The sequence below is a fragment of the Arctopsyche grandis genome, chromosome 2 (assembly GCF_051622035.1).
Source record: "Arctopsyche grandis isolate Sample6627 chromosome 2, ASM5162203v2, whole genome shotgun sequence".
In the NCBI taxonomy this organism is placed as follows: domain Eukaryota; kingdom Metazoa; phylum Arthropoda; class Insecta; order Trichoptera; family Hydropsychidae; genus Arctopsyche; species Arctopsyche grandis.
In genome coordinates this window covers 26,151,694-26,223,782 of record NC_135356.1, presented here as the reverse complement: position 1 = coordinate 26,223,782, position 72,089 = coordinate 26,151,694, and the positions used below count along the sequence as shown (strand labels likewise).

General features: G+C 36.8%; 4 protein-coding genes and 2 long non-coding RNA genes across 6 annotated transcripts; 2 read left to right on the top strand and 4 right to left on the bottom strand.

Annotated features, from left to right (window-relative positions):
- Positions 1-7,621: 7,621 nt before the first annotated feature.
- LOC143922655 (uncharacterized) lies at positions 7,622-8,901 on the top strand. The gene is made up of 3 exons (XR_013261611.1): positions 7,622-8,377; positions 8,508-8,563; positions 8,643-8,901. It is a non-coding gene; the product is annotated as an uncharacterized LOC143922655 (long non-coding RNA).
- LOC143922331 (kelch-like protein 24) lies at positions 8,900-17,305 on the bottom strand. Its single transcript, XM_077445555.1, has 10 exons — positions 17,292-17,305; positions 16,650-16,757; positions 13,741-13,897; positions 13,467-13,664; positions 13,165-13,329; positions 12,705-12,881; positions 12,196-12,359; positions 11,908-12,130; positions 11,179-11,368; positions 8,900-9,721 (listed from the first exon to the last, which is right to left on the bottom strand). The coding sequence occupies exons 1-10, from the start codon at positions 17,303-17,305 to the stop codon at positions 9,576-9,578; spliced, it is 1,542 nt and encodes a 513-aa protein (XP_077301681.1). The 3' UTR covers positions 8,900-9,575.
- Positions 17,306-30,558: 13,253 nt separating this feature from the next.
- Positions 30,559-36,774, bottom strand: LOC143922639 (kelch-like protein 24). The gene is made up of 9 exons (XM_077445968.1): positions 36,384-36,774; positions 35,361-35,517; positions 35,087-35,284; positions 34,786-34,950; positions 34,310-34,486; positions 33,801-33,964; positions 33,513-33,735; positions 32,832-33,021; positions 30,559-31,382 (listed from the first exon to the last, which is right to left on the bottom strand). The coding sequence occupies exons 1-9, from the start codon at positions 36,389-36,391 to the stop codon at positions 31,237-31,239; spliced, it is 1,428 nt and encodes a 475-aa protein (XP_077302094.1). The 5' UTR covers positions 36,392-36,774; the 3' UTR covers positions 30,559-31,236.
- A 14,061-nt stretch (positions 36,775-50,835) lies between these two features.
- On the bottom strand, positions 50,836-53,946 carry LOC143922570 (uncharacterized). Its single transcript, XM_077445873.1, has 7 exons — positions 53,854-53,946; positions 53,528-53,801; positions 52,980-53,454; positions 52,371-52,792; positions 51,569-52,262; positions 51,243-51,516; positions 50,836-51,169 (listed from the first exon to the last, which is right to left on the bottom strand). Exons 2-4 carry the CDS (start codon positions 53,721-53,723, stop codon positions 52,597-52,599), a joined length of 867 nt encoding a protein of 288 aa, XP_077301999.1. The 5' UTR covers positions 53,724-53,801; positions 53,854-53,946; the 3' UTR covers positions 50,836-51,169; positions 51,243-51,516; positions 51,569-52,262; positions 52,371-52,596.
- Positions 53,947-56,832: 2,886 nt separating this feature from the next.
- Positions 56,833-57,714, top strand: LOC143922500 (uncharacterized). The gene is made up of 4 exons (XR_013261582.1): positions 56,833-56,991; positions 57,087-57,191; positions 57,322-57,377; positions 57,457-57,714. It is a non-coding gene; the product is annotated as an uncharacterized LOC143922500 (long non-coding RNA).
- Positions 57,715-59,942: 2,228 nt separating this feature from the next.
- On the bottom strand, positions 59,943-65,586 carry LOC143922330 (kelch-like protein 28). Its single transcript, XM_077445554.1, has 9 exons — positions 65,573-65,586; positions 64,931-65,038; positions 62,021-62,177; positions 61,747-61,944; positions 61,446-61,610; positions 60,962-61,138; positions 60,461-60,616; positions 59,993-60,182; positions 59,943-59,950 (listed from the first exon to the last, which is right to left on the bottom strand). Exons 1-9 carry the CDS (start codon positions 65,584-65,586, stop codon positions 59,943-59,945), a joined length of 1,173 nt encoding a protein of 390 aa, XP_077301680.1.
- Between the last annotated feature and the right edge of the window lie 6,503 nt (positions 65,587-72,089).

Genomic DNA, 72,089 nt, shown 5'->3' with positions numbered 1-72,089 from the left:
CGGCACGCTACCTAGATTCGAGGAACTCATTTATAGAATGGGTCGCAGCGGGTCGCCCTTCTACAGGAGAAATTGCCGACCGACGTCGTCATGCTAGGCATGTTTTTAAAATTGCACTGAAGGTATGTCAACGCAACGCTAATCAAAGTGTTATGGACAAGATAGCTCTATATCATAGAAATAAAGACTTCAAGCAATTTTGGAATGCTACAAATGCTATTTTAGCAGTAAACAGTACTATCCCGGTACATATTAATGGAATCTACAACCATCGGAGTATTGCCAATATGTTTAGCAAGCATTTCAAAGAGTCTGTTTCGGATTTGATGGGCAGGGCTGATATGGTTATGTCTATCTCAGAAGATTCGTTTTTCGTCATAACTGGCGAAGAAGTTGAAACTGCGTTAAGGTCAATATCTGGAGGGAAAGCAACTGGTTGGGACAGCATTAGTACGGATCATGTTCTGCATAGTGGTAAGAATTTCTTCATCATATTAGCAAGGCTTTTCAATGTGATGATTTTGCATGAACATGTACCTGAAGAGTTTTCAAGGACGACTATTGTTCCTGTCCTCAAGTCATCAAAGCTTGATGCTTCAGTCATTGACAGCTATCGTCCTATTGCTCTAGCCACCATTTTATCTAAAATTCTAGAGAAGATATTGAGTTGCAGATTAAGTGGCTACCTTTTGTCAGCTGATGAGCAGTTTGGATTCAAGAAGCACTCGTCGACGGACATGGCCATCTACACTTTAAAACAGGTAGTGGATTTTTATACATCGCGAAAAACTTCCGTATACGTCTGTTTTCTAGACTTATCCAAGGCCTTCGATCGAGTGGATCATGATCTACTTTGGTCCAAACTGTTAAAAAGGGGAGCTCCAAGTCAAATCGTGAGGTTTTTAGCATCCTGGCACCGGAATCAGTTCAGCCATGTACGCTGGGGGAATTCATACTCTGATCCCGCTTCTTTGAAGTGCGGGGTTAGACAGGGTGGGTCAATGTCTCCTGGCTTATTCAACCTTTACATGGATGAACTTTCACATCGCCTTCGACAGACTGGAGTTGGTTGCCACATAGGAGGAATATGCAGTAACCACATCAGCTATGCGGATGACATGGTGATCTTGGCGCCTTCTCCGTCAGCTCTGAATCGCCTCCTGGAAGTTTGCTCGAGTTATGCTGCAGAACATAATATGCGGTATAATACGAGTAAATCCATGGTATTGATTTTCCGATACGGTCGAGGTCCTCATTTCGTCCCCAACATTATTTTAGATGGGCGTAATCTTGAAACTGTTAGGGAAGTCAAGTATCTGGGACACTTGCTGACGGAGGATCTATCTGATGACCGTGACATCGAAAGACAAAGAAGAGCCATTTGTGTAAGGGCAAATATGCTGGCTAGACGATTTTTCCACTCCAGTGTAGAGGTTAAGAGACAATTATTTATGTCCTTTTGTACTAGCCTCTATACTGGTGAATTATGGACCAGATACAAGCGGGAGACGATAAGGAAGATAAAGGTACAATACAACAACTGTTACCGTGCTCTTTTCGGGTTACCTAGGAGCTGTAGCGCGTCGCAAATGTTTGTAGAAGGGCATGTGCCTCATTTTGAAGCCATTCTCAGGATGAGAGCGGCCTCTCTACGTCTTCGTATATTTTTATCGCCTAATTGTCTTCTTGCTGCTGCATCTTCTCATTTGCATTCTTCATTGTATGTTCGATGGATGGGACTGCTACACCGACCGCCTTGAATAGACATAAAATTATTATTATTTATTATTATTAGACTTATTTATTATTATTTATTTATTATTATTTATTTATTATTATTTATTTATTATAATTATTATTATTATTATTTATTATTATTATTATTTATTATTATTATTATTTATTATCAGTAATATTTATATATTTACTTATGTATTTATTTATTTATTTTTTGTTAACTATTTTTCAATACTTTTTTTTTATTATCTATATATTATTTATATGGGCGTTGGGGATTGCACTATTCTCCTCATCGTCTGGAATAAAAGCTATTATTATTATTATTATTATATATATATATATATATATATATATATATATATATATATATATATATATATATATATATATATATATATATATATATATATATATATATATATATGTATGTATATATATATATATATATATATATATATATATATATATATATATATATATATATATATATATATATATATATATATATATATATATATATATATATATATGTATATAGATATATATATATATATATATATATATATATATATATATATATATATATATATATATATATATATATATATATATATATATATATATATATATATATATATATATATATATATATATATATATATATATATATATATATATATATATATATATATATATATATATATATATATATATATATATATATATATATATTGTAAAGTTATTAAGAGAGACGCCCCGTAGACCGGTGACGTCATGGTGACGCCGACCAATGGTGGAGTCGGGCGTTGCGGCCAATGGCTGCACCAGACTCCTTGACCAATGATAATACGTGTATGCGCTGAGCGCTCTATGATATAAGTATGGTACGCTCTCGATCGGTGGCATCCGGATCCTGACCTCCACCGGACGAGCAGCAATAAAGACTTGGAACCTGCCTGCGTGTTTTCTTGTACCTCGACCTGACTCCACTTACCTCTGAATACTCTTCACTGGTGTCAGAAGTGGGATCTACATGGTTGAGACAAGGAGCCACAAAGGTGCGGATTCAGGATCTTCATCGCTTCCGGAAGAAATGGAGCCGAATCGAGAACAAAGCCCTGGGGAGCCGAGCAACGGAGGACGGAGACGGAAGGAGCCGGGAACACGGAGGAGCCGAGGAGCCGGGAGGAGTCGAGGAGTCGGGAGGAGCTGAGGAGCCGGGTGTCGAGGAGCCAGGTTCCAAGGACACCGGAGCCGAGCTACAAGGAGCTAAGCCAGGGAATGGCGAGCTGCCAAGAGCAGGTCCAGTCCCTGCAAAACACCTTCGCCACGTTTTTGCAGTCCTGGGAGAAGTCTGCGACACCAACGCAGCCGAAAGCCGACGTACATCCAGAATCACCGAGGAGAGCAGAGGTATGTTACGAGGACAGGCGGACCACACAGCGAGACAGGTACGGGGTGCGGCAACATTCCCACCGGTACGACTACACCACGTTCGACGGTACTGAACGGTGGAAGGACTTCCTTAACCACTTCGAGTTTGCTGCACGGCTGAACAAGGAGACGACGAACCTGGAGGACCGACTGTGCTGCCAACTCCGAGGTGCGGCCACCATTTTCGCCAGTCAGCTGCCATCGACGCTGAGCTACGACGAATTGACGGAAGAGCTGGCACAGCGCTTCAGACGACAGCAGGGCACACCGATTGCATGCCATGCGGCAGCGGAGCAGAGAAGATGGAGTGCGGAAGAACCAGCCGCAGACCACGTAGATGCGATACGAGCCCTCTGCGAAGACATGCTGGAGGGCGTCCACACGAACGCCGAAGCAGTCGAACGCATGACCGTGTGCATAGCGGCGAACTCCTTCACGTACCCCAGTCTACGGGCCAAACTTGGCGCGCTCCGGATCACCCCGACTACAGCGGACGTGATAACCAGAGCCGACGCAACACGACAAGCCATCATATTCGAAGCGAAGGAACAACGGTCGGCACAACCAATGTCGAGAACAGTACGTCCCGACGCGGGAGCGTTCAGACCATCTCGACCGGCCGTGCGACCCCCACGATGGGTGTCATCGGACCAGACAGCGCGACCAGCCACTACCACTCCAACGTGCTGGAACTGCGGACAAACGGGACACATTAGCCGGTTGTGCCGTAAGAAGAGGGTCTGGAAGCTGGAGCCAACGAACGACGAGGATGAAGACGACGACGAGGAGGCGGCTTCGGGAAACGAGCAGTGATCGGCCTGTTACGGGTCAGACCGATCACCGGTGCACGCAAAACACCCGGAGTGAACAAACTGGACGCCAGCGGCACGGCCGGCTCGTTTGTCGTGAAAGGAGAGATTGGAGGGGTGCCGTTTCGAATGGTGGGGGACACCGGGGCGTGCATCACGGTGATCAACCCGGAACTGTTCGCGAAGATCTCTCCTAAGGATTACACCGTCGTGAAGGGCCATTACAGCAGAGCGCGGCAAGCAGCGGGCCAAACCATCAAGATCCACCGATGGATACGGGTGACCCTTAATCTGCAGGGCGAAAAGTTTCCGTGGAACGTAGCGGTGGCGGATATCCAGGATCCCATATTGTTGGGACTGGACGCACTGAGACATGTCCGAGCTACGTTCGAGTTGGGTGGAGAGGAGAAGTGTATCATCAGGGGCGTTCAACGCGAGAAAGGGAAGAAAAACGCACCTGCTGTCAAGAGCATCCGCGGGGAAGTACCCCACCCGAAGATCACGGCGTTACTCGAGAGGGCCGATATTTTGCCATGACCATGATTCGGGAAAATCGGAAAGCGTTCCCCGGGACGAGAAGGACCAAGGAAGGACCACCAAGGCGGTCCACACCATCGACGTGGGAGACGCGAAGCCGATGAAACAGCCGCCGAGACGGATACCGCTAGCACGGAAAGAGGAAGTACGCGCTATGATCGACGACTTACTGAAGCAGGGCGCGATAGAACCGGGGCACGGGCCGTGGGCGTCACCGGTAGTTCCGGTCGCCAAAAAGGACGGGTCGCTAAGGATGTGCGTGGACTACCGGAAACTGAACACCGTCACCAAAATAGATTCACACCCCATCCCGAGGATCGACGACACTTTCGACCAGTTGAACGGAGCGAGCTACTTCAGCACACTGGATCTGCAGAGCGGATTCTGGCAGTTACCGGTCGCCCCGGAAGACCGCGAGAAGACAGCGTTCGTAACAGAGTTCGGTCTGTTTCAGTTCAAAGTGATGCCATTCGGGTTGTGTAACGCGCCAGCGACGTTCGTACGGTTAATGAAAAAGTGGTCGGTGACATAAGCAATGTCCTCGTGTATCTAGACGACATTATCGTGCACAGCAAAACTTACAACGAACACTTGGTGCATTTAAACAATGTGTTCGAACGGATACAGGCAGCCGGCCTTAAATTGAATGCAGACAAGTGTCGATTGTGCTGCCGCGAGGTCGAATTTCTGGGACACCGAGTGTCAGCCGAGGGAATTTCGATTTAGATCGGGCAAGTCTACTGTTGATGCAATTCGCTGTGTCTTGAGGGAGTCTTCGGACTCTTTATTCAAGTATGTAGTTGTTGTTTTGTTGGACGTTGCTGGAGCGTTTAATAATGTCTGATGGCCCATGTTATTGATCAAGTTGCGTCTGCTGGGACTACATCCGAATTAACGATGCTTACTGCAGAGTTACTTGTCGGATAGGAAATTGGTTTTCGAACTCGGTGGACAGGTTAGTTTCAGGGATCTCTCTATTGGATGTCCACAGGGCTCCGTTTGGGGACCTATCCTTTAGAACATTCTCGTCAATGACCTTTTTACAATCAATTTACCGGAGGGTTGCAGGTTGGTTGCGTACGCTGATAACATCGTGTTATTAACGCACGCAAAGCCCCGTGTTGAGCTGGAATTGAAAGCTACTGCGGCACTTCACCTTCTAGACAATTGGGCCATAATTAACAAACTTTCTTTCTCGCCCTCTAAGTCCAAGTGCTTATTAACAAAGGGTTCTCTTGTTAGAGCCCCTAATATCAACCTCAGAGACTATAAGATCAAATTTGTCAATGAGTCCACTTATTTGGGTGTTGTTCTCGATGTCAGGCTTTCATTCAATGGTCATATTGGGAGAACATTAGATAATGCTAAGGTTTCCTTTGGTCGTATTGGTGGTCTCTGTGGTCGCTCATGGGGTTTAGGTTTTCATGACAAACGCTTGGTGTTCGATGCTGTGTTTGTGAACTCTTTGACGCATGCATCTAGCATTTGGAGTAATCATGTCGAATTAAAGACGGTCTGTCGTACATTAAATAGTGGTCATCGTTTTCCTCTGATCGCTCTTACCCAGGCTTATCGCACTGCGTCTACAGACTCACTACAGATTCTTGCGAGTACATTTCCACTTGACTTGATCGTCCAAATAAGAGCTGCTCGGGAAAAACTTCGTTCTTAGGTTAGATGCTACCGTCTTGGGTGTCTTTTTCCGTACTCCTTATCAATCACAGTGCGATGACCCACAATTCTGGCGAATTTTGAAGTCTGATATTTTAAATTGTGCTATTTTGGCTTGGCAACTTAGATGGGATTGTTCCTCCAAAGGTAGATTTGTTTTTTCTGAGGGTCACTTCGCGCCTTGAGCGTGATTTGCTATCGCCCAGTTTTGGACCAGTCAATTTTTGACTGGTCATGGCCACTTTAACGGCAAGCTCGCATCTATGGGCTTGGTATCTGAGTCCTTTTGTCCGTGTTCTTTTCCGGAGCAGGATGCAGATCACATTCTGTGGTCCTCTCCTGGGACGGAGACTGAGAGGAGGGTTTTGCTGGACAGCATCAGGGGTTCTCTCATTGGCCCCCTGCATCATGGGGATCTAATAATGAATAAAGCATCGTTTAGAGCTTTCGAAAACTTCGCGGAATGCTTTGGGAAGCTGTGTTCCCCTGAATGTTACTACTCCACTTGATTGCAAAAGCATTTATGAGTTGATTTTTATTTGTGTGTGTGAGTGTGAGTGTGTGTGTGTGTTATGTGTGTGTGTGAGTGTGCGTTTGCTGTTTAAGTGTATATATGTATTTGTGGTTTGTGTGTGTGTGTGTGTGTGTGTGTGTGTATGTGCGTGCTTATGCACACATAAACATACATACATACATGTATTTTTACTTGAGGTGTGCGTGCTTTCGCACGGCGCATTTCAGGTATTTTTTCCTAACGCATGCGCGCTTTATGTGTTCATGCGTTGTTGTTTATTTTGTACTTGGTTATATACAGTGCGGTTTTTTTATTAGAACAGTGATGTGCGGTTGTTCTTGTGCGATATTCATGAACAACCGTCTCGTTCTCCGACGAAAGGGTCTCTTAGACTGTATTCGTTGGGGTGGGGGGGGTGGTGGCCTCATGTTGAGGGCTTAGTCGATTCCAGCCACTTATGTAGATCATTATTTTTGTCGAATTAAATATACTTTTTTGACTATGATTTATTTGTTATTATTGAGTCGTTAAGAACTACACAATCTCCTTTTTACTTTTTTTTTGAGACGAATCTGTCTCAAAACAACATGGTGGCTGGTTATGAGATACAACACAACTCTAGCCAGTCCCCATAACAATATTTTTATTTTTATAATTTGAATTTAAAAAGATGCTTAGTTCAAAAGGCGTCATTTTTCGTTTTATGATAATTTTAAACGTAATAAGTATATCGGTAAATGTCTTGTTGTTAATAAACTGTATAGGTACGTATAATAATTGCGCACCGTTTTAATCACGGCACGGCAATACTCGAGTACTCTCACACAGCAGCCAATGACAGTGGCCAGCGGGTCCACTACCAGCGGCAAGTGAGCCGAGAAGGTCCACCTCGTCTGTAAACTCGGCATTTATCGAAAGTAAAGGAGCAACGAACCAACATGGCCGAGTTAGTCCCAACTCGCAGGATGGTGACCGAAACTCCACCATGGTTGGGTGATCATTGGTCACAAAGCGCTCCCCCAAAAGTCACTTAAATCTCTATTACGGAACATCTGGCAGCCGAAAAGTCCATCATACTAACGAAAACTCGAGTGCCAAATATTCCACATTCGCGGTTTCATAGCAAAAATTGTCTTTGTGACCATCGCAATGTAACTAATAATCCAATTACCCTCGACCATATCGTAGAGCCACCACAATTTCAATTAAACAAATATCCGTACTAAAAATTATCAAATCAATGCAAACAATTTTGATTGTCTATTTATAATGGCAAAATAAAAATATAGTGAGAAAATAATGGTCGGATTTGTGGATATTACTAGTATATCTGTGCAGAAATGTCAAAGTGACAGTTTACGTTTGACGTTTATAGGCTCGTGGTGGAGTGAAAGTGAATTAGTATTTTAATAATAATAATTGCATAAGATGTCTTCATCTTCTTTCTTGCCATGGAAATTCCTTCGACACTTGTATGCAAAGAGTCCAAAAGAAAACGCGATGAGTAAAACACACCATCAGGTTGCCATCATAGTAAATACATCTAGACAGAAAATATGTATTCTAGGTTTACACGACAGAATTGACGAATTCGCACACTGAAACTTCGCCACACGATCTTATCAACTCGGTCTCTGGAAATTTCGCCGCACTTCTAGTGAGTGGCCGAATCGTAAGTCAATCCGCTTTATTATGTACATTTATATATGGCTATATACGAAGCACTTTATATTTATACATATAACACTTTACTTTTATGTGGATTGGCGATCCTCCCGATGTCTGGCCAATTGGACGATCAGATTAGAGTCTGTTGTTGGCCTCTTGCAAATGTTGCTACATCCAGACCAACCGAACAGTAAGCCCATTTCATATCTATTTACAATATTATAAATCATATAATTAATGTAATTTACAATCATGTGGATTGATTTCAGGTCGACAGCTACAATATGTATCTACCGACTTTATCAAAATTTTTGTTGAGATAAACGATGAAAATTTTGATTTTACGTTTTCTTGACGCACGTTTTCCACCAGTTCCATCAATGAAAATCCAAAATTCGTGTCTTTCGATACGGCCTAATAAAGACTTTTCCGGTCAGCTTTATTATGAACATCCTAAATGTAGCTAGTCACCGCAGTAGAGATACATATCTTGTTATAATCAAATTTTAAATAAAACTCATTAATTCAAGAAAAGTATTTTTATTTCGATAGTTTAAAGATTTTACAAGATAACATCACCTTGTATAGGTCTTACCTATAAAGTCTTAATTTTTTAAATTGCTAATTGCATGTAACACTCACTTGAATACAATAGCAAGCAAATATTAAATAAGAATAACAACATCAATATAATAAGAGTGAAGATGTCATTGAATCATATCAATATGAAAAATTATGACTAAAAACTTAATGGTAAATATGGAATCATAAATGTATGTTAAATTTTACGGTGGCATCAGTAGTCCCGTAGATCAAAAATCTTAAGCTATGTTTATTTAAAAGAAGATGGACCAATCATTCTACAGAAAAATTTCTTGGGAGGGTCTTATCTTGGATGGGCCTTACTTTGGAATGTTAGAAACAAAATATGTATTCTGTTATGTTAAATATGCTTAGCATAATATTACGTAATACATTCATAATACTCATCCGTCCTCACCGCTTACGTTCAAAAATCGCATTATTACTTTCTACATTTTTCGGTCATACATTCTTTATTTTATTAAAATTATCCAAACGCTTTAATGTTATAATACTAATACACTCAGAACTTAGATTTAAAATGTGAAGGGCAATTAGCTTATAGACTTGGATAGCATATTCTAAGTTTCTTACTGTATTGTATACTTGTTACAAAAATATTATTGAAAATCTATAACGTCGTATGGCAATATTAATGCTTGCACTCCGGTCCTTGGAATGCTGAGACTTTTACGGGCTATCCATTCTTCACATCTCGGATCATACTCACAGACATCGTCTAAAGATTTTTGTGCAACTGTTCCCCCTAAAACAATTAAGATTAAATTAAAAATTGAAGAAAGAGATAGTATAAGGTAGAAAGTATAGCACTTTTGAGTAATTATGAATAAAAACGTAAAATAAGAGTTGTCGATTTAATTTCATTCTCTGGAATTCATATCTGTAGTGTTGAAAATGGCCACATGTAGAGTTCGTTCAACGAGAGAAGAAAATTGAGACAGTGTGCGTGCCCGGGTGTACAGATATCGTTAGTCTGCCGATACGAATCCACGCCTTTTTTGCTTCTTGGTAGACGCGTGGCTTGACAGTGACGGTGGTTACAAAGTTCCCGAGATTTTCTCGAAATTATAAATAATAAATGCGTTCTGGGATATTGGAAAAAATGAAACAATCCATAGGGTTTACGGGCAAGCGCACTACTCTTCACAGTCCAGACAGAAAAAAAATGTCCGATGACAGAAAATTGTTACAAGAGAAAATGTGCATTGTATATAAAAGAATCACATTTTTAAGATCAATAGCTCGATTTAGAGCAGAAGGTAGACCAATCGTGTATACCGATGAAACATATGTATATACATTCAACACACAACACAAGTCAATGACGTGGAGAGATTCTTCGGAAAGTGGCATTATATGTAAATCCGGCATCCAAAGGAGCAGGATTTATTGATTGTACACGCCGGTACAGAACGAGGCTTTGTTCCAAATGCCTGCCATCAAAGAACCGGAGATTATCACCATGAAATGAACTTCGACAATTATAAGAAATGGATAACCGAAAAGTTGATTCCAAATTTGGAACCGAATTCTGTTGTGGGTGATAGATAATGGATCTTATTTTTGACCCTAGATTCCTAAAAAGATATTATAAAGCAGTGGTTGACATAAAAAAATATTTATTTTGACCCGCAGAGCTTTATAAATTAGTATTGGAGCATAAATGTCGACAGAAAAAGTATGTTATAGACTCTAAGGTCACCCCCATTTCAGCTGGAACTCAATCCAATTGAAAAGATATGGGAAGTAATTAAGGGATGTGTGGCTTGGAGAAACATAGAGATGACAATGAACAGTGTAAAAGAACTTGTGGTTGAAAAAATTGCATATTTAAAGATGTGTGGAAAAATGTTTGTAACCATGTTTTATATTTTATATTTTTATTTGCAATTTTTGCATTTGTATTTTTTATTGGATGTTTTTGAATTATTATAATATTATTGAAGTATTGTTTAGAAAAGATTAATTCAAGTTGATTAGAAGTGTTTTTGGAGCTCAGTGCGATACTGGAATTTGAATGTTCATTTATTCATTTATTGCCCACAAAAGGAATGATGAGTCGAGTATTATTTATAAAAAAAAGTATCCAGAAATATCTAGATATTTTATGGTATAGAAGAAACACATGATAAAAGGATCATTTATGACTACTCTAAAAACCTTTATGAAAAAATTTGCTGTAAGTAATATACAAAATCTCACCTATGAGAAACAGTTTGTTTTGAGAGAAAATAAGTGCGGCTCCTGATCTCGCACTCGGCAAATCAGAAAACTTAGTCCACACGTTGGCTACAGGATCGAATGATTCCATACTTAGGAGATGACGTATTCGATTACCGATGATGCTGCAAAAGCCACCGCCGACGTATAACTTCCCATTGATTGTCACGCTCTAAAAACGATAAATTATAAGTATTGATGAATATATATATATATATATATATATATATATATATATATATATATATATATATATATATATATATATATATATATATATATATATATATATATATATGTATGTATGTATATGCTGACTGTGTTTACTGTCAGTTTAAGACATTTGATGAGAATATAATCAGAATCTGGCCTTATATTCACAACTCCATGAATGATTCAAGTAATTTATATGGTCACTATCATCTGATATTATAGGGACTATATGTCTGAAATGTCTTTCTACCCAACTGGCTGATTGGAGGTCTTCAATTTAATTTAATATTTATCAACGAAATACCACTTATGCCTTATATTAACATTTCCATGAATGATTCAAATTTTACTAGTCTATAGGACTTTCAAACCAAGCAGCTGATTGGGAGTCTTCAATTTAATTTAATATCTATCAACTAAGTACGACTTATGGAATTCGAAATCGCCAAAAACCATAAACTGACAGCGAAACAAGCTTAAATTCTAGTTTCCATTTACCGAGTGATTTGCTCTTTTCTGGATCATGGGCGTGCAATATATCCATTTATTGTTTTTTGGTGAGTACATTTGTACTAGGTCGGTGCAATAAATCTTTAAGTTGATAGTTCTTAAGCCACCTGTCAGATATATATTATCGTTGATGACGGATACACCGGGATGAATACTTATCGTGAGCATATGAGCGATATTTTTTTTCCAGATCTGCTTCTCGCTGTTCCACCTGTTCAGAGATTTGATTTTAGATAGGGATTACTATTTTATAACAGTTAAAGTTTTAGATTTTACCTCTCCACTGTCGTCAATGCAGTTTTATAATCACTAAAACCCCCGATGACGTACACGTCAGTAGATGAATTGTCTGAAATTGTTGCCACTTGAAAGTTGAATCGTGGTCCATTTAATGATTTCAATTCGTGAATCTGGCCATCCTTTAAATCTATATATATTACCTACAAACGATAAAGATAAATTATTTCGATTATACTATAAATATGTATTTCTATCTATATTATGTAGTTATATATTTCTACAATATTAGTTTATAAAATAAATAATTGATTTGATCTACATGTGAATAGTAGTCCGCCACTTGGATTTTGTTATAGGATATCAAACTCTAACTTATAGCTAGTCAACTAGATGTAACGTAATTAATTATACCTATCTAAAAATTTGTTACATGTAGATCAAAATATTGGTGAACTACATCACATCAGTAATTTGGTAATTACTAATTTGCACATTAGTTATTAGGGTCCAATTTACAACACGTTTAAAAATAAATTGAATCATACTTCGCTAAGAGGTACCCCGATTATCGCTTCAAATATTCTTATCGGTCTGCATCCACCGATGATTAATATCCAATCGTTAACAACGACTGAACCGAACCTCGCACGGTCGATATTTAGGTTTTTTGATTGGGTCCACGTATTTCTGACTCCATCGTAGATATCGATAGTACTGGACGCCTAAAAACATGTACATATTCAATTTAAATTTATACTCATTTCAGTTAACTTGGCAGTCAGAAGGAAAATATACGATTCTTATTCATCAGCAAAATGTTACCCAAAATTTATATATATTTATATATATATATATATATATATATATATATATATATATATATATATATATATATATATATATATATGTAGTATGAATCTTCTAGAGTTTAGAAGATGAAGTCTAGAGTTTTCCAATTGCTGATGGTAAGTCAAATAGGGTATAGCATTTATACACCATACTCACGTCTGTGAATTCAGAGTCACCAATGACTGCCAGTTTTGCTCTCCCCATGCGATATTTGGGTTTGCTGAGATGATTGGGTATCATCATTTCATAAACAGCTTGATTGAGGTTGATCATACATCCTTCGAATGGATCGCATAATTCCACAACTTCAAGGAGGAAAAACTGAAAATAAAAATGAATATACTATATATGTTGTATAATAATAAAAATCATGTAATAATAATATTATAAATGTATATAACATTATTATCGAGTGATAGAAAAATACGTCAGTGATAGGGAAACACAAAATTATTTACCTCCATGGACAACAATTTTAGCCTCACTGATCTTAGCATATCTAATAATTTTTCTTTACGATTCTTTTTGTCAAAAGTGATCCAAAGTCTCACAGCATGGAAGACTTCTTCTTCGGAAGACACATTTAATCGATCTGATCTCAAAATTTTCAATACGAGAGAATCCGGTAAACGACAGAACTCTGGCGTTTTGTACAACTGAAATATGTGTAAATATAAATTATTTATTGTTAATTAAGAAATAATACTATTTTTTACAATCGACACTACTCACAATCCCAAAATTATCAATAATAAAATCCATCGCTTTTTGCTCTAAACTTTCTAAAGGTGTCAACATCCCCATAATATTCGATAGATCCATAGCTTGGTTCAGGCGAATCTCGTCGATGTCCAATATGCAACAGTTAATTTCGTGAAGTGTGCATCCACTTACCGAAAAACAAAATCATTTATCAACGATTATCGAAATTTATTTATTTATTTATATATTTATACCAGGAAGGCCTAGCAGGTAAACCCCATGGGCCTTCCTGGCCAATAATAATTACATATACACAAAAATATACATACACGTACACACATTTGCAAATATATACACAAATACATATTTAATAATTCGGGAATAAAAATTAATTCATTACTCAAACTCCTAGAATTAACCCTCCCGCCAGCCAAAAAACTTAAGATCTTTTGCAAGTTTGAAAAAAATTAACTAATTATATGAGGTGATTCACTGGGAGGAAAATATAAAACGCATATTAAAAGAGAAAAATTATTTAGGCGAATATCAACCCAAACATGTTCACCGATGGTATTGAGCTGATCAAAAAGGCAAACAGATTGAACACTAACAGCTCGTAGAACCAGAAGAACTCCCCCGCCTCTGCTGCAACGATCCCTCCGAAAAACTATGTATGTATCTCTCATCGAATAATTCACCATTCCGTGAAATGAAACGATATTTACATATAATACACGTATTTTAGTAGTATAAGGAGCGTTTATAAAAATATAGCGAATATAAAATTTAAAGTGGCTTAAACGTTTTACCGAAATGATTTGTTAAAAGCTTGAAATGGGAGCGTTTACAAACAATTTTCGAGCTTTTTTAAGAAACACGTAAAAAAAATATAAGAAAACATGAAATTCTGTATTACTTTTTATCGATTTATCATTTTATATTATGGACTTGAATTTTGACGTATTCTGAAGAATACTGGTCTACAATATAAACGTTATAAAATATATGCAAGAGCACACAACTCACCTCAAGCACGAGTAATCTTCGACTAAGCAAAATGAATCATTTTATTTGTAAAGAATTGTAAGATGATAATGTATGGCGTCTGCAGCGTGTGCAGTTTTAGTTGCGAATTAAAAAATTGCACATTTTTGACGTCACCCAGACCATCGCTCGCAGAAATTCAACACCTTATTTACATATGAGTATATTTGCCGTGCTAAATATCAACTTAAAGTTTTATCAATTTTATTATCGAATACCTTTGAAACAATAAGCTTTATTGTTGACTGTTGATAAAGCTCCAATCTCGACCCAACGCTTTTCAACTCATACAATGTATGTACATACATACATATGTAGGAACACACACAACGTTCCTTTTCACACGAGCTCCTTCAATTCCAAAGGCATTAACGGATCCAGATAATAGTCAACGGGGGGGGGGTGGGGGCATTAAAATATTGTTAAAAGTACTGGTCAACAAAATTGGCATTTCATGAGTGATGAGGTTCATAACTGCTCCAAATCCACGTTATACTAAATAGGAAGAAGCATCTCGTTTTCGCAATTTTATAAGATTTGAAGACGGAGAACATTCTTCTATACAAAAGTGTTTGTATAGAAAAATTTTGCCAACAAACGCAGATATTATATTTTACTTATAGCTTTTATTGAGTTTCATTGATCACCTTACAGCTTCAAATTGGTTTTGTTAAATTTGGCATTTAAGCTATGTAAATTTACATATATATGTCATTTTTATGAGCAGATTTCTGTATCCTAGTATGTACAGTGTTTTTGTAATAAGAATTTGTGGGATCCTCGTTCAAACACTGGTTTTAGTTCCTCATTTTTGGATATTTCAATAAATTGCCCCTGTACTGGTATAGATACATCTGAGTTTGTGAAAAATAATCTCTCATTTATGGCATTCCTTTTGATTTTATTTACTGCTCTAATGACATAATCTAGTGAGCTATATAAGCGTTCAATAAGATCACAATGAACAAATAATACATTCAGTATAGCTTGTTTTAAGCATGCCAGAAAGCCTCGGTGTCGTTGCCGTAGCACCGTCAGTAGCAACGGATTTTTAATTATTATAACTTTCATAATAATGAAAATGTCTCAACTGCCAGCTCATTTCTTTCATCCGAAAATATTCTCTCCACATTGGCATTGTGGGCTGGAATGGCAAATATTCACATAGTTTTATTAAACATGACTTCTGTTCAATATGCTTGGTATCTCTAAAAAACTTCAGCCATTTCTCTTCCATACTCAATTTCAGCGTTGTCTCCCAGTTTTCGTTGGTATTATTTTTATTTAAATAATCTTTTAAATATACGAACTGGTTGAAAAGAAGCTCATTGTTTCCAACATCGATGTTCCTTACTTGCAAATATTAAACGGTTCGTTCTATTTCCCTCCATTAAGGAACTTGCTTGAGAGTCATCCAATCGAAAGCATTAATTTTTTTGAATGATTGGGACCACTTATCAATGTATTTCACAGCAGTGTTAAAGAAATCGACAGTCTGTTTTTCGAAAGTTTCCACTTTGGCATTGTTTTCAGAATCAAGCTTTAAGAGATTCAAGATTTTTTTATCTTGCTCATATGTCGTTTTGTCTCTTCTAATAAAGACTTTACTTCCAGGACTGTGATGTTTGATTTTTCTATTTTTTTAATTTGAGATTCAAATGTATTGAGCTGTGAATTCAAGAAGCAAAAATAGGCTTCACTAATTGGATCATCAAAAAAATCTTTAAGGGCTTTTGGTCTGTCTTCATTAGCAAAAAAATATTTTAATGGCTACCACAGATTCAATATTCTTTCAATTGTAGGTAAAAGTGATAACCACCTAGTCCCAACGTAGGATAATAAGTTTTGGTAGGCAACACCAACATATTCACAAAAGCCTTTGAGTTTTTCAGTACTTGAATTTCTTGACGACTATTGATTCAACATCGACAGTCAAAACATCAGCGGCTATTGATAGAGTGTTATGAAAAACGTGTGCTGGACATCCTATGCCTTCAATATAACTTTCCGATTAAGAATTCAGTTTAAAAAACACATAATTTCCTCCAGCTCGGTTTAGACCTCCGAAGTTAGTGTTCGTATTATCTCCACAAAAAGCGATAAGCTTATTCATGGGAATATTTAGATTTAGATCCTCACTGCGCCGATTCTCTCACGCAGAGTTTAGGGAGAAAACGGGACAAATACGGGACCGAGTAGTGAAATACGGGACGTATGGCAAGTCTATACATAGGTATATGTACATATGTACATGTAAAAAAAGTTTCAAACTAATCCGTTGAGTGGTTTAGGAGATACATAATTGGATCCAAAAATTCAGATGATGATGTAAACTTTTAAAAGCCCATATGTACATAATATATGTATGTATCTACTACATATAATTATAAATTTGGTTCTGTTTAAATTTTTATAATTTTTTTTACTCTTTTTTAATTTTTGTTACACGGTACTAATACTAACGGTGTCTACTAATATGTATTCTATATGCTGTTTCTTTTTTAAATAAGCGCCTTTTTGACAGAGAAAGATTGTACCTCTTGTTGTACATCTGGTTCAACATATACATAACTATACATTGTATTATTAAAGGTCTTGTCTTGTTGGTCACCAAATCACCTCACCACCGACTTGCCCTGAATTATTAGATCTAGAGCAGAGGTTCCCAAAATGGTCCGTAGGGACCTCCGGGGGTCGGTGAGGACTGACAGGAAGAAAAAAAAATGGGGTTCCACGAGATGTAAATGGGGGTCCACGGACCGGAATCAATGGAATCAAAATTAATCAAAATAATGCGGGTTTAAATACACAGTACAAGAAGAATTGATTGGATTAAGTACAAACGAAGAACGTGAGGTACAGTTTAGAAAGGATTACCAGCAGTTCTGGCTGCAGAAAGATATCCCTGTTTTTTATCCTGTATTGTGGGCTTTCTCAAGAAAGTTTTTGATAGCATTTCCTTCTTCATACCTCGTGGAAAGAGGTTTTGGTGCTGTTACCAATTATCTTACGAAAAAAAGAAATCGGTTGCAAATCACTGAACGTGGAGATTTACGACTGTACCTTACGAATTTGAAGCCAAATATTGACCAATTGATATCGGAGCATCAGGTTCATCCCTCTCATTAACAGAATTTATTATTTTATGTAAGAATTTTATTGTGTTTTGATTTGTTCATTTTCATTAAAAAAAATTCAATAAAGATAAGAGTAAAAAATATACATATTTTTTTTTACAATTGTCTACTATACAAAAAATTCGGGTGTGACCAACCCATGACTTTATCTATGTATTTGATGAATATAAGAAGGTTACAAAACAAAATTCGATATTGAACTGATGACTATGATAGCGATACAAATTGAGCGCAAATGTATGGAAACTTGCACAAAACAAAAGATCTACTTCCGGTTGTCAGATTTTGTTCAAATTTTTTTTATTACTAAAAATCACTATCAGTATTATACTCATTAAATATCAAGAAAATAAAAATAATTTTAAAGGTCAAAATAAAATAATGAAATATTGTTATAAAAAAAAATACTACTTCCGGTTTACAAATTCTGACCAAAACCCTACCAGCTCTAAGTTAGTACATAAAGGATAGAAATATAAATTTTCAGCTTAATACGTTCAGGGGTGCGGACAGAGTAGTGGGCACAACATTTTTGACCTTTCTACGAGGAAAAAAATCCCACTTCCGGTTTATAAAATTTAATTTTTTTTTTCATTTTCATCAAATTGCTACAAGAATTATACTTGAATTTTTTTGTGACGAACACACATGTTTAAGGGGTCGAAAAAAATAGTGGAAGAAAAATCGAACAAGAGTAAACTGCTACTTCCGGTTGACGGATGCTAACTAAATTTTTTAATTAACTTGGTATTAAACTTTAACTTCTAGATATGAAATTTCAGTTCAATAAACCAAAAGGTTTCTGAAAAAAACATAAAAAACTTCAATTCTCTAGAGTAAAAGTCCTGCTTCCGGTTCAGATAGAAATATTTAAAAAATATGAGGTTATAAAAATTATTATTTGTATTATATTTAAAAAAAATTCAGTCCGATTCAATTAGTGGTTTGGGAGATAATTGAATTCAAAAACTTAAAAAAAGAGGACACCTATAAGGCGAGGTACCATTTCCGGTCAACTTAAAAGTTTGAAAAAAATTTACGTCGTGTCGATAAAAATTTCAGTAACCGATACTAAGTTTCAGTTCGATAGGACTAACGGTGTTAAAAATATCCCCAAAATACACACCCACGCAGACACACACACAGACACACACACAGACACACAGACACACACACACACACACACACATTTTTTCTAGATCATGAAAATATGATCAGTGATCGATTCTGAGTTCGAATCAGTCAAAATCTCGAGTTCGAATTTTCGCATGATCACAAAACTTCATCTATTGTTACTACGTACATAGATAAAGTAAAAAAACCTATCACAGTGTGTTCATATTTGTATTTAAAAAAATTAGAAAATTTCACTATTAGGCATCCTGGGGGAGGGGGTCCACGAAGGATAAAATACTGGGCTAGGGGTCCACGGGGAAAAAAAGTTTGGGAACCTATGATCTAGAGCAGTGGTTCTCAAGTGCGGCCACTAGTGGATTTTACTGCGGCCACCAGCGACTTAATAGTAAATAATACTAATATTGAAAAAAAATTAAATATATTTTAAAAACCACAAAAAAGTAACTTAACAATAATATTATAGAAACCATACTCATCATTGACAAACTAAAATTATAGCGAAAAGCCTTGTGACAGAAGTTGAAAATGACAATTTTATCTTCCGTTAGTGAGATTTCATAGATAAGATTGACAGAAACAACTTCAAAATTAAAATTAAAACTTAAAATAATAGAGTGTCTAAAATCTCTGAATCTGGAACTTGATAAAAGGTTCGAAGAATTGAATTTTTTTAAAACTGTTTCTTTTGTATCTTACCTTTTATTATGATGACAAATGAAAATTTCATAGTACTACAAAATAGATTAAAATCATTTTCAGTATTGAGATTAATTAACTGGGCTAACGTAAAATGTGCATTATTAGAAATTAGTCATGATCAAGTACTTAATAACCATTTTGATAATATTTCAGTTAAAAAAATTTGTTCGGAAATATACGTTGACAATGAAACAAACCAATATAAAGATTTGGCAGTAATTGCTTCATTAATATTGTCTATTTTTCCCACTACCGTATATTGCGAAAGATCATTCAGTGTAATGCACTTTATTAAAAACAAATTTAGAAACCAGCTGACAGACGCAAACTTAGAAGCAGCAATGCGGCTTGCATTGGAAGAAAGGAGTATTGAGCAATTTCCATTTGCATTATTATTAAATAAATAGATACCAAAATGTTAAAATTTCTTTTATTTTATGAATAAATTGATCCACTTTTTTTGTAACTTTAATTTATTTGATTAAATTTGGTGCGGCCACCAGACATTTTTATGGGACCACTATTATCACATGTGCGGCCACGGTAAAATTTCGCCTGAGAACCACTGATCTAAAAAAATTTAACCGAAGCTGTGGCATTCTTATATATTGCAGCTAACAGTCCCACATAGGGTTCCGGCACTCCCTGTGTTTGTAGAGCGTTAAGTACTGCATTATGGCTAACTGTATCGAAGGCTTTCTCATAATCGACGAAACCTAGGCACAATGGCCGTTGATATTCGTTGGCGCGCTCGATTAGTTCACCAACTACATGGAGGTGGTCCATTGTGCTGAAATTTGTCCTAAACCCTGCCTGTTCTATAGTTTGGTTCTCGTCAAGGATATTCTTCAGCATTTCTGTAATAACCTTCGTGAAGAGCTTGTAGACCGCTGAAAGTAAACTAATGGGTCGGTAGTTCTTGATATCACTTTTGTCGCCTTTTTTGTGTATTAAAATGATAGTTGCGTTATTCCATCCTTCCGGTATAGCTTGACTCTGGATGCATTTGCTGAAAAGCCTAGCTAAGATATTAATTAGGGGGGGGCCGCCACATATTAGTAAGTTAATGGGAATATTATCTTCCCCTGTATATATATATATATATATATATATATATATATATATATATATACACATGAAATATATATATATATATATATATATATATATATATATATATATATGTATATAAATAATATGTATATATATAATATATATATTGTATATATATATATATATATATATATATATATATATATATATATATATATATATATATATATATATATATATTATATATACATATATATATATATATATATATATATATATATATATATATATATATATATATATACATATATATATATATATATATATATATATATATATATATATATATATATATATATATATATATATCTATGAGTGTGTGTGTGTGTGTGTGTATATAGATTTATATCAGTGCTACTCAAACTTTTTCAGTTGGCGGACCAGCATATATTTTTCAGTAATTCTCACGGACCAGCATCATATTTTTAAATAAAAAACTTATATATGAATATGAGTGAAAATTTGTTCATAAAACAAATTAAAATAATATTAAATATAAGTAGTAAAAATTATTTTGCTGAATTCAAAGAAGTACAATATCTATATATCATATATGTACTTAGACAAAGATGAAAAATGAAAATGTCGTGGTTTTATCGAAGACAATTAATTCCACACGTAATGGATCATGAATATTTATACTATTACGATATTTTGTCTTTATTAAACTAATGGTTGAGAAACAAGTCTCGTAAAGGTAAAAGAGTTTCAGTGCATATTCTTATATATCTGGGAAGAATTCTGCTTTCAATTTGATATAAAATGACGCAAGTGAAGTTGTGGTTTCAAAACATTTTTTTAATTCTTCATTTGTAGTCAGATCAATTATTTTATTTTCCAAATAACGTTATTATAAGCTATTGTTTTAATTTTTTATTTACTTCTTTGTGCACGGACCAGTACTGGGCCGCGACCATAGTTTGAGTAGCCCTGGTTTATATGCATGACTGCTATGCACAGCCGCAGTTTTTGACTTGAAGCACCAAATTTGGTACACCATCTCAAAGTACCCTAACTGAGATCCTAGACTAGTTTTGAATTGGCTCAAAATTATTCTAGGATCAAAATCGAAGGGCTCCCATATAAAAACACTCGTGATATATGTATATGGTACGGTATCTTACGATCCCTTAATAAGGGTTTTAAATTAACTTCAGTCATGTTTCTTTTTTTTAGAAAACTTTGAATTTCCTAAATAATAATTGTTGAAGAAAATCATTCTCTAAATATAATCAAAATAATATAAGACTAAGGATATGAAAATTTTTCATTTAATTATTATCATTTTACCTACATATATATTGTGTTAGGACATTCCATATTTCAAACTATTGAAAAGTAATTTATACTTATATAAAAAAGTAAAAAGGAGATTGTGTAGTTCTTAACGACTCAATAATAACAAATAAATCATTGTCAAACAAGTATATTTAATTCGACAAAAAATAATGATCTACATAAAAATACATTAAATTAATAATTACTACCACTATTTATATTGCAATAAAACTTCTAGAATAAGTCAAATTAATACATTGTCTTCAGATGCTTTAATGATAAAAAAAACATAAATTGAAATGCAACACGTTTATGCAACAATGAAACTTACAGAATGAATCGGTTTGAAAAAGTTTGTCTCCATGTAATTTTTACGATTCCATGATAATGCATGAAGATGTTCTTGACATTTAGTTTGAACAGTTCCATTTCCGGTGTTTTGTGTTCCAAGTATTACATCCAAGTATTTGTGTATATATGGATGGTGTACATATATGTTTATATAATTGTCTTTGGCCAGGAAGGCGCATTGGGTTTACCTGTTAGGCCTTCTTGGTGTAAATTAAATAAAAAAAAATAAAAAAAAATTCAGACATTAGATAATATTCTGTGTCATCTGCGCCCTACTTCTAAAAAGATCATCATTGGTGGCGTTTTTAATTCTTACTCCCCACTTTGGTATCATAAGATGCGTTTGGGGTACCGCCTTTGTAGACTTTATTTGTCAAAACGATCTATATATCCACAACAACAGAGATGATATCCCGACGTTTGAACGTCCTGCTGGCTCTTCATATATTGATGTCACTTTGTCTTTAGGTGTAGGTATAGGTGAAATAAAATATTGGAGGGTTCATTCGGGAGAGACTCTGATTGACCATAACTTTCAATTTAAGCCGTGATTGTCCTGTCCTATTGATTCTATGTCTAATTTACCCTTACATTTCGTCATGGCACCAATTTATCTTGGATAAATTTTAAATCCCGTCTTTGTAATTTCTTTGATGGTTATTCTGTTGAAAATAGTTACCCTGATTTGTAAGTGCCATCGTGTCGAATTAAAGACGGTCCGTCGTACAGTAAATAGTGGTCAGCGTTTTCCTCTGATCGCCCTTACACAGGCCTATCGCACTGCGTCTACAGAATCACTACAGATTCTCGCGGGTACATTTCCACTTGACTTGATCGTCCAAATTAGAGCTGTTCCGGAAAAGCTTCGTGGAGGGATAGATGCTTCCGTCTCGGGCGTTCTTTTCCGTGCACCTAATCAGTCACAGTGCGATGATCCTCGATTTTGGCGTGGTTTGAAGTCTGTTATTTTAAATTGTGCTATTTCGGCTTGGAAACTTAGATGGGATTGTTTTTCCAAAGGTAAACACACTTATTTGTTATTTCCGAGGGTCATTTCGCGCCTTGAGCGTGATTGGCTGTCGCCCAATTTTTGGACCAGTCAATTTTTGACTGGTCATGGCCACTTTAACGGAAAGATTGCATCTATGGGGTTAGTATCTGAATCATTTTGTCCGTGTTCTTTTCCGGAGCAGGACGCAGATCACATTTTGTGGTTCTGTCCTGGGATGGAAGCTGAGCTGGACAGCGTCAGGGGTTCTCTCATTGTCCCCCTGCATCATGTGGATCTTATAATGAATATAGCATCGTTTAGAGCAGTGTTTCTTAACCATATTGAAAGAATCGCCCCCTTTACCACAGTAAAATTATCCAGCGCCCCCCCCCCCCCCCCCACAAAAAATTACTCTATTTTCTATGTATGTATTTCATGCAATGATTTTCTTTACAAATAAAAAATTATAAGAAAAACAAATAAAAAACATGATTATTTTTATAAATATTATGTATTAATTGCCATTTATGTCATATTATCATTACATACATTATAATGTTATTTCAATTTAAAAGTAAATAATTCAATGGAAATGTGAATTTTTTATTAAAAAATAACAAAAAAATTAATGAGATCCTTGAGCCTCATGTGACTGCGCTATTTTCGTAAAATTAGGTTCAAGTTTAGTTAAATACAGTCTCAAATCTCCTCTTTGGCTTATCTGTAATCGATTTCGGGATTTTTTTAATATATGCGTTACTGCGCTAAAACCCTTTTCTACTAAATATGATGAAGGAAATACTACGATGGGTAATTTTACCTCTTTCCACAGAAGAGGGTATCGATGGCGAAAACGGACCCAAAAAACATCATAATCACATTGATTGAATACTATTTTAGCTTCACAGTCATTTTGAGTGAACCTTTCGTGTCAGTATTAAGTAATTTTGAAAATAACATTTCTTCGATAATTTCTTCATTCTTCACAAATCGTACATAAGCAAGTAGTAGAGATTCATTATCACGCAGTCCATTATCTCATCCAATTGTAATGAAAATTCGTTAGACTGCAGTTCATCACATAATTGAATTTCGATATCATTTGCCATCTCATCAATTCTTTTTGAAACCGTGATATCATTTGCCATCTCATCAATTCTTTTTGAAACCGTGTCATTGCTCAATGGGACTGAAGAAAGAATCTCTTGCTGGTTTTGTCCGATCATATTATTAATGAATACACGTATAGCTGGTAGTATTAATTTTTCTCCATATGTATGTGGTGCACCACATTTTGCCATAATTTGTGCTATTTCATAAGATACCATTAGTCCTTTTTCGTTCCGACTTGAAATCTTCTTATGGTGCTTACGGACTAAACCAACGACGATTTTGGGCCAACTTTTTAACCAGCAGTAGCGTACAAAATATCGAAATAAAAATTAAATTTTAAAATGGAAATTAAATATCAAAATCAAGCTAAAGAGCGAGATTGAGCTAAAATTAGATCATCGTTGATGTTTTGAATTACAACAATGTTTTGAATTACGACGACACCGCATTTAAAACCAGAGAAATATTATAATTTCTCTGATTACGAGCGAAAAAAAATATTGTTAAAGTCGTCACGAGATGTTACTGTATTTCCACGGGGATGATCGATAAAAAAAAAAACAATTCATAAAAAACGCGGTGTCGGATGTCGGTGATTTGTCAAAGGGTTTTTTTTCTTTCGTCGAAATAAAATTAATAATCACACATTATCCGATAAATTTTACCTCTGAAATGATTTAATTACTTGATTTATTTCGACGAGAGAAACAATTGAAGAATAAAAAAATCCGTTTGATGTGACCGACAACACCCCGGGTTAGCAAAAATCGTTGGATCACCCATACTAATACATGATATATTCTCAGTAACTGCGCATTACGGGGAAGTAAAAATAATAATTCTTTGATTTTTTTTCGATCTTAGTGCGTATCTTCGTAAGTCAAAACATCTTCGACAAACAAAAGTCGAGGATTACCTGTATGTGATTGTTGATGATCTAATTTTAGGTCAATCTCGAAAATTTATTTAAATTGTGCATGTTCTGTTTTAACTTTCAATATTTAATTTTAATTTTAATATAATGATTATAATTTTATTTTGATACTTGAATTTAATTTTAATATAATAATAATAGATATTTAATTTCAATTTTTAAATTTAATTTTTATTTCGATATTTTGTACGCTACTGGTTTTAAAAGTTGGCCTGTGGGCTGTTCGTTGGCTTGGTGCGTACGCACCATTAAAAACATTACTGAGAGTATTACGGCTTTCAAATGTTTTCTTAAGTTCTTGAAAGTACAATATGTCTTTATTATTCTTGTCGGGATGTTTCTTTAAAAAATGTTCATTTAACCGCGATGGCTTCATTGCCTCAATAGAAAATACGTGTTGACAGATTAAACACATTGGCAATTGTTGATTTGTAGGAGATGGAACAAAACCGAATTTTAAATAGTCAATAGAATATTGTCGACATTTTTTTTCTGATTGGTTGTCATCTTTAAATAAAGGCCAATTTGCGAAGAAAAAATTTTCAAGAACTCAGACTACACCACACACAGTAACGCTTATAAATGAACGCGACCATCTCCAACGAATTGACAGAGGAGTGCATGATGCAATAAGGCCTATTGACACTTTGCGTTTTGAGGAAACCCATTTGGGTACAAAAATGAAAGCGATATACATATATGTATATACGTATATATAAAAACGAGGGGTAACTGCAAACGGCTGTACTCAATTGCGTTTCCTCAAAACGCAAGGCAAACGCACAGTCTGTGAGCGCCCATAAAATCGCTTTGCACGTCACAACGCCCACTTGAACTCCTGCAGCGCCCCCCAAATGTTAAAAATTTAAAAACGCCCCCTCAGACCTTTAAAACGCCCACAAGGGGGCGCTGGCGCCCCCGTTAAGAACCACTGGTTTAGAGCTTTCGAAAAGTTCGCGAAATGCTTTGGGAAGCTGTGTTCCCGTGGATGCTACTACTCCACTTGATTGCAAAAGCATTTGTGAGTTCATTTTTATTTTTTTTATTCAGTGAATGTGTGTGTGTGAGAGTGTGCGTTTGCTGTTTAGGTGTGTGTATGTATTTGTGGTTTGTGTGTGTGTGTGATTGCGTGTATGTGTGTGTGTGCGTGCGTGTGTGTGTGTGTGTGTGTGTGTGTGTGTGCGCGCGCGCGTGCGTGTGTGTGTGTGTGTGCTTGCTTAAGCCCGCATAAACATACATACATACATGTATTTTTACTTGAGGTGTGCGTGCTTTCGCACGGCACATTTCAGGTATTTTTTCTTTACGCATGCGCGCTTTATGTGTTCATGCGTTGTTGTTTATTTTGTACTTGGTTATGTACAGTGTGATTTTTTTATTAGAACAGTGATGTGCGGTTGTTCTTGTGCGATATTCATGAACAACCGTCTCGTTCTCCGACGAAAGGGTCTCTTAGACTGTTCGATGGGGGGCCTCATGTTGAGGGCTTTAAGGCTCAAATTCCTTGACCTCTTAAATTGGCTTAGTCGATTCCAGTCACTTCGAGAAACTTCCATAACATAACAGCTTCATCAACATAACCATTTATACACTTGTATACCCAAAACTATAATAAAACAATTTATTTCAACAAACCACAGCCGTGTTTCGTTCGGCCGAGATACGGTCAACATCCATACCCTCGCCTACAATTTATTCAAACATACAACCGTATTTCCACTACTGGACACGTCAGATCCCCCCAGATGAATCTGTCTCAAAACAACGTGGTGGCTTGTTATGAGTAGTCACCGGAGCCTGAGGGGGCCGTGTATTGTTCAAAGGTTGTAAATGCATTGTTAAAGGTTTGCCGAACAATGGATAGCACTGTGACTATCCTACCTCTAGTTATGAGATACATCACAACTCTAGCCAGTCCCCATAACAATATTTTTATTTTTATAATTTGAATTTAAAAAGATGCTTAGTTCAAAAGGCGTCATTTTTCGTTTTATGATCATTTTAAACGTAAAGTTACGCGGGCTCTTCACTCGCATCGTGTGCGGCCGCGAGCACCGATGTGTGATGCGTGTGTGTGAGTCGAAATATGAGTGTGTGCGTTTCGCGCGTTGATTTCGTGCGTTATTGTGTTTCCCGTTTTTTGTCCCACGAGAAAGGGTTCCCGAACGTTCACGAACGCATCCAACGCGTGTTCGTGAGTTGGATGTGTTCGAGACGCGGTAACGAGTTGTTGTGTCTCTCTGATGCTGCGTGCGGACCAAACCAACGACGATTTTGGGCCAAAGTTTTAAGCAGAAGGATAAAACCAGTAGCGTACAAAATATCGAAATAAAAATTAAATTTAAAAATTGATATTAAATATCAAAATTAAAACTATTATTATTACATTAAAATTAAATTCAAATATCAAAATAAAATTATAATCAATATATGGAGGATGAACGAATGAGACGACTGGCATGTTAATGCACGTGTTTATTATATGACAGCTGAAGACAGAGTGAGTAGCGGCTCTCCGAACCCAGCCGGGTTGGTCCCCACTCGCAGGAAGGCAACCAAACTCGACCATGTCGTATAAGCGAGCCGCCACAAATATATTAAAATTAAAATAAAATATTGAAAGTTAAAACAGAACATGTCCAATTTAAATAAAGTTTCGAGATTGACCTAAAATTAGATCATCAACAATCACACACAGGTAATCCTCGACTTTTGTTTGTCGAAGATGTTTTGACTTACGAAGATACGCACTAAGATCGAAAAAAAATCAAAGAATTATTATTTTTACTTCCCCGTAATGCGCAGTTACTGAGAATATCTCATGTATTAGTATGGGTGACCGAGCGATGGTCGCAATCCGGTGCGTTGTCGGTAGATCAATCGAATTTTTTTTAGTCTTCAATTGTTTCTCTCGTTGAAATAAATCAATTAATTAAATCATTTCAGAGGTAAAATTTATCGGATAATGTCTTCAATTGTTTCTCTCGTCGAAATAAATCAAATAATTAAATCCATCTCAGAAGTAAAATTAATCGGATAATGTGTGATTATTAATTTTATTTCGACGAAAGAAAAAAAAACCCTTTGACAAATCACCGACATTTTTTTTGTTAAATGTTTCATCGACGGCGGAAACACAGTAGTATATCGTGACGACTTTTAATAAGAAATAGCAACAAGGTTTTTTTCGCTGGTAATCAGAGAAATTATAATATTTCTCTGGTTGTAATGCGTATCGTCGTAATTCAAAACATTGTTGTAATTCAAAACATCAACGATGATCTAATTTTAGCTCCATCTCGCTCTTTAGCTTAATTTTGATATTTAATTTCAATTTTTTAATTTAATTTTTATTTCGATATTTTGTACGCTACTGGTTTTAAAAGTTGGCCCAAAATCGTCGTTGGTTAAATGTTTCCGATGAGAAAGTCTTGGCGTGGCTGGTCTACCCTGCCTGACCAGCCAGCGTATTCAATCTGCAGCCCCCGCCATAAAGGGGCACAGGCGCCGAGAAACTCCCCGGCTCGCCATCTACTCCTTAATAAACGAGGTGTCCGAGCCAAAAACCCTCATGGCCGTTGGTTGTCCTCTTACGGCTTCGGCTTTTGTTTTCTCTCTTTTTACACCGACCATCTGTCAGTCGCTCTAGATTCTCCCGTGGGTCCGGCACCCAGTGATCCCGGCGCGGACCGCCAGATGCAGCGTCCCACGTAAAAGCCGGCCTCGAACTAAGGCAGGCTGGCCACGTGATCCGCCCAAGTCTGATCACGGCGAGCGCTCATTGGCATCATAGAAGCCCTCCGAGGAGTATGGCTTCTTCCATAGTCATGCCTCACCGACTATGCTCGACCACGTGTTCGACCCAAGCCTCGAACCCGGCGAGCTCTCAGACGCTCGTGAGACGCCGACCGAGAAGGTCTTGGCGTGGCTGGTCTACCCTTCCTGACCAGCCACAGCCTACTCGATCCACAGCCTCCGCCATAAAGGGGCAGAGGCGTCGAGCAACTCCCCGGCTCGGCCATCAACTCATCAATAAAAACGAGATCATAACCATTACTCTTTTGTATAATTCCCCCACCCCACACCGTTCCAGAGCAAGCTGATCGAGACGACGACACATACACAGCCAATGGTCATCCACACATACACACGCATATATACAGCCCCTGCAGCTATCGTTCACGAGGATATAATCAACCTGACGTGTCTAATTCCCCACCCCGCCCTGTTCCAGCACGTGCTCCAGAGCGAGCTGAACGAGACTACGACACACACACACACACACAGCCACTGGTCACCCATACATACACATACACACATTACAGCCCCTGCAGCTATCGTTCACCAGTTATGGGGGATGAACGAATGAGACGACTGACATATTGATGCACGTGCTTTATTTATGACGGCTGAAGGCAGAGTGAGGTAGCTACTCTGAACACAGCCGAATTGGTCCCCACTCGCAGGAAGGTGACCAAACTCGACCATGTCGTATAGCGATCCGCCACAATACTAACGATAACTATCATATTAACGAAAACTCGAGTGCCAAATATTCCGCATTCGCGGTTTTCATAGCAAAAATTGTCTTTGTGACCATCGCAATGTGACTAATAATCCAATTATCCTCGAACATACCGTAGAGCCGCCACATTTTCAATTAAACAAATATCCATACTAAAAATGATCAAATTATTGCAAACAATGTTGATTGTCTATTTATAATGTCAAAAAAATAGTGGTCGGATTTGTGGATATTACGAGTATATTAGTGCAGAAATGTCAAAGTGACAGTTTACGTTTGACGTTTATAGGCTCGTGGTACCTACTTTATCAAAAATAAACAATGAAAATTTTGATTTTACGTTTTCTTGATACGATGCACGTTTTCCACTAGTTCCATCGATGAAAATCCAAAATTCGTGTCTTTCGCTACGACCTAATATAGACTTTTCCGGTCAGCTTTATTATGAACATCCTAAATGTAGCTAGTCACCGCAGTAGAGATACATATCTTGTTATAATCAAATTTTAAATAAAACTCATTAATTCAAGAAAAGTATTTTTATTTCGATAGTTTAAAGATTTTACAAAATAACATCACCTTGTATAGGTCTTACCTATAAAGTCTTAATTTTTTTAAATTGCTTATTGCATGTAACACTCACTTGAATACAATAGCAAGCAAATATTAAATAAGAATAACAACATCAATATAATAAGAGTGAAGATGTCATTGAATCATATCAATATGAAACATTATGACTAAAAACTTAATGGTAAATATGGAATCATAAATGTATGTTAACTTTTACGGTGGCATCAGTAGTCCCGTGGATCAAAAATCTTAAGCTGTGTTTATTTAAAAGAAGATGGACCAATCATTCTACAGAAAAATTTCTTGGGAGGGTCTTATCTTGGATGGGCCTTACTTTGGAATGTTAGAAACAAAATATGTATTCTGTTATGTTAAATATGCTTAGCATAATATTACGTAATACATTCATAATACTCATCCGTCCTCACCGCTTACGTTCAAAAATCGCATTATTACTTTCTACATTTTTCGGTCATACATTCTTTATTTTATTAAAATTATCCAAACGCTTTAATGTTATAATACTAATACACTCAGAACTTAGATTTAAAATGTGAAGGGCAATTAGCTTATAGACTTGGATAGCATATTCTAAGTTTCTTACTGTATTGTATACTTTGTTACAAAAATATTATTGAAAATCTATAACGTCGTATGGCAATATTAATGCTTGCACTCCGGTCCTTGGAATGCTGAGACTTTTACGGGCTATCCATTCTTCACATCTCGGATCATACTCACAGACATCGTCTAAAGATTTTTGTGCAACTGTTCCCCCTAAAACAATTAAGATTAAATTAAAAATTGAAGAAAGAGATAGTATAAGGTAGAAAGTATAGCACTTTTGAGTAATTATGAATAAAAACGTAAAATAAGAGTTGTCGATTTAATTTCATTCTCTGGAATTCATATCTGTAGTGTTGAAAATGGCCACATGTAGAGTTCGTTCAACGAGAGAAGAAAATTGAGACAGTGTGCGTGCCCGGGTGTACAGATATCGTTAGTCTGCCGATACGAATCCACGCCTTTTTTGCTTCTTGGTAGACGCGTGGCTTGACAGTGACGGTGGTTACAAAGTTCCCGAGATTTTCTCGAAATTATAAATAATAAATGCGTTCTGGGATATTGGAAAAAATGAAACAATCCATAGGGTTTACGGGCAAGCGCACTACTCTTCACAGTCCAGACAGAAAAAAAATGTCCGATGACAGAAAATTGTTACAAGAGAAAATGTGCAATGTATATAAAAGAATCACATTTTTAAGATCAATAGCTCGATTTAGAGCAGAAGGTAGACCAATCGTGTATACCGATGAAACATATGTATATACATTCAACACACAACACAAGTCAATGACGTGGAGAGATTCTTCGGAAAGTGGCATTATATGTAAATGCGGCATCCAAAGGAGCAGGATTTATAATTGTAAACGCCGGTACAGAACGAGGCTTTGTTCCAAATTCCTGTCATCAAAGAACCGGAGATTATCACCATGAAATGAACTTCGACAATTATAAGAAATGGATAACCGAAAAGTTGATTCCAAATTTGGTACCGAATTCTGTTGTGGGTGATAGATAATGGATCTTATTTTTGACCCTAGATTCCTAAAAAGATATTATAAAGCAGTGGTTGACATAAAAAAATATTTATTTTGACCCGCAGAGCTTTATAAATTAGTATTGGAGCATAAATGTCGACAGAAAAAGTATGTTATAGACTCTAAGGTCACCCCCATTTCAGCTGGAACTCAATCCAATTGAAAAGATATGGGAAGTAATTAAGGGATGTGTGGCTTGGAGAAACATCGAGATGACAATGTACAGTGTAAAAGAACTTGTGGTTGAAAAAATTGCATATTTAAAGATGTGTGGAAAAATGTTTGTAACCATGTTTTATATTTTATATTTTTATTTGCAATTTTTGCATTTGTATTTTTTATTGGATGTTTTTGAATTATCATAATATTATTGTTTAGAAAAGATTAATTCAAGTTGATTTGTAGTGTTTTTGGAGCTCAGTACGATACTGGAATTTGAATGTTCATTTATTCATTTATTGCCCACAAAAGGAATGATGAGTCGAGTATTATTTATAAAAAAAAGTATCCAGAAATATCTAGATATTTTATGGTATAGAAGAAACACATGATAAAAGGATCAATTATGACTCCTCTAAAACCCTTTATGAAAAAATTTGCTGTAATACTATATACAAAATCTCACCTATGAGAAACAGTTTGTTTTGAGAGAAAATAAGTGCGGCTCCTGATCTCGCACTCGGCAACTCAGAAAAACTAGTCCACACGTTGGCTACAGGATCGAATGATTCCATACTTATGAGATGACGTATTTGATTACCGATGATGCTGCAAAAGCCACCGCCGACGTATAACTTCCCATTGATTGTCACGCTCTAAAAACGATAAATTATAAGTATTGATGAATATATATATATATATATATATATATATATATATATATATATATATATGTATGTATGTATATGCTGACTGTGTTTACTGTCAGTTTAAGACATTTGATGAGAATATAATCAGAATCTGGCCTTATATTCACAACTCCATGAATGATTCAAGTAATTTATATGGTCACTATCATCTGATATTATAGGGACTATATGTCTGAAATGTCTTTCTACCCAACTGGCTGATTGGAGGTCTTCAATTTAATTTAATATTTATCAACGAAATACCACTTATGCCTTATATTAACATTTCCATGAATGATTCAAATTTTACTAGTCTATAGGACTTTCAAACCAAGCAGCTGATTGGGAGTCTTCAATTTAATTTAATATCTATCAACTAAGTACGACTTATGGAATTCGAAATCGCCAAAAACCATAAACTGACAGCGAAACAAGCTTAAATTCTAGTTTCCATTTACCGAGTGATTTGCTCTTTTCTGGATCATGGGCGTGCAATATATCCATTTATTGTTTTTTGGTGAGTACATTTGTACTAGGTCGGTGCAATAAATCTTTAAGTTGATAGTTCTTAAGCCACCTGTCAGATATATATTATCGTTGATGACGGATACACCGGGATGAATACTTATCGTGAGCATACGAGCGATATTTTTTTTCCAGATCTGCTTCTCGCTGTTCCACCTGTTCAGAGATTTGATTTTAGATAGGGATTACTATTTTATAACAGTTAAAGTTTTAGATTTTACCTCTCCACTGTCGTCAATGCAGTTTTATAATCACTAAAACCGCCGATGACGTACACGTCAGTAGATGAATCGTCTGAAATTGTTGCCACTTGAAAGTTGAATCGTGGTCCATTTAATGATTTCAATTCGTGAATCTGGCCATCCTTTAAATCTATATATATTACCTACAAACGATAAAGATAAATTATTTCGATTATACTATAAATATGTATTTCTATCTATATTATGTAGGTATATATTTCTACAATATTAGTTTATAAAATAAATAATTGATTTGATCTACATGTGAATAGTATTCCGCCACTTGGATTTTGTTATAGGATATCAAACTCTAACTTATAGCTAGTCAACTAGATGTAACGTAATTAATTATACCTATCTAAAAATTTGTTACATGTAGATCAAAATATTGGTGAACTACATCACATCAGTAATTTGGTAATTACTAATTTGCACATTAGTTATTAGGGTCCAATTTACAACACGTTTAAAAATAAATTGAATCATACTTCGCTAAGAGGTACCCCGATTATCGCTTCACATATTCTTATCGGTCTGCATCCACCGATGATTAATATCCAATCGTTAACAACGACTGAACCGAACCTCGCACGGTCGATATTTAGTTTTTTTGATTGGGTCCACGTATTTCTGACTCCATCGTAGATATCGATAGTACTGGACGCCTAAAAACATGTACATATTCAATTTAAATTTATACTCATTTCAGTTAACTTGGCAGTCAGAAGGAAAATATACGATTCTTATTCATCAGCAAAATGTTACCCAAAATTTATATATATTTATATATATATATATATATATATATATATATATATATATATATATATATATATATATATATATATATATATATATATATATATGTACTATGAATCTTCTAGAGTTTAGAAGATGAAGTCTAGAGTTTTCCAATTGCTGATGGTAAGTCAAATAGGGTATAGCATTTATACACCATACTCACGTCTGTGAGTTCAGAGTCACCAATGACTGCCAGTTTTGCTCTCCCCATGCGATATTTGGGTTTGCTGAGATGATTGGGTATCATCATTTCATAAACAGCTTGATTGAGGTTGATCATACATTCTTCGAATGGCTCGCATAATTCCACAACTTCAAGGAGGAAAAACTGAAAATAAAAATTAATATTCTATAATGTTATATAATAATAAAAATCATGTAATAATAATATTATAAATTTATATAACATTATTATCGAGTGATAGAAAAATACGTCAGTGATAGGGAAACACAAAATTATTTACCTCCAAGGACAACAATGTTAGTCTCACTGAGCTTAGCATATCTATTAATTTTTCTTTACGATTATTTTCGTCAAAAGTGATCCAAAGTCTCACAGCATGGAAGACTTCTTCTTCGGAAGACACATTTAATCGATCTGATCTCAAAATTTTCAATACGAGAGAATCCGGTAAACGACAGAACTCTGGCGTTTTGTACAACTGAAATATGTGTAAATATAAATTATTTATTGTTAATTAAGAAATAATACTATTTTTTACAATCGACACTACTCACAATCCCAAAATTATCAATAATAAAATCCATCGCTTTTTGCTCTAAACTTTCTAAAGGTGTCAACATCCCCATAATATTCGATAGATCCATAGCTTGGTTCAGGCGAATCTCGTCGATGTCCAATATGCAACAGTTAATTTCGTGAAGTGTGCATCCACTTACCGAAAAACAAAATCATTTATCAACGATTATCGAAATTTATTTATTTATTTATATATTTATACCAGGAAGGTCTAGCAGGTAAACCCCATGGGCCTTCCTGGCCAATAATAATTACATATACACAAAAATATACATACACGTACACACATTTGCAAATATATACACAAATACATATTTAATAATTCGGGAATAAAAATTAATTCATTACTCAAACTCCTAGAATTAACCCTCCCGCCAGCCAAAAACCTTAAGTTCTTTTGCAAGTTTGAAAAAAATTAACTAATTATATGAGGTGATTCACTGGGAGGAAAATATAAAACGCATATTAAAAGAGAAAAATTATTTAGGCGAATATCAACCCAAACATGTTCACCGATGGTATTGAGCTGATCAAAAAGGCAAACAGATTGAACACTAACAGCTCGTACGAGCTGTTAGTACGAGTAATCTTCGACTAAGCAAAATGAATCATTTTATTTGTAAAGAATTGTAAGACGATAATGTATGGCGTCTGCAGCGTGTGCAGTTTTAGTTGCGAATTAAAAAATTGCACATTTTTCACGCCATCCAGACCATCGCTCGCAGAAATTCAACACCTTATTTACATATGAGTATATTTGCAATTTTTGCAATTGCTTTGCAACAATAAGTTTTATTGTTGACTGTTGATAAAGCTCCAATCTCGACCCAACGCTTTTCAACTCGTACAATGTATGTATGTAAGTAGGAACACACACGACGTTCCTTTTCACACGAACTCCTTCAATTCCAAATGCATTAGCGGATCCAGATAATAGTCAAGTGGGTGGGTGTGCATTCAAATATTATTAAAATTACTGGGCAATAAAATTGGCGACTTACTTTGACATTAAAATATGGAGAATGTTCACTTTTATCTTGCAGGAAGCTTAGTCCATCTCGGTAGTTCTCAAACTTTTATGGCCATGGACCTCTTATTTAAGCCTAAACCTGACCACGAACACTCAAGTGAAATAACTATACATAACAGCATAATATACAAATTATAAAATAGATTTTTATGTCTTGAATGGAAAATGGTGATATTAACAAAAAAAATTTATTCAAAGTAATATTTGTTGAAATTGTAATTTTTATTATTTAATTATCACAAAATAAAAAAATTTAATTATCACAAAATAAAATAACATATTAACAAAAAAATTGTTATTCAAAGTAATATTTGTTGAAATTGTAATTATTTTTATTAAATTATTTTAAAACACAAAAACACATTTTTTTTCAATGAGATGGGTGAACCTGATGGTATGATAAGAGATTATTTATGTTTGACTCTATGTTTGTGTGTAACATTCTTACTTAGTCTCCACGAGCACTTATTTCCAGTGGGTTTCTTTTTTCACAAGGTTTATATTAGTTTCATGAGTGATGAGGTTCATAACTGCTCCAAATCCACATTATACTAAATAGGAAGACGGGAAACCAATCAACAGCTTCTGCAAATCTTCATCTCTTTTTCGCAATTTTATAAAATTTGAAGACGGAGAACATTCTTCTATACAAGTGTTGTTTGTATAGAAAAATTTTGCCAACAAAGGCAGATATTATATTTTACTTATAGCTTTTATTGAGTTTCATTGATAACCTTACAGCTTCAAATTGGTTTTGTTAAATTTGGCAAATAAGTTAGTCATATAAGCTATGTAAATTTACATATATATGTCATTTTTATGAGCAGATTTCTGTATCCTTTTATTATTTTTATTATTTTACTAGATTTCTGTATGTACAGTGTTTTTGTAATAAGAATTTGTGGGATCCTCGTTCAAACACTGGTTTTAGTTCCTCATTTTTGGATATTTCAATAAATTGCCCCTGTCCTGGAATAGATACATCTGAGTTTGTGAAAAATAATCTCTCATTTATGGCATTCCTTTTGATTTTATTTACTGCTCTAATGACATAATCTAGTGAGCTATATAAGCGTTCAATAAGATCATAATGAACAATTAATACATTCAGTATAGCTTGTTTTAAGCATGCCAGAAAGCCTCGGTGTCGTTGCCGTAGCACCGTCAGTAGCAACGGATTTTTAATTATGTATTTTAACTTTCATAATAATGAAAATGTGTTTTCTTTATATTTCTTTCGCGGATCACCCGACGCTGTCTATGCACCCCCAAATTATTTTTAATTTGTTACAGACCCCCCCAATCGTCCAATTATACAAAATTGAAATATAAGAAACTAAAAAATATTTATATAAATCAAAATCTGTTGTAAATAAAATTGTTTAAATGTGATAAATTAAAACATATATAAATTAAATTAAATTTGTCCACCTCAAAACTCTAGAATAAAAGTACTAATTTCGGTCTAGATAAAATTATTAAAAAAAAAAACAAGTGTTTGAATTTTATCATATATGTATGTACATGTAAAAAAAGTTTTAACCTAATCTGTTAAGTGGTTTAGGAGATAAGTACATAATTGGATCCAAAAAGTCAGATAATGATATAAACTTTTAAAAGCACATACATGTACCTACTGCATTAATTTTTGTTACACGGTACTAATACTAACGGTGTCTACTAATATTGTATATGCTATTTTTTTTTTTTTAAATAAGCGCCTTTCTGACAGAGAAAGATTGTACCTCCTGTTGTACATCTGGTTCAACATATACATAACTATTCATTGTATTATTAAATATCTTGTCTTGTTGGTCACCAAATCACCCCACCACCGACTTGGCCTGAATTATTAGATCTAGATTATTTTGATATATTCGAATGTACATGTATTGTGGATATTCTTATTTTGATTTGTATCTCATGTTATATTATAAGCATCTGATCATATGCATGTTAAAGTGCGATAATTTGACTACTACAAATTCTGTCTTCCATTTATTCATATTCATAAAGGTTTGAAAGTATAAAAATATTTTTATTTATGCAAACTGACATAAATCCTGGAGTATATATGTATATACAAACATATACGACAAATGTACATAAATATGTACATATATTTATATAAAAAACATTAATTTTTAATTTATGTATAATATAGCCTTAGTCTATCAATGTATGTACATATGCATGTATGTATGTATCTACATACATACATATATATGCAGGGCTTTTTTTGTCAAATAATGCAGTGTTTTGTTGCATTTTTAATGTTTCAAAAGCAATCAGACAGTTTTCTTTACTAAAATTTTTGACAAAAAATGAGTTCCGGCACTATTGAAAAAAATCCTTGCATATGTAAATATATATATATATATATATATATTTATGTGTGCATGGTGTGTGAGTGTGTGTGTGTGTGTATAGGTTTATGTGCATGTCTGCTACGCACAGCCGCAGTTTTTGACTTGAAATCACCAAATTTGGTATACCATCTCAAAGTACCCTAACTGAGATCCTAGACTAGTTTTAAATTGGCTCAAAATTATTCTAGGATCAAAATCGAAGGGCTCCCATATAAAAACACTCGTGATATATATGGTACGGTATCTTACGATCCCTTAATAAGGATTTTAAATTAACTTCAGTCATGTTTCTTTTTTTTGGAAAACTTTGGGTGCGTCACTACTTTGATTTCCTAAATAATAATTGCTGAAGAAAATCATTCTCTAAATATAATAAAAATAATATAAGATTAAGGATATAATGAAAATTTTTCATTTAATTATTATCATTTTACCTATGTATATATTTTGTTAGGACATTCCATATTTCAGACTATTGAAAAGTTATTATACCTATATAAAAAAAGTAAAAAGGAGATTGTGTAGTTCTTAACGACTCAATAATAACAAATAAATCAATGTCAAAAAAGTATATTTCGACAAAAATAATGATCTACATTTTTTTTTTTAAAAAATGTAGATAGTACATAAAAATACATTAAATTAATAATTACTTTTTCTTCTTCTAATGCCGAATCCGTATTCGGACGTAGGCGACTACCATGGGCAGACATCGTTTATGGCCCGTGCATCCTCCGGTAACACCACATTTCAAAGGACTCTATCCTGTTCATGGATGCCACTAACAGTGTCCACGTTTCGCATCCGTACAGCAACACCGACCAAACATAGGAGTGCAGGACTCTTAAGCGCAATTTCATAGAAAACTTTCGACAACACAAAACATTTTTCATGCTGCCGAAGGCATTTCTTGCTATTTCGATCCTTCTTCTTATCTCCATTTCGGAACTGACGTCCGTATTGATCATTGCTCCTAGGTATTCGTATTGTTCGACCTGTTCAATCATTTGTCCGCGCACACTCAGGTTTAATGGATCCGTCTTTTCTTTACATATGACCATTGATTTTGTCTTGTTGATATTAATAGACAGACCCCATTTTTGACATGAATGATCAATTGTGATCAATAACGATTGCAGGTCTTCGGCACTCTCAGTCAATATTGCCGTATCATCAGCGAAACGGATATTATTTATAATTTCGCCGTCTATTTTTACTCCTATTCGACTATCGACTGTCTGGTTGAACACCATTTCCGAATACAGATTGAAGAGCATGGGTGACAATACACATCCCTGCCGTACCCCTCGACTAATTTCTACTTTTTCGGTTTCCAAGTCTTCAACCTTCACAACAGTAGATTGGTTCCAATATAGGTTCTTCAAAAGGGCGATATCCTTTGCATTTATCCCAGTTTGGTTTAGTGCATGGGTTAATTTGTCATGAATAATTACTACATGCAATAAAACTTCTAGAATAAATCCACTTAATAAATTTTCTTCTGATGCTTTTATGATAAAAAAAAAACATAAATTGAAATGCAACACGTTTATGCAACAATGAAACTTACAGAATGAATCAGTATTGAAAAAGTGTGTCTCCAGGTAATTTTTACGATTCCATGATAATGCATAAAGATGCATGTTCTTGACGGTTCCCTGAAAGATGCACTAAATTGCACTGAATAGTAGCGCAATTTTCTAATTTTCAAAGGCGCTCAAAAATAACTTACGCAATAGAATTTCACAAAAAAGGTTAGCGCCCTCGGATAACATACAACTACCCCCTGACGCATTTTGGGTGTTTGGAGAGTGCAACTATCTCGATTGCATTTTTCAGGTCACCGTTCTTGACATTTTGATTGAACAGTTCCATTTCCGGTCGTCCGATTTGTATATATTTTTTTAAATTATTACTATAATTATAAAATACCATGATCTTCAGCAAATTTATCGTGTTATCTCACTTTAAACTGAAACTAAAAGGTAAGAAAGTTCACTTTGCTACACTGAACAGTTTTGGAAAAAAATACGATAAACTATGAAACAAAATAATAAAAGTATTACTTCAGATTGGAAAAACATATTTAATAAATAATTTATTTGGAATACTATATATAAAAACGGACTGTCGCTAAATATATATATTTGTATATTTGTATATATGTGACGGACGATCAACCCTCAACCAGTATGGGGAACAATTTTTTTTTTTTCATATTTTTCATTTTTTCAGTTTTTTCATTTTTTTCATTTTTTCAGTTTTTTCATTTTTTTTTCATTTTTTCAGTTTTTTCATTTTTTCCGTTTTTTCATTTCTTCAGTTTTATCATTTTTTTCATTTTTTCAGTTTTTTCATTTTTTTCATTTTTTCAGTTTTTTCGGTTTTTTCAGTTTTTTCATTATTTTCATTGTTTCAGCTCAATCTATTCTGTGATTTAGGAGAGAAAAAAAATTCAAAGGAGGATACCTAGTTTTAGTCTAGTATATGGCACTGAGAATAAAACATGGACAAAGCTCACTCAAATTCATTCTGATTGACACGGTAAAATATAAGTCTTGCGTTAAATTTTTATAGAATCTATAATGAAAAATGATAATCATCTAAGTTGCTGTCCCTCGTTGAATGCTTTATAATTTTTTAGAATAAGTTTAGAATTAATTTGCAGAGGATTAGAGAAGGCCATTATTTTCATTATTCCACTCCAGCTTCACTTCAGTATGGAAGTTTTTGCTCCAGCTCTGCTCCATATTTCGCTCTGTGCTCCAGATTAAAAACTGTACAATGAATTATGTGTACAAATATTAAATTAAACATAAATAGTTTTCAACAAGCTATATGGCAAATCATCCGTTATTGTTTGCCTCTTCTCGCTTCAAATTAATTTCAACGCTGAAATAGTTGCTCAATACTCGTTTGAGTAGTAGGCATACTTGATGCAACTCAACATGCATCTTTCATATGATTAATTTATATTGGTATGGGGGCGAAAGGTCACAGGACAACCGGTCGCTCTAAATCGGTCACGCGTGATCACCCGTCACACTAAAACTGGTCACGAGAAAACTGGTCACAACCTAAAACTGGTCACGAGAAAACTGGTCACACCCTAAAACTGGTCACGAGAAAACTGGTAACACCCGAAAATTGGTCACGAAAAAACTGGTCACACCCAAAAATTAAAAATTGGTCGAATTTTTGGGTGTGACCGGTTTTTTCGTGACTAATTTTTCAGTGTGACCAGTTTTATCGTGACCAGTTTTAGTGTGACGGGTGATCACGTGTGACCAATCTAGAGCGACCGGTTGTCCTGTGACTGGTTCACATATGACTAGTAGTCCGTTTACCAACATCTTACCCCCTACACTCCCCGGACGTAGTTTCCCGGGCATGCGTAAGTTAAGGTTGTCAACTGTTATATATGTATAGTCAAATAAGATGAGGTTAGTAAATAAAAAAGGGAACTTTTAAACAAAAAATTGTTTATTTTTAACAATTTTCTTTATAATTGAACGATAGCTTCAGCAGCTGTAATGTGTGTATATGTATGGGTGACCAGCGGCTGTGTGTGTGTGTGTGTCGTCGTCTCGATCAGCTTGCTCTGGAACGGTGCGGGGTGGGGGAATTATACAAAGAGTAACGGTTATGATCTCGTTTTTATTGATGAATAGATGGCACGCCGGGAAGTTTCTCGGCGCCTGTGCCCCTTTATGGCGGAGGCTGTGGCTGGTCAGGAAGGGTAGACCAGCCACGCCAAGACCCTCTCGGTCGGAGTCTCACGAGCGTCTGAGAGCTCGCCGTGTTCGAGTATAGTCGGTAGACATAGTCGGTGAGGCACGATTATGGAAGAAGCCATACTCCTCGGAGGGCTTCTATGATGCCAATGAGCGCTCGCCGTGATCGCTTGGGCGGATCACGGGGCCAGCCTGCCTTAGTTCGAGGCCGGCTTTTACGAGGGACGCTGCATCTGGCGGTCTGCGCCGGGATCACCGGGCGCCGGACCCACGGGAGACTCTGGAGCGACTGACAGATGATCAGAGTAAAAGAGAGAAAACAGGAGCCGAAGCCGTAAGAGGACAACCAACGGCCATGAGGGTTTTTGGCTCGGACAATAATTGTGCTGGTTATTATTAAATTGGAATAAGTCAATCTCGAGTTCGAATTTTCTCATGATTACTAAACTTCATCTATTGTTACTACATACATCGATAAAGTAAATATATGTATACAGTATACATATATTTTTATAAATATTTTATTTAAAAATGAAATATATGACTTATTCCAATTTCATAATAACCGGCACATACATAAATGTACATAATAATTGTTCGGACGCCAGGCATTCTCAATCGAGATGCCACCTATAATTTGTAATTTGTAGTTGCTCGGCGGTAGTGTGGCGTGGTTTCCCCCACGGTGTCGTAGAAAGTCGTATCCGTGGTCTTTGCTGGTGGTCGGCTCTCTGTCTCCCTCTCCCTCAAGTACAGCATGTGTGTGAGTGTAATGTGGGGAGAAGGAAAATGGCGGGAGATTATGTATCAATTAAAACAGGTCTTTAATCTTTTTATAATGATTATATTAACATGTACAGAGAGCAAGCAGAGGGAAAGGGGGGGCGAAGTTTGTGTACAAACAAACAAGCACGGCGTGGTTTTGAGGTTATAGTACCAACACACATGGCTACGTTGTATGCCTTCGATACGAAGACAGACCAGGCTACCTCACTTCAATCCCGGCCGAATACTGGAGCTCGTCTCCATGTATCATGAACATCACCAGTCTCGAACTGGTGATTCAGGAGTGGGGAAACGAACTGCGAGAAATGTGTTCACTCGGCAACGGTCGAAACGGTCGGCACAGTCGGCCGAGTGTGTACGCGTTCGGGCGCTTTCATACGAAATTCAGTATCTCGAAACGCGCACTTCAAAAGCGCTCAATTGAAAGCGCTGACTGTGTACCGGGGGTAATGCGGCCAGTACAAAAAACATCGGGCAGTTTCGAGGTCGTAAGGTCATGAAAGCCGACCATAAGGCAATTGGTCGGAACAGCACATGAAGAAGAAGAAGATATTTAATTGATTATCATTGAATGTATGATGTATATGTAAACTCGGTGAGAGTTTTGAATTTTGTATTTTAATATTGTACTGTATATATCGGCAAGCACTAATCAATGGGGAGTGTTGGAGATTTGTATTTACGTGCTTGCCACACTCACTATGTATGGCTAGAGATGTGCCAGCGGGAAAAGACCTGGGAATAAACCGGGTTTTTTTCCCTGGGAACTTTGGGCGATGGAAATTTTGGGAAAATTGAAGAAATGTATATCAATTACATTTTCAAATCGACACATTTTTAGATACTCGCATTGAGTCAATGCCATTGATACATGCTACATTTGAATGAATCTAAACGTTTTCTGTTTTGTGTTTGAGTCGGATGCTTTACGTAAATAACCTATTAGTTTGTGGGAATCTCGTCACATTCATCAAAAACATTTACTGCGACGCAGAATACATTCCCAAAACCAGTCGAAGCACACCTGCAGCCATTAAACTAAACTCAAGCGGAACGGTGCCAAAACCTTCGAAAAAGTTCCACCCCTACCACTCGAGCGGAACCAAACCAGTCGAAGCACACCTGCAGCCATTAAACTAAACTCAAGTGGAACACCCCTACCAGTCGAGCGGAACCAAACCGGTCGAAGCACACCGCAGCCATTAAACTACATCGAGCGGAACGGCGCCAATCATTCCAGAAAATTCTACCCCTCGACAAAAGCACATTCCTCGCTTACGCATCAACAACCACCACCATGGTTCAGGCGATACCAGAAACACTATAAAAGGAGGTACAACCCAAACAATGCCAGTCGACACACAGCAGCAGACCAGTCGACATCCAGCTCCTGACCTGCCACCACTACACTACGCGGACTTGGAAGATCAACCAGCCGAACGAGCCAGTAACACACTGCCGCATCCAGAGACCTTCTGAACATAGCCGAACAACGAGCCAGCAACACACTGCCGCAACCAGAGACCTTCTGAACATAGCCGAACAACGAGCCAGCAACACACTGCCGCATCCAGAGACCTTTTGAACATAGCCGAACGCCGAGCCAACAACACACTGCCGCAACCAGAGACCTTCTGAATCCAGGAAGGCACCTTGAGGAAACCAGCCCCGCCCAAGCTTACCACTAGCTATCTCACAAAACCGACTTCGGGGGTGCTCTCGAGTTGAACATCCCTGGAGTCTGTACATTTTGTCTGTCCTTCGAGCCGGATGTCTTCAGAGCTGGTCTTCCAACGTCGCCGAATCCAGGTTGGTCGTAATTAGCATTTTTCTGTTGTTGTTGCTATTTTTTTTGGTCGTCAACGTCCATTTTGTTTTTTCCCGCGTCCATTTTTTCCTTTGTTTGATTTCGTCGCATTTCAATAATGGCGTCTTTGAGTACGCTTAAAAATACGCGGAAAAGCATTCGCGCTCGGTTAACGAGAAACGCGAATCAATTGGGGGACGATCTGAGCATCTTCGAGCTCAGAATCAGGCTCGAAACAATCAGACCATTACTGTCTGAATTCGAAGCGATCCAAGCTCAGATAAACGAGCTGGACCAAGAAGAGGCGCAGGCCTCCGAATCCGTCGTGGACCTATTTGATAGGGAGCATATGGCCGCCTTCGTGCGATGTACCGAAGCAATCAATTTGCGTGAGCCGCAATTGAGCGCTTCACCGTTAGATGGCGCTAACCTCACAATGTCACCTGTACCGCAATCAAATTCGGCAATAAAATTGCCCCGTTTGGAGTTGCCCACCTTCGAAGGCAACGTCCAAAATTGGCCGCTTTTTTCACAACGCTTCTTGGCCGCTATGGCCGGCGAGTGTTCGCAAATCGCCCGGTTCCAATACTTACTAGGAAGCCTAAAAGGAGAGCCCCAACGTTTAGTTGACGGCTTGGAATTAGCTTCAAATTCATTTACGAGCGCGTGGTCCATTTTGGATCAACGCTATAACAACAAAAAAATTGTTGTTCAGTATCACCTTCAGGCATTGCTTGAAGCCGAGCCAGTCGTGAGCAACAATCACGTCAGTCTGCGTCGTCTCATAGATGATGCCAACATGCATGTACGTGCGCTCGTTAACTTGGGCGTCCGGGTCGAGACCTGGAACGAGATTCTGGTGATGTTTATCACCAGAAAACTCGACCGGAGTACACTTCAGCAATGGGAGTTTCAGACTCCCAAGTATGAAGACTGCACGTTTAGCAAAATAATGCATTTTCTAACGTGCCAGTGCCAATCGATGGCAAATGCCGACTTCGTCTTAAAAGGCGAGTCGAATCCTCGACCAAGAACCATTACGAATCCGAAGGCAGCAGTTCTGCATGTGAGGAGGGAACGCCCCTCCTGCATCAGTTGCAGCGGAAGTCATTATCTGCTAGCCTGTCCATCATTCCGCCAAATGAGCGGTGATGAGCGTAGGTCGAACGCCATAAAACGTCGACTATGTCTCAACTGCTTGAGGCCAGGGCACATAGTTCACGCGTGCCAAACAAAGCAGAGATGCTTCAAATGCGGTCATGCCCATCACACCATGTTGCATGACTCAACTCCATACCAAACTTCGCCTTCAAATAAGGCCAAACATTATCGGAGCCCCAAGAAATCAGAGAACGCCAAACCCGTAAAATCATCGTTGGTTTTACACTCGGTGAGACGCGTATCGCCTTCTCACGCCCGAACTGTCCTGTTATCCACCGTGGAAGTACAAGTTCGCGGCGGAGATGGGCGTTCACACAAGGTTCGAGCATTGTTAGATAACGGCTCCGAACTCAACCTCATCTTTGAAGACTTAAGAAGGCGACTCGCCTTAAAGTCGAAAAGGATGGACGTCAACCTGGTAGGAATAGGTTCAAATAGGACGTCCATTACTAGTGGCGCGGTAATTCGAATTCTACCGCGCATCCCCAATCAGGGCTCCAGTGTTGATCTCGATTGCGCAATCATGCCCGAGATCGCGAATCAACTTCCATCGCGCAACGTGTCCGAGATTCGGAGCCATTTGCCGCTTCATCTCCCCCTTGCCGATCCGTCATTCGATATTCCCGGTACAGTGGATATGGTGATAGGCAGCGACGCCTATCATGCGATGTTACGCAATGGCAAACGTACCATTTTAGTTCCCTCCAAGTCACGCGGTGACAGAGGAGGACGCATCGCGATGATGAATACAGCTTTCGGCTGGATATTGGGCGGCTCTCTAGAAGCGCCCACAGTTTCAAGCGATTCTCGGAATTGCCATCACACAACGGGTCGTGATCCGTCATCTTGTTTTGGCGCGAGACGTCCAGTCAAGACAGTTACGCGTCCCCTGGACGAATCGCGTATTTCCGCGGTACGAAGATTCCGCTTGCCGAAGCGCAATGTACCCGCGCCCTTTAACCCTCACATCTTTCGACCTTCCCAACCGAGCTCCCATAACTCCTGGCCAGTTCCTAGTTGGCGCACCACTAGTTGCGCAACAGCAGGAGGATCTGGTCGATCAGCTCGGAGCGAGGGTGCTACCACACCAGCACATGCAGCAGCGGCCCCTGGCAGACAGGGGCACAGGAGTAGGTCCTACTACTCCTCCATCAGCAACACCAAGCGAGCAGTCCGGCGAGTAGCTCGACTGCCAGTCGAGCAGCACTCTATATATATATATATATATATATATATATATATATATATATATATATATATATATATATATATATATATATATATATATATATATATATATATATATATATATATATATATATATGAGTATATATATATATATATATATATATATACACACAGCTTGGTCTGTCTTCGTCCAGAAGGCAGACAACTGAGCTACGCGTGGCTAACCTCAAAAGGCATAACCTCAAAAATATAGAGTATATATATATATATATATATATACACACATATATATATATATATATATATATATATATATATATATATATATATATATATATATATATATATATATATATACAGAGATCAAGCAGGGGGGACAAGGGGGGGGGAGTAAACAAAGTAACCACGCGTGCCTTTTGAGGTTAGCCACGCGTAGCTCAGTTGTCTGCCTTCTGGACGAAGACAGACCAAGCTGTGTGTATATATATATATATATATATATATATATACTCTATATATATATATATATATATATATATATATATATATATATATATATATATATATATATATATATATATATATATATATATATATATATATATATATATATAGAGTGCTGCTCGACTGGCAGTCGAGCTACTCGCCGGACTGCTCGCTTGGTGTTGCTGATGGAGGAGTAGTAGGACCTACTCCTGTGCCCCTGTCTGCCAGGGGCCGCTGCTGCATGTGCTGGTGTGGTAGCACCCTCGCTCCGAGCTGATCGACCAGATCCTCCTGCTGTTGCGCAACTAGTGGTGCGCCAACTAGGAACTGGCCAGGAGTTATGGGAGCTCGGTTGGGAAGGTCGAAAGATGTGAGGGTTAAAGGGCGCGGGTACATTGCGCTTCGGCAAGCGGAATCTTCGTACCGCGGAAATACGCGATTCGTCCAGGGGACGCGTAACTGTCTTGACTGGACGTCTCGCGCCAAAACAAGATGACGGATCACGACCCGTTGTGTGATGGCAATTCCGAGAATCGCTTGAAACTGTGGGCGCTTCTAGAGAGCCGCCCAATATCCAGCCGAAAGCTGTATTCATCATCGCGATGCGTCCTCCTCTGTCACCGCGTGACTTGGAGGGAACTAAAATGGTACGTTTGCCATTGCGTAACATCGCATGATAGGCGTCGCTGCCTATCACCATATCCACTGTACCGGGAATATCGAATGACGGATCGGCAAGGGGGAGATGAAGCGGCAAATGGCTCCGAATCTCGGACACGTTGCGCGATGGAAGTTGATTCGCGATCTCGGGCATGATTGCGCAATCGAGATCAACACTGGAGCCCTGATTGGGGATGCGCGGTAGAATTCGAATTACCGCGCCACTAGTAATGGACGTCCTATTTGAACCTATTCCTACCAGGTTGACGTCCATCCTTTTCGACTTTAAGGCGAGTCGCCTTCTTAAGTCTTCAAAGATGAGGTTGAGTTCGGAGCCGTTATCTAACAATGCTCGAACCTTGTGTGAACGCCCATCTCCGCCGCGAACTTGTACTTCCACGGTGGATAACAGGACAGTTCGGGCGTGAGAAGGCGATACGCGTCTCACCGAGTGTAAAACCAACGATGATTTTACGGGTTTGGCGTTCTCTGATTTCTTGGGGCTCCGATAATGTTTGGCCTTATTTGAAGGCGAAGTTTGGTATGGAGTTGAGTCATGCAACATGGTGTGATGGGCATGACCGCATTTGAAGCATCTCTGCTTTGTTTGGCACGCGTGAACTATGTGCCCTGGCCTCAAGCAGTTGAGACATAGTCGACGTTTTATGGCGTTCGACCTACGCTCATCACCGCTCATTTGGCGGAATGATGGACAGGCTAGCAGATAATGACTTCCGCTGCAACTGATGCAGGAGGGGCGTTCCCTCCTCACATGCAGAACTGCTGCCTTCGGATTCGTAATGGTTCTTGGTCGAGGATTCGACTCGCCTTTTAAGACGAAGTCGGCATTTGCCATCGATTGGCACTGGCACGTTAGAAAATGCATTATTTTGCTAAACGTGCAGTCTTCATACTTGGGAGTCTGAAACTCCCATTGCTGAAGTGTACTCCGGTCGAGTTTTCTGGTGATAAACATCACCAGAATCTCGTTCCAGGTCTCGACCCGGACGCCCAAGTTAACGAGCGCACGTACATGCATGTTGGCATCATCTATGAGACGACGCAGACTGACGTGATTGTTGCTCACGACTGGCTCGGCTTCAAGCAATGCCTGAAGGTGATACTGAACAACAATTTTTTTGTTGTTATAGCGTTGATCCAAAATGGACCACGCGCTCGTAAATGAATTTGAAGCTAATTCCAAGCCGTCAACTAAACGTTGGGGCTCTCCTTTTAGGCTTCCTAGTAAGTATTGGAACCGGGCGATTTGCGAACACTCGCCGGCCATAGCGGCCAAGAAGCGTTGTGAAAAAAGCGGCCAATTTTGGACGTTGCCTTCGAAGGTGGGCAACTCCAAACGGGGCAATTTTATTGCCGAATTTGATTGCGGTACAGGTGACATTGTGAGGTTAGCGCCATCTAACGGTGAAGCGCTCAATTGCGGCTCACGCAAATTGATTGCTTCGGTACATCGCACGAAGGCGGCCATATGCTCCCTATCAAATAGGTCCACGACGGATTCGGAGGCCTGCGCCTCTTCTTGGTCCAGCTCGTTTATCTGAGCTTGGATCGCTTCGAATTCAGACAGTAATGGTCTGATTGTTTCGAGCCTGATTCTGAGCTCGAAGATGCTCAGATCGTCCCCCAATTGATTCGCGTTTCTCGTTAACCGAGCGCGAATGCTTTTCCGCGTATTTTTAAGCGTACTCAAAGACGCCATTATTGAAATGCGACGAAATCAAACAAAGGAAAAAATGGACGCGGGAAAAAACAAAATGGACGTTGACGACCAAAAAAAATAGCAACAACAACAGAAAAATGCTAATTACGACCAACCTGGATTCGGCGACGTTGGAAGACCAGCTCTGAAGACATCCGGCTCGAAGGACAGACAAAATGTACAGACTCCAGGGATGTTCAACTCGAGAGCACCCCCGAAGTCGGTTTTGTGAGATAGCTAGTGGTAAGCTTGGGCGGGGCTGGTTTCCTCAAGGTGCCTTCCTTCGTCGGTGGTCTGGTCTCTGCTAATGTCGGCTGCTCTGCTATGTCCCTTTCTCCTTCGTAATGTGCGTGGGATGCGTGATGTGGAAAAAGGGAGGAAATTGTATAATAATGAAAACAGGTTGTAATTATGTTTGTATGGTGACTGTATTTTATATATATATATATATATATATATATATATATATATATATATATATATATATATATATATATATATATATATATATATGTAGGAATCTCGTCGTCGTCATCGTCATCGAAACCTTCGAGAATATTCCGCAACAACAAACTACATTCCCGAAACCCAGATGACATGCACCTGCAGTCATTATATTAAACTCAGGCGGAACGCCCCTACCAGTCGAGTGGAACCAAAACGGTCGAAACACGCCGCCACCATTAAAATACATCGAGCGGAAAGGCGCCAAGCATTCCAGAAAATTCGACGCCTCGACGAAAACAAAATTCCTCTCGTACGCGTCAATAACCACTTCCATCAAGCATTCCAGAAAATTCGACGCCTCGACGAAAACAAAATTCCTCTCGTACGCGTCAATAACCACTTCCATCAAGCATTCCAGAAAATTCGACGCCTCGACGAAAACAAAATTCCTTTCGTACGCGTCAATAACCACTTCCACCAAGCATTCCAAAAACACTATAAAAGGAGGTACAACCCAAACCACGCCAGTCGACCCAGAGCAGCAAGCGTCGACACACAGCAGCAGACCAGTCAACATCCAGCTCCTGACCAGCCACCACTTCACTACGCGGACTTGGAAGAACAACCAGCCAGCAACACACTGCCGTATCCAGAGACTTGCTGAACATAGCCGAACGCCGAGCCAGCGACACTCTACCATATCCAGCGACTTGCCGAACATAGCCGAACGCCGAGCCAGCGACACTCTACCATATCCAGAGACTTGCTGAACATAGCTGAATGCCGAGCCAGCGACACTCTACCATATCCAGAGACCGCTGAACGACAAACTTTTGCCAACAATTAATCATACTTGTGTATACGTGTTACTACCAAATAAATACCATATTGAACATAGCTGTATTTAATATCGAACACAGACGAACCTGTCTATAATACATGGCGGACTGGTGGTGAAGAAGACCTTCACAACAAGACTAGATCCCCATACCTGGTGACCCCCGACTAAGAGCCACGCAGCCTTCAAAGCAGTCAACAAAGCAGCCCACAGTGCAGTCAACTTCCAACCTCACCATACCTGGTGACCCCCGACTAAGAGCCACGCAGCCTACAAAGCAGCCCACATCGCAGCCTACATAGCAGCCCACATCGCAGCCTACATAGCAGCCCACATCGCAGCCTACATAGCAGCCCACATCGCAGCCTACATAGCAGCCCACATCGCAGCCTACATAGCAGCCCACATCGCAGCCTACATAGCAGCCCACATCGCAGCCTACATAGCAGCCCACATCGCAGCCTACATAGCAGCCCACATCGCAGCCTACATAGCAGCCCACATCGCAGCCTACATAGCAGCCCACATCGCAGCCTACATAGCAGCCTACATCGCAGCCCACATAGCAGCCCACATCGCAGCCTTCATAGCAGCCCACATTGCAGCCTACATAGCAGCCCACATCGCAGCCTACATAGCAGCCCACATCGCAGCCTACATAGCAGCCCACATCGCAGCCTACATAGCAGCCCACATCGCAGCCTACATAGCAGCCCACATCGCAGCCTACATAGCAGCCTACATCGCAGCCCACATCGCAGCCTACATAGCAACCGCAGACTTCACGCAACCGCAGCCTTCAACGCAGTCTACAACGCAACCCTCAACGCAGACTTCAAACGCAGTCCGCTACATGTCCCCACAACTAGTGACCATGTCAAACAACTCCGCAGCTTTCGCCACAACAAGACGCAACCCGGAGACAACAACCAAATGGATCCACTACTGTTGATCCGCCAGCACCGCTCATCACACCTTCGATGATTCATCACCTCGATGAGCCCATGCAGGACGCCGCAGCCTGCACAACAGCACCGTCCAGACCGACACAAACCTTCACTACCATTGTAACGACCGAAACAGTAACATGGTGTGAAAGTACATATGGACCAGCTACCAACACAACCCGCTGTTGAGTCAACCCACTCCAGCACAACCGGTGAAACAAATCGCCACTAAGCCAACTAGCTCCAACACAACACACCCGCTGCCGAGACAACTAACTCCAGCACAACCAGCAAAACAGTCACGCGAATGACTCCACGCAGAACACAGCAGCCTGCACAACAGCACCATCCAAGCCATCGCAAACCTTCACTACCAACGCAGCTCGCCCAAAATAAGCAACCTGGTAGAGAACAAGACTTGGACCGGCATGCAACACAAGACCCGCTGTCGAGACAACTTTCTCCAGCACAACCGGACAAACAACGACGCCATCGAGTCAATAGACTCCAACATATCAAGATTCCCACAAAATCACACACATCGTTAACACTCACCGGAGAGCCATGTAGGAATCTCGTCGTCGTCATCGTCATCGAAACCTTCGAGAATATTCCGCAACAACAAACTACATTCCCGAAACCCAGATGACATGCACCTGCAGTCATTATATTAAACTCAGGCGGAACGCCCCTACCAGTCGAGTGGAACCAAAACGGTCGAAACACGCCGCCACCATTAAAATACATCGAGCGGAAAGGCGCCAAGCATTCCAGAAAATTCGACGCCTCGACGAAAACAAAATTCCTCTCGTACGCGTCAATAACCACTTCCATCAAGCATTCCAGAAAATTCGACGCCTCGACGAAAACAAAATTCCTCTCGTACGCGTCAATAACCACTTCCATCAAGCATTCCAGAAAATTCGACGCCTCGACGAAAACAAAATTCCTTTCGTACGCGTCAATAACCACTTCCACCAAGCATTCCAAAAACACTATAAAAGGAGGTACAACCCAAACCACGCCAGTCGACCCAGAGCAGCAAGCGTCGACACACAGCAGCAGACCAGTCAACATCCAGCTCCTGACCAGCCACCACTTCACTACGCGGACTTGGAAGAACAACCAGCCAGCAACACACTGCCGTATCCAGAGACTTGCTGAACATAGCCGAACGCCGAGCCAGCGACACTCTACCATATCCAGCGACTTGCCGAACATAGCCGAACGCCGAGCCAGCGACACTCTACCATATCCAGAGACTTGCTGAACATAGCTGAATGCCGAGCCAGCGACACTCTACCATATCCAGAGACCGCTGAACGACAAACTTTTGCCAACAATTAATCATACTTGTGTATACGTGTTACTACCAAATAAATACCATATTGAACATAGCTGTATTTAATATCGAACACAGACGAACCTGTCTATAATACATGGCGGACTGGTGGTGAAGAAGACCTTCACAACAAGACTAGATCCCCATATATATGTATATATATATACAGAGATCAAGCAGGGGGGACAGGGGGGGGAGTAACAAAGTAACCACACGTGCCTTTTGAGGTTAGCCACGCGTAGCTCAGTTGTCTGCCTTCTGGACGAAGACAGACTAAGCTTCCTCTGGTGCACACCGGACGGATACTGGAGCTGGTCTCCAAGTATCGTCACAACCTTCACCAGCCTCTAGCTGGTGATTTCGGTGGCGAGGTGGGCCCCGTAAACACCGGGGTGTTTACGCGCCAAACCGCTATTGACAACTGTCAGTATGTTTGCCAACCGCTGTCTCAGGGTGGCCAGCAAAAAAATATATCGGCCAAATCGTGGGTCGTAAGGCCACGAAAGCCGATCATCAGACATAGTCTGAACAATCCCATCTAAGTTGCCAAGCCAAAATAGCACAATTTAAAATATCAGACTTCAAACTTCGCCAGAATTGTGGGTCATCGCATTGTGATTGATAAGGAGTACGTAAAAGGACACCCGAGACGGTAGCATCTAACCTAAGAACGAAGTTTTTCCCGAGCAGCTCTTATTTGGACGATCAAGTCAAGTGGCAATGTACTTGCAAGAATCTGTAGTGAGTCTGTAGACGCAGTGCGATAAGCCTGGGTAAGAGCGATCAGAGGAAAACGCTGACCACTATTTAATGTACGACAGACCGTCTTTAATTCGACACGATTACTCCAAATGCTAGATGCATACGTCAAAGAGTTCACAAACACAGCATCGAACACCAAGCGTTTGTCATGAAAACCTAAACCCCATGAGCGACCACAGAGACCACCAATACGACCAAAGGAAACCTTAGCTTTATCTAATGTTCTCCCAATATGACCATTGAATGAAAGCCTGACATCGAGAAAAACACCCAAATAAGTGGACTCATTGACAAATTTGATCTTACAGTCTCTGAGGTTGATATTAGGGGCTCTAACAAGAGAACCCTTTGTTAATAAGCACTTGGACTTAGAAGGCGAGAAAGAAAGTTTGTTAATTATGGCCCAATTGTCTAGAAGGTGAAATTCCGCAGTAGCTTTCAATTCCAGCTCAACACGGGACTTTGCGTGCGTTAATAACACGATGTTATCAGCGTACGCAAGCAACCTGCAACCCTCCGGTAAATTGATTGTAAAAAGGTCATTGACGAGAATGTTCTAAAGGAGTCCCCAAACGGAGCCCTGTGGACATCCAATAGAGAGATCCCTGAAACTAACCTGTCCACCGAGTTCGAAAACCAATTTCCTATCCGACAAGTAACTCTGCAGTAAGCATAGTTAATTCGGATGTAGTCCCAGCAGACGCAACTTGATCAATAACATGGGCCATCAGACATTATTAAACGCTCCAGCAACGTCCAACAAAACAACAACTACATACTTGGATAGAGAGTCCGAAGACTCCCTCAAGACACAGCGAATTGCATCAACAGTAGACTTGCCCGATCTAAATCCAAATTGACCATCGGGTAAAACAGAGTTATCGTCAATGAAACTACTGAGCCGACTCGAAATTAGCCTCTCTAGGACCTTCCCAAAAATAGGTAACAAACTGATTGGGCGATAAGCCTTAGGTTCACTAGCTAGTCTGTCAGTATTATGCTTCTTAATAATAATCAATGGAACTGGAACTGTTCAAACTTTTATGCTTCTAAATAACAATCAATGGAAATGGAACTGTTCAAACTAAATGTCAAGAACATCTTCATGCATTATCATGGAATCGTAAAAATTACATGGAGACAAACTTTTTCAAACCGATTCATTCTGTAAGTTTCATTGTTGCATAAACGTGTTGCATTTCAATTTATGTTTTTTTTTATCATTAAAGCATCTGAAGACAATGTATTAATTTGACTTATTCTAGAAGTTTTATTGCAATATAAATAGTGGTAGTAATTATTAATTTAATGTATTTTTATGTAGATCATTATTTTTGTCGAATTAAATATACTTTTTTGACTATGATTTATTTGTTATTATTGAGTCGTTAAGAACTACACAATCTCCTTTTTACTTTTTTTTGAGACGAATCTGTCTCAAAACAACATGGTGGCTGGTTATGAGATACAACACAACTCTAGCCAGTCCCCATAACAATATTTTTATTTTTATAATTTGAATTTAAAAAGATGCTTAGTTCAAAAGGCGTCATTTTTCGTTTTATGATAATTTTAAACGTAATAAGTATATCGGTAAATGTCTTGTTGTTAATAAACTGTATAGGTACGTATAATAATTGCGCACCGTTTTAATCACGGCACGGCAATACTCGAGTACTCTCACACAGCAGCCAATGACAGTGGCCAGCGGGTCCACTACCAGCGGCAAGTGAGCCGAGAAGGTCCACCTCGTCTGTAAACTCGGCATTTATCGAAAGTAAAGGAGCAACGAACCAACATGGCCGAGTTAGTCCCAACTCGCAGGATGGTGACCGAAACTCCACCATGGTTGGGTGATCATTGGTCACAAAGCGCTCCCCCAAAAGTCACTTAAATCTCTATTACGGAACATCTGGCAGCCGAAAAGTCCATCATACTAACGAAAACTCGAGTGCCAAATATTCCACATTCGCGGTTTCATAGCAAAAATTGTCTTTGTGACCATCGCAATGTAACTAATAATCCAATTACCCTCGACCATATCGTAGAGCCACCACAATTTCAATTAAACAAATATCCGTACTAAAAATTATCAAATCAATGCAAACAATTTTGATTGTCTATTTATAATGGCAAAATAAAAATATAGTGAGAAAATAATGGTCGGATTTGTGGATATTACTAGTATATCTGTGCAGAAATGTCAAAGTGACAGTTTACGTTTGACGTTTATAGGCTCGTGGTGGAGTGAAAGTGAATTAGTATTTTAATAATAATAATTGCATAAGATGTCTTCATCTTCTTTCTTGCCATGGAAATTCCTTCGACACTTGTATGCAAAGAGTCCAAAAGAAAACGCGATGAGTAAAACACACCATCAGGTTGCCATCATAGTAAATACATCTAGACAGAAAATATGTATTCTAGGTTTACACGACAGAATTGACGAATTCGCACGCTGAAACTTCGCCACACGATCTTATCAACTCGGTCTCTGGAAATTTCGCCGCACTTCTAGTGAGTGGCCGAATCGTAAGTCAATCCGCTTTATTATGTACATTTATATATGGCTATATACGAAGCACTTTATATTTATACATATAACACTTTACTTTTATGTGGATTGGCGATCCTCCCGATGTCTGGCCAATTGGACGATCAGATTAGAGTCTGTTGTTGGCCTCTTGCAAATGTTGCTACATCCAGACCAACCGAACAGTAAGCCCATTTCATATCTATTTACAATATTATAAATCATATAATTAATGTAATTTACAATCATGTGGATTGATTTCAGGTCGACAGCTACAATATGTATCTACCGACTTTATCAAAATTTTTGTTGAGATAAACGATGAAAATTTTGATTTTACGTTTTCTTGACGCACGTTTTCCACCAGTTCCATCAATGAAAATCCAAAATTCGTGTCTTTCGATACGGCCTAATAAAGACTTTTCCGGTCAGCTTTATTATGAACATCCTAAATGTAGCTAGTCACCGCAGTAGAGATACATATCTTGTTATAATCAAATTTTAAATAAAACTCATTAATTCAAGAAAAGTATTTTTATTTCGATAGTTTAAAGATTTTACAAGATAACATCACCTTGTATAGGTCTTACCTATAAAGTCTTAATTTTTTAAATTGCTAATTGCATGTAACACTCACTTGAATACAATAGCAAGCAAATATTAAATAAGAATAACAACATCAATATAATAAGAGTGAAGATGTCATTGAATCATATCAATATGAAACATTATGACTAAAAACTTAATGGTAAATATGGAATCATAAATGTATGTTAAATTTTACGGTGGCATCAGTAGTCCCGTAGATCAAAAATCTTAAGCTATGTTTATTTAAAAGAAGATGGACCAATCATTCTACAGAAAAATTTCTTGGGAGGGTCTTATCTTGGATGGGCCTTACTTTGGAATGTTAGAAACAAAATATGTATTCTGTTATGTTAAATATGCTTAGCATAATATTACGTAATACATTCATAATACTCATCCGTCCTCACCGCTTACGTTCAAAAATCGCATTATTACTTTCTACATTTTTCGGTCATACATTCTTTATTTTATTAAAATTATCCAAACGCTTTAATGTTATAATACTAATACACTCAGAACTTAGATTTAAAATGTGAAGGGCAATTAGCTTATAGACTTGGATAGCATATTCTAAGTTTCTTACTGTATTGTATACTTGTTACAAAAATATTATTGAAAATCTATAACGTCGTATGGCAATATTAATGCTTGCACTCCGGTCCTTGGAATGCTGAGACTTTTACGGGCTATCCATTCTTCACATCTCGGATCATACTCACAGACATCGTCTAAAGATTTTTGTGCAACTGTTCCCCCTAAAACAATTAAGATTAAATTAAAAATTGAAGAAAGAGATAGTATAAGGTAGAAAGTATAGCACTTTTGAGTAATTATGAATAAAAACGTAAAATAAGAGTTGTCGATTTAATTTCATTCTCTGGAATTCATATCTGTAGTGTTGAAAATGGCCACATGTAGAGTTCGTTCAACGAGAGAAGAAAATTGAGACAGTGTGCGTGCCCGGGTGTACAGATATCGTTAGTCTGCCGATACGAATCCACGCCTTTTTTGCTTCTTGGTAGACGCGTGGCTTGACAGTGACGGTGGTTACAAAGTTCCCGAGATTTTCTCGAAATTATAAATAATAAATGCGTTCTGGGATATTGGAAAAAATGAAACAATCCATAGGGTTTACGGGCAAGCGCACTACTCTTCACAGTCCAGACAGAAAAAAAATGTCCGATGACAGAAAATTGTTACAAGAGAAAATGTGCATTGTATATAAAAGAATCACATTTTTAAGATCAATAGCTCGATTTAGAGCAGAAGGTAGACCAATCGTGTATACCGATGAAACATATGTATATACATTCAACACACAACACAAGTCAATGACGTGGAGAGATTCTTCGGAAAGTGGCATTATATGTAAATCCGGCATCCAAAGGAGCAGGATTTATTGATTGTACACGCCGGTACAGAACAAGGCTTTGTTCCAAATGCCTGCCATCAAAGAACCGGAGATTATCACCATGAAATGAACTTCGACAATTATAAGAAATGGATAACCGAAAAGTTGATTCCAAATTTGGAACCGAATTCTGTTGTGGGTGATAGATAATGGATCTTATTTTTGACCCTAGATTCCTAAAAAGATATTATAAAGCAGTGGTTGACATAAAAAAATATTTATTTTGACCCGCAGAGCTTTATAAATTAGTATTGGAGCATAAATGTCGACAGAAAAAGTATGTTATAGACTCTAAGGTCACCCCCATTTCAGCTGGAACTCAATCCAATTGAAAAGATATGGGAAGTAATTAAGGGATGTGTGGCTTGGAGAAACATAGAGATGACAATGAACAGTGTAAAAGAACTTGTGGTTGAAAAAATTGCATATTTAAAGATGTGTGGAAAAATGTTTGTAACCATGTTTTATATTTTATATTTTTATTTGCAATTTTTGCATTTGTATTTTTTATTGGATGTTTTTGAATTATTATAATATTATTGAAGTATTGTTTAGAAAAGATTAATTCAAGTTGATTAGAAGTGTTTTTGGAGCTCAGTGCGATACTGGAATTTGAATGTTCATTTATTCATTTATTGCCCACAAAAGGAATGATGAGTCGAGTATTATTTATAAAAAAAAGTATCCAGAAATATCTAGATATTTTATGGTATAGAAGAAACACATGATAAAAGGATCATTTATGACTACTCTAAAAACCTTTATGAAAAAATTTGCTGTAAGTAATATACAAAATCTCACCTATGAGAAACAGTTTGTTTTGAGAGAAAATAAGTGCGGCTCCTGATCTCGCACTCGGCAAATCAGAAAACTTAGTCCACACGTTGGCTACAGGATCGAATGATTCCATACTTAGGAGATGACGTATTCGATTACCGATGATGCTGCAAAAGCCACCGCCGACGTATAACTTCCCATTGATTGTCACGCTCTAAAAACGATAAATTATAAGTATTGATGAATATATATATATATATATATATATATATATATATATATATATATATATATATATATATATATATATATATATATATATATATATATATATATATATATATATATATATATATATATATATATATATATATATATATGTATGTATGTATATGCTGACTGTGTTTACTGTCAGTTTAAGACATTTGATGAGAATATAATCAGAAGATTACTATTTTATAACAGTTAAAGTTTTAGATTTTACCTCTCCACTGTCGTCAATGCAGTTTTATAATCACTAAAACCCCCGATGACGTACACGTCAGTAGATGAATTGTCTGAAATTGTTGCCACTTGAAAGTTGAATCGTGGTCCATTTAATGATTTCAATTCGTGAATCTGGCCATCCTTTAAATCTATATATATTACCTACAAACGATAAAGATAAATTATTTCGATTATACTATAAATATGTATTTCTATCTATATTATGTAGTTATATATTTCTACAATATTAGTTTATAAAATAAATAATTGATTTGATCTACATGTGAATAGTAGTCCGCCACTTGGATTTTGTTATAGGATATCAAACTCTAACTTATAGCTAGTCAACTAGATGTAACGTAATTAATTATACCTATCTAAAAATTTGTTACATGTAGATCAAAATATTGGTGAACTACATCACATCAGTAATTTGGTAATTACTAATTTGCACATTAGTTATTAGGGTCCAATTTACAACACGTTTAAAAATAAATTGAATCATACTTCGCTAAGAGGTACCCCGATTATCGCTTCAAATATTCTTATCGGTCTGCATCCACCGATGATTAATATCCAATCGTTAACAACGACTGAACCGAACCTCGCACGGTCGATATTTAGTTTTTTTGATTGGGTCCACGTATTTCTGACTCCATCGTAGATATCGATAGTACTGGACGCCTAAAAACATGTACATATTCAATTTAAATTTATACTCATTTCAGTTAACTTGGCAGTCAGAAGGAAAATATACGATTCTTATTCATCAGCAAAATGTTACCCAAAATTTATATATATTTATATATATATATATATATATATATATATATATATATATATATATATATATATATATATATATATATATATATATATATATATATATATATGTAGTATGAATCTTCTAGAGTTTAGAAGATGAAGTCTAGAGTTTTCCAATTGCTGATGGTAAGTCAAATAGGGTATAGCATTTATACACCATACTCACGTCTGTGAATTCAGAGTCACCAATGACTGCCAGTTTTGCTCTCCCCATGCGATATTTGGGTTTGCTGAGATGATTGGGTATCATCATTTCATAAACAGCTTGATTGAGGTTGATCATACATCCTTCGAATGGATCGCATAATTCCACAACTTCAAGGAGGAAAAACTGAAAATAAAAATTAATATTCTATAATGTTATATAATAATAAAAATCATGTAATAATAATATTATAAATTTATATAACATTATTATCGAGTGATAGAAAAATACGTCAGTGATAGGGAAACACAAAATTATTTACCTCCATGGACAACAATTTTAGCCTCACTGATCTTAGCATATCTAATAATTTTTCTTTACGATTCTTTTTGTCAAAAGTGATCCAAAGTCTCACAGCATGGAAGACTTCTTCTTCGGAAGACACATTTAATCGATCTGATCTCAAAATTTTCAATACGAGAGAATCCGGTAAACGACAGAACTCTGGCGTTTTGTACAACTGAAATATGTGTAAATATAAATTATTTATTGTTAATTAAGAAATAATACTATTTTTTACAATCGACACTACTCACAATCCCAAAATTATCAATAATAAAATCCATCGCTTTTTGCTCTAAACTTTCTAAAGGTGTCAACATCCCCATAATATTCGATAGATCCATAGCTTGGTTCAGGCGAATCTCGTCGATGTCCAATATGCAACAGTTAATTTCGTGAAGTGTGCATCCACTTACCGAAAAACAAAATCATTTATCAACGATTATCGAAATTTATTTATTTATTTATATATTTATACCAGGAAGGCCTAGCAGGTAAACCCCATGGGCCTTCCTGGCCAATAATAATTACATATACACAAAAATATACATACACGTACACACATTTGCAAATATATACACAAATACATATTTAATAATTCGGGAATAAAAATTAATTCATTACTCAAACTCCTAGAATTAACCCTCCCGCCAGCCAAAAAACTTAAGATCTTTTGCAAGTTTGAAAAAAATTAACTAATTATATGAGGTGATTCACTGGGAGGAAAATATAAAACGCATATTAAAAGAGAAAAATTATTTAGGCGAATATCAACCCAAACATGTTCACCGATGGTATTGAGCTGATCAAAAAGGCAAACAGATTGAACACTAACAGCTCGTAGAACCAGAAGAACTCCCCCGCCTCTGCTGCAACGATCCCTCCGAAAAACTATGTATGTATCTCTCATCGAATAATTCACCATTCCGTGAAATGAAACGATATTTACATATAATACACGTATTTTAGTAGTATAAGGAGCGTTTATAAAAATATAGCGAATATAAAATTTAAAGTGGCTTAAACGTTTTACCGAAATGATTTGTTAAAAGCTTGAAATGGGAGCGTTTACAAACAATTTTCGAGCTTTTTTAAGAAACACGTAAAAAAAATATAAGAAAACATGAAATTCTGTATTACTTTTTATCGATTTATCATTTTATATTATGGACTTGAATTTTGACGTATTCTGAAGAATACTGGTATACAATATAAACGTTATAAAATATATGCAAGAGCACACAACTCACCTCAAGCACGAGTAATCTTCGACTAAGCAAAATGAATCATTTTATTTGTAAAGAATTGTAAGATGATAATGTATGGCGTCTGCAGCGTGTGCAGTTTTAGTTGCGAATTAAAAAATTGCACATTTTTGACGTCACCCAGACCATCGCTCGCAGAAATTCAACACCTTATTTACATATGAGTATATTTGCCGTGCTAAATATCAACTTAAAGTTTTATCAATTTTATTATCGAATACCTTTGAAACAATAAGCTTTATTGTTGACTGTTGATAAAGCTCCAATCTCGACCCAACGCTTTTCAACTCATACAATGTATGTACATACATACATATGTAGGAACACACACAACGTTCCTTTTCACACGAGCTCCTTCAATTCCAAAGGCATTAACGGATCCAGATAATAGTCAACGGGGGGGGGGGTGGGGGCATTAAAATATTGTTAAAAGTACTGGTCAACAAAATTGGCATTTCATGAGTGATGAGGTTCATAACTGCTCCAAATCCACGTTATACTAAATAGGAAGAAGCATCTCGTTTTCGCAATTTTATAAGATTTGAAGACGGAGAACATTCTTCTATACAAAAGTGTTTGTATAGAAAAATTTTGCCAACAAACGCAGATATTATATTTTACTTATAGCTTTTATTGAGTTTCATTGATCACCTTACAGCTTCAAATTGGTTTTGTTAAATTTGGCATTTAAGCTATGTAAATTTACATATATATGTCATTTTTATGAGCAGATTTCTGTATCCTAGTATGTACAGTGTTTTTGTAATAAGAATTTGTGGGATCCTCGTTCAAACACTGGTTTTAGTTCCTCATTTTTGGATATTTCAATAAATTGCCCCTGTACTGGTATAGATACATCTGAGTTTGTGAAAAATAATCTCTCATTTATGGCATTCCTTTTGATTTTATTTACTGCTCTAATGACATAATCTAGTGAGCTATATAAGCGTTCAATAAGATCACAATGAACAAATAATACATTCAGTATAGCTTGTTTTAAGCATGCCAGAAAGCCTCGGTGTCGTTGCCGTAGCACCGTCAGTAGCAACGGATTTTTAATTATTATAACTTTCATAATAATGAAAATGTCTCAACTGCCAGCTCATTTCTTTCATCCGAAAATATTCTCTCCACATTGGCATTGTGGGCTGGAATGGCAAATATTCACATAGTTTTATTAAACATGACTTCTGTTCAATATGCTTGGTATCTCTAAAAAACTTCAGCCATTTCTCTTCCATACTCAATTTCAGCGTTGTCTCCCAGTTTTCGTTGGTATTATTTTTATTTAAATAATCTTTTAAATATACGAACTGGTTGAAAAGAAGCTCATTGTTTCCAACATCGATGTTCCTTACTTGCAAATATTAAACGGTTCGTTCTATTTCCCTCCATTAAGGAACTTGCTTGAGAGTCATCCAATCGAAAGCATTAATTTTTTTGAATGATTGGGACCACTTATCAATGTATTTCACAGCAGTGTTAAAGAAATCGACAGTCTGTTTTTCGAAAGTTTCCACTTTGGCATTGTTTTCAGAATCAAGCTTTAAGAGATTCAAGATTTTTTTATCTTGCTCATATGTCGTTTTGTCTCTTCTAATAAAGACTTTACTTCCAGGACTGTGATGTTTGATTTTTCTATTTTTTTAATTTGAGATTCAAATGTATTGAGCTGTGAATTCAAGAAGCAAAAATAGGCTTCACTAATTGGATCATCAAAAAAATCTTTAAGGGCTTTTGGTCTGTCTTCATTAGCAAAAAAATATTTTAATGGCTACCACAGATTCAATATTCTTTCAATTGTAGGTAAAAGTGATAACCACCTAGTCCCAACGTAGGATAATAAGTTTTGGTAGGCAACACCAACATATTCACAAAAGCCTTTGAGTTTTTCAGTACTTGAATTTCTTGACGACTATTGATTCAACATCGACAGTCAAAACATCAGCGGCTATTGATAGAGTGTTATGAAAAACGTGTGCTGGACATCCTATGCCTTCAATATAACTTTCCGATTAAGAATTCAGTTTAAAAAACACATAATTTCCTCCAGCTCGGTTTAGACCTCCGAAGTTAGTGTTCGTATTATCTCCACAAAAAGCGATAAGCTTATTCATGGGAATATTTAGATTTAGATCCTCACTGCGCCGATTCTCTCACGCAGAGTTTAGGGAGAAAACGGGACAAATACGGGACCGAGTAGTGAAATACGGGACGTATGGCAAGTCTATACATAGGTATATGTACATATGTACATGTAAAAAAAGTTTCAAACTAATCCGTTGAGTGGTTTAGGAGATACATAATTGGATCCAAAAATTCAGATGATGATGTAAACTTTTAAAAGCCCATATGTACATAATATATGTATGTATCTACTACATATAATTATAAATTTGGTTCTGTTTAAATTTTTATAATTTTTTTTACTCTTTTTTAATTTTTGTTACACGGTACTAATACTAACGGTGTCTACTAATATGTATTCTATATGCTGTTTCTTTTTTAAATAAGCGCCTTTTTGACAGAGAAAGATTGTACCTCTTGTTGTACATCTGGTTCAACATATACATAACTATACATTGTATTATTAAAGGTCTTGTCTTGTTGGTCACCAAATCACCTCACCACCGACTTGCCCTGAATTATTAGATCTAGAGCAGAGGTTCCCAAAATGGTCCGTAGGGACCTCCGGGGGTCGGTGAGGACTGACAGGAAGAAAAAAAAATGGGGTTCCACGAGATGTAAATGGGGGTCCACGGACCGGAATCAATGGAATCAAAATTAATCAAAATAATGCGGGTTTAAATACACAGTACAAGAAGAATTGATTGGATTAAGTACAAACGAAGAACGTGAGGTACAGTTTAGAAAGGATTACCAGCAGTTCTGGCTGCAGAAAGATATCCCTGTTTTTTATCCTGTATTGTGGGCTTTCTCAAGAAAGTTTTTGATAGCATTTCCTTCTTCATACCTCGTGGAAAGAGGTTTTGGTGCTGTTACCAATTATCTTACGAAAAAAAGAAATCGGTTGCAAATCACTGAACGTGGAGATTTACGACTGTACCTTACGAATTTGAAGCCAAATATTGACCAATTGATATCGGAGCATCAGGTTCATCCCTCTCATTAACAGAATTTATTATTTTATGTAAGAATTTTATTGTGTTTTGATTTGTTCATTTTCATTAAAAAAAATTCAATAAAGATAAGAGTAAAAAATATACATATTTTTTTTTACAATTGTCTACTATACAAAAAATTCGGGTGTGACCAACCCATGACTTTATCTATGTATTTGATGAATATAAGAAGGTTACAAAACAAAATTCGATATTGAACTGATGACTATGATAGCGATACAAATTGAGCGCAAATGTATGGAAACTTGCACAAAACAAAAGATCTACTTCCGGTTGTCAGATTTTGTTCAAATTTTTTTTATTACTAAAAATCACTATCAGTATTATACTCATTAAATATCAAGAAAATAAAAATAATTTTAAAGGTCAAAATAAAATAATGAAATATTGTTATAAAAAAAAATACTACTTCCGGTTTACAAATTCTGACCAAAACCCTACCAGCTCTAAGTTAGTACATAAAGGATAGAAATATAAATTTTCAGCTTAATACGTTCAGGGGTGCGGACAGAGTAGTGGGCACAACATTTTTGACCTTTCTACGAGGAAAAAAATCCCACTTCCGGTTTATAAAATTTAATTTTTTTTTTCATTTTCATCAAATTGCTACAAGAATTATACTTGAATTTTTTTGTGACGAACACACATGTTTAAGGGGTCGAAAAAAATAGTGGAAGAAAAATCGAACAAGAGTAAACTGCTACTTCCGGTTGACGGATGCTAACTAAATTTTTTAATTAACTTGGTATTAAACTTTAACTTCTAGATATGAAATTTCAGTTCAATAAACCAAAAGGTTTCTGAAAAAAACATAAAAAACTTCAATTCTCTAGAGTAAAAGTCCTGCTTCCGGTTCAGATAGAAATATTTAAAAAATATGAGGTTATAAAAATTATTATTTGTATTATATTTAAAAAAAATTCAGTCCGATCCAACTAGTGGTTTGGGAGATAATTGAATTCAAAAACTTAAAAAAAGAGGACACCTATAAGGCGAGGTACCATTTCCGGTCAACTTAAAAGTTTGAAAAAAATTTACGTCGTGTCGATAAAAATTTCAGTAACCGATACTAAGTTTCAGTTCGATAGGACTAACGGTGTTAAAAATATCCCCAAAATACACACCCACGCAGACACACACACAGACACACAGACACACACACACACACACACACACACACACACACACACACACACACACACACACATTTTTTCTAGATCATGAAAATATGATCAGTGATCGATTCTGAGTTCGAATCAGTCAAAATCTCGAGTTCGAATTTTCGCATGATCACAAAACTTCATCTATTGTTACTACGTACATAGATAAAGTAAAAAAACCTATCACAGTGTGTTCATATTTGTATTTAAAAAAATTAGAAAATTTCACTATTAGGCATCCTGGGGGAGGGGGTCCACGAAGGATAAAATACTGGGCTAGGGGTCCACGGGGAAAAAAAGTTTGGGAACCTATGATCTAGAGCAGTGGTTCTCAAGTGCGGCCACTAGTGGATTTTACTGCGGCCACCAGCGACTTAATAGTAAATAATACTAATATTGAAAAAAAATTAAATATATTTTAAAAACCACAAAAAAGTAACTTAACAATAATATTATAGAAACCATACTCATCATTGACAAACTAAAATTATAGCGAAAAGCCTTGTGACAGAAGTTGAAAATGACAATTTTATCTTCCGTTAGTGAGATTTCATAGATAAGATTGACAGAAACAACTTCAAAATTAAAATTAAAACTTAAAATAATAGAGTGTCTAAAATCTCTGAATCTGGAACTTGATAAAAGGTTCGAAGAATTGAATTTTTTTAAAACTGTTTCTTTTGTATCTTACCTTTTATTATGATGACAAATGAAAATTTCATAGTACTACAAAATAGATTAAAATCATTTTCAGTATTGAGATTAATTAACTGGGCTAACGTAAAATGTGCATTATTAGAAATTAGTCATGATCAAGTACTTAATAACCATTTTGATAATATTTCAGTTAAAAAAATTTGTTCGGAAATATACGTTGACAATGAAACAAACCAATATAAAGATTTGGCAGTAATTGCTTCATTAATATTGTCTATTTTTCCCACTACCGTATATTGCGAAAGATCATTCAGTGTAATGCACTTTATTAAAAACAAATTTAGAAACCAGCTGACAGACGCAAACTTAGAAGCAGCAATGCGGCTTGCATTGGAAGAAAGGAGTATTGAGCAATTTCCATTTGCATTATTATTAAATAAATAGATACCAAAATGTTAAAATTTCTTTTATTTTATGAATAAATTGATCCACTTTTTTTGTAACTTTAATTTATTTGATTAAATTTGGTGCGGCCACCAGACATTTTTATGGGACCACTATTATCACATGTGCGGCCACGGTAAAATTTCGCCTGAGAACCACTGATCTAAAAAAATTTAACCGAAGCTGTGGCATTCTTATATATTGCAGCTAACAGTCCCACATAGGGTTCCGGCACTCCCTGTGTTTGTAGAGCGTTAAGTACTGCATTATGGCTAACTGTATCGAAGGCTTTCTCATAATCGACGAAACCTAGGCACAATGGCCGTTGATATTCGTTGGCGCGCTCGATTAGTTCACCAACTACATGGAGGTGGTCCATTGTGCTGAAATTTGTCCTAAACCCTGCCTGTTCTATAGTTTGGTTCTCGTCAAGGATATTCTTCAGCATTTCTGTAATAACCTTCGTGAAGAGCTTGTAGACCGCTGAAAGTAAACTAATGGGTCGGTAGTTCTTGATATCACTTTTGTCGCCTTTTTTGTGTATTAAAATGATAGTTGCGTTATTCCATCCTTCCGGTATAGCTTGACTCTGGATGCATTTGCTGAAAAGCCTAGCTAAGATATTAATTAGGGGGGGGCCGCCACATATTAGTAAGTTAATGGGAATATTATCTTCCCCTGTATATATATATATATATATATATATATATATATATATATATATATATATATATATATATATATATATATATATATATATATATATATATATATATATATATATATATATATATATATATATATATATGTATATAAATAATATGTATATATATATATTATATATACATACATATATATATATATATATATATATATATATATATATATATATATATATATATATATATATATATATATATATATATATATATATATATATATACATATATATATATATATATTTATATATATATATATATATATATATATATATATATATATATATATATATATATATATATATATCTATGAGTGTGTGTGTGTGTGTGTGTATATAGATTTATATCAGTGCTACTCAAACTTTTTCAGTTGGCGGACCAGCATATATTTTTCAGTAATTCTCACGGACCAGCATCATATTTTTAAATAAAAAACTTATATATGAATATGAGTGAAAATTTGTTCATAAAACAAATTAAAATAATATTAAATATAAGTAGTAAAAATTATTTTGCTGAATTCAAAGAAGTACAATATCTATATATCATATATGTACTTAGACAAAGATGAAAAATGAAAATGTCGTGGTTTTATCGAAGACAATTAATTCCACACGTAATGGATCATGAATATTTATACTATTACGATATTTTGTCTTTATTAAACTAATGGTTGAGAAACAAGTCTCGTAAAGGTAAAAGAGTTTCAGTGCATATTCTTATATATCTGGGAAGAATTCTGCTTTCAATTTGATATAAAATGACGCAAGTGAAGTTGTGGTTTCAAAACATTTTTTTAATTCTTCATTTGTAGTCAGATCAATTATTTTATTTTCCAAATAACGTTATTATAAGCTATTGTTTTAATTTTTTATTTACTTCTTTGTGCACGGACCAGTACTGGGCCGCGACCATAGTTTGAGTAGCCCTGGTTTATATGCATGACTGCTATGCACAGCCGCAGTTTTTGACTTGAAGCACCAAATTTGGTACACCATCTCAAAGTACCCTAACTGAGATCCTAGACTAGTTTTGAATTGGCTCAAAATTATTCTAGGATCAAAATCGAAGGGCTCCCATATAAAAACACTCGTGATATATGTATATGGTACGGTATCTTACGATCCCTTAATAAGGGTTTTAAATTAACTTCAGTCATGTTTCTTTTTTTTAGAAAACTTTGAATTTCCTAAATAATAATTGTTGAAGAAAATCATTCTCTAAATATAATCAAAATAATATAAGACTAAGGATATGAAAATTTTTCATTTAATTATTATCATTTTACCTACATATATATTGTGTTAGGACATTCCATATTTCAAACTATTGAAAAGTAATTTATACTTATATAAAAAAGTAAAAAGGAGATTGTGTAGTTCTTAACGACTCAATAATAACAAATAAATCATTGTCAAACAAGTATATTTAATTCGACAAAAAATAATGATCTACATAAAAATACATTAAATTAATAATTACTACCACTATTTATATTGCAATAAAACTTCTAGAATAAGTCAAATTAATACATTGTCTTCAGATGCTTTAATGATAAAAAAAACATAAATTGAAATGCAACACGTTTATGCAACAATGAAACTTACAGAATGAATCGGTTTGAAAAAGTTTGTCTCCATGTAATTTTTACGATTCCATGATAATGCATGAAGATGTTCTTGACATTTAGTTTGAACAGTTCCATTTCCGGTGTTTTGTGTTCCAAGTATTACATCCAAGTATTTGTGTATATATGGATGGTGTACATATATGTTTATATAATTGTCTTTGGCCAGGAAGGCGCATTGGGTTTACCTGTTAGGCCTTCTTGGTGTAAATTAAATAAAAAAAAATAAAAAAAAATTCAGACATTAGATAATATTCTGTGTCATCTGCGCCCTACTTCTAAAAAGATCATCATTGGTGGCGTTTTTAATTCTTACTCCCCACTTTGGTATCATAAGATGCGTTTGGGGTACCGCCTTTGTAGACTTTATTTGTCAAAACGATCTATATATCCACAACAACAGAGATGATATCCCGACGTTTGAACGTCCTGCTGGCTCTTCATATATTGATGTCACTTTGTCTTTAGGTGTAGGTATAGGTGAAATAAAATATTGGAGGGTTCATTCGGGAGAGACTCTGATTGACCATAACTTTCAATTTAAGCCGTGATTGTCCTGTCCTATTGATTCTATGTCTAATTTACCCTTACATTTCGTCATGGCACCAATTTATCTTGGATAAATTTTAAATCCCGTCTTTGTAATTTCTTTGATGGTTATTCTGTTGAAAATAGTTACCCTGATTTGTAAGTGCCATCGTGTCGAATTAAAGACGGTCCGTCGTACAGTAAATAGTGGTCAGCGTTTTCCTCTGATCGCCCTTACACAGGCCTATCGCACTGCGTCTACAGAATCACTACAGATTCTCGCGGGTACATTTCCACTTGACTTGATCGTCCAAATTAGAGCTGTTCCGGAAAAGCTTCGTGGAGGGATAGATGCTTCCGTCTCGGGCGTTCTTTTCCGTGCACCTAATCAGTCACAGTGCGATGATCCTCGATTTTGGCGTGGTTTGAAGTCTGTTATTTTAAATTGTGCTATTTCGGCTTGGAAACTTAGATGGGATTGTTTTTCCAAAGGTAAACACACTTATTTGTTATTTCCGAGGGTCATTTCGCGCCTTGAGCGTGATTGGCTGTCGCCCAATTTTTGGACCAGTCAATTTTTGACTGGTCATGGCCACTTTAACGGAAAGATTGCATCTATGGGGTTAGTATCTGAATCATTTTGTCCGTGTTCTTTTCCGGAGCAGGACGCAGATCACATTTTGTGGTTCTGTCCTAGGATGGAAGATGAGCTGGACAGCGTCAGGGGTCTCATTGTCCCCCTGCATCATGTGGATCTTATAATGAATAAAGCATCGTTTA

Coding starts and splice junctions, on each gene's coding strand:
- LOC143922330 (XM_077445554.1), bottom strand. Junction 62,178..64,930: donor ATAGTCGTCAAGAAATTCAA/GTACTGAAAAAC, acceptor TTTTTCGGTAAG/TGGATGCACACTTCACGAAA. Junction 60,617..60,961: donor TCGGGGTACCTCTTAGCGAA/GTATGATTCAAT, acceptor TATCGTTTGTAG/GTAATATATATAGATTTAAA.
- LOC143922639 (XM_077445968.1), bottom strand. Junction 33,022..33,512: donor AGAAAAGAGCAAATCACTCG/GTAAATGGAAAC, acceptor TATCGTTTTTAG/AGCGTGACAATCAATGGGAA. Junction 31,383..32,831: donor AAACAAACTGTTTCTCATAG/GTGAGATTTTGT, acceptor TAATTGTTTTAG/GGGGAACAGTTGCACAAAAA.
- LOC143922331 (XM_077445555.1), bottom strand. Junction 12,882..13,164: donor GTGACTCTGAATTCACAGAC/GTGAGTATGGTG, acceptor ACATGTTTTTAG/GCGTCCAGTACTATCGATAT. Junction 9,722..11,178: donor AAACAAACTGTTTCTCATAG/GTGAGATTTTGT, acceptor TAATTGTTTTAG/GGGGAACAGTTGCACAAAAA.
- LOC143922570 (XM_077445873.1), bottom strand. CDS start 53,723: ATGTTCAGCAAGTCTCTGGATACGGCAGTGTGTTGCTGGCTGGTTGTT. Junction 53,455..53,527: donor TTTTGGAATGCTTGGTGGAA/GTGGTTATTGAC, acceptor GCTTGATGGAAG/TGGTTATTGACGCGTACGAG. Junction 52,793..52,979: donor GGGTCTTGTGTTGCATGCCG/GTCCAAGTCTTG, acceptor TGTTGGAGCTAG/TTGGCTTAGTGGCGATTTGT.